Consider the following 72,089-nt stretch of genomic DNA (forward strand, 5'->3'; position numbering starts at 1 on the left):
TGTGAGGGAAGTGTCACTATCCAGCAACAGTGAAAAGTCCTCAGAATTGCAGAGACAGCTCTTCGTATACTGCTGACAGAAGAATATCATCACGTGGCAGTGATTGTAGTGGTGGATTAGTAAACACAGCCTTCTGCCATGGCCCTCCAGGGATTCACACCCTGGGTTTAATTAGGGTTTTAGCCTGGCGGTTCTGCTTCAATGAGACAGCCAGATAACTGTATTGCAGTGTACTGACCTTGGCTTATATGGAAGTGAGAGACTCACTGCAGTAGACACGGAGGCATTCTCTTCCCTGCCCACACCACCTCCCCACCACCACCGTTCTTCCGTAAATTATTAGCAATGATACAGTTTACAGGCTGGAGGGTACTGGTTAAACTGTGTGCCTTGGACTTATTATTAAACATTATTAGCTCCAAGGAATGAAACAAGCCAGTGCTCATTTGTATGAAGTGCTGTTGGCACACTAATTCTATGGATGAATATAATTGTATGTGATGTAATGAAGATCTATGAAGGCGGAGACTTTTCTGCTTTCAGGTGGTTTAATTTTCACTTTGTCCAGCAATAAGTCAACAAAATAAAATATATGTTTCATGTTTACACTACGATGCATATGGTCAGCCTAGATACATATATATATGATTTACACCTGCATGCATCCGGTACGAATAACTGTCTAGCAATATAATGAGTTTCAAGGAGGCAAAGAAACAAGTCAAGATTGTAAAAATGGACACTTCCTAATTAGGAATGGGGTTTTTGCCTCCCCCCTTTTAAGTGGTAAAACAGGAAAGTTCTATGCTAGGGATTACTAGGAAAGTTTAAGTTTAACACTACTACTATTAATACTAGCACCTACTGTGTTACTGTTAACTGGTTTTAGCATTGTTTTAAATGCTTTAATTGTTTTATTGTAAATATATATGCTGATTTTATGTGAGTTGCCCTGAGCTGGCCTTGGCTGGGAGGGCAGGGTATAAATTTGAGAAATAAAATAATAAATTAATAAATAAATAAATAAATAACAGAAAGGTTTAAAATAAAACAGTCTGTATCTTCATGCCCTTATGTCTAGGGTGTAGTAGATGCATTTGGAATATTGTAAGCATTTCTTGTACTCCATCCCATATCAAAAAGGCTCTTGTAGAGCTGGAAAAGGGGCAGAAAGGGACAACCAAAATGACTAAGGCTCTGTGAAGAAAGGCTAAAGGAACTGGGGCTTTTTCGTTTAGAAAAAGAAGAAGGGTGGCTAGAAGTTTATAAAATGATGGCATATAAAATGGATGGAATAACTTTCTCACCTTTTCCCATAACAGTAGAACTCATGAGGATGCAGTGAAGTTGATAGATTCAGGACAGGCAAAAGAAAAAGCTTCTTCACTCAGTGAATAATTAGTTACAAACTCCACCGTCACAGAAAGTAGTGATGGTCATGAATTTAGAAGGCTCTTAAAAGGGAATTGGAGAATTTCACAGAGGAATCAGTGACAATGGGCCATGATGGCTAATAATACATTCTGTGTTTGGAGGCAGAATACTTTTCAACACCTGTTGCTGGGAAACAAAAAATGGAGGTCATTTTGGTCTGTGTGCTCTGCTTATAGGCCTTCCAGTGGGAACATCTGGTTGGGTTCAACCAGCTTTTCCACTGATGAAAAAGGGAGAAAGAGGTCCTTTTTCAGCAGCATAAAAATATTCTGGGGAACATGGGACCTGCATGGATAAAAACCATATGGGATGGGGGCTGTGGTAAAGTGGGGAATTAGGTGGGTGAGGTTGAGTGAAAAAGCTGGCTAGAGCCAACCCTGGATGATGGGCCAGATCTGATCTAGCAGGGCCTTTTTCTTAGCCAGCTAATGTATTTCCTTTTTTAAATTTATGAAGGCCTTGAACTAGTTGACTTGATGTGCCAAAGGCATTCACTGAAGAACTACTTCCATAGGCAGCTTCAGATGTTACTGGAGAGTTGTGAGCTGCATGCATTTGGCTAGTAGTGCTTCTTGTAATGTCTGAATATATGGCTACATGCACAGGCAGTGGATGAGAATATCGCACAATATTGTACAAGTTTCCCTTCAAATGTTACAGAAGCACTGCTAGCTAATTGCAAAACTTGCAAATCAGTGGGGGAACATTTTAACCTTCCAGGACGTTCAGTTGATGACCAAAAAGTAGAAGTTCTCTTACAAAAGAATTTCAGAGGGAGATTAGAAAGAGAGACTTCTGAATTGCAATTGATAATGAAGCTCAAGACAATGCACACACCTGGACTGAATCGAGACCTAGGTTTCCTGTCTCATTACCAATTCTGATTTCTCCATGCCTATTACCCCTCTGCTATTGTTATTCGCTGCTGTTGTCATGTTCCTGCTAATGTTATTTGGTATCTGAAATCACTCCACTTTCCAATATATAGGCAAATGGACTCCCATTCTAGCTGTATCTGAAGAACTGAGCAGTAACAGCATCTCCAATTAAAGGATCTCCAATAGCAGCTCTTTGGAAAGTCCTTTCTTTAGTTGGAGAACCTCTTCTAGAGAAGGCAATACTGAACTAGAAGGCTGGCTCAGTGTAAAGCAGCTTCATGACAAAACACAGGGAGCAGGAGAGAAGTGGAGAAGGATTGGACATGCAGAATTACAGATGTAACCGAGAGAAATAAATTACAGAAGAAACAAATTTATCTTTCTGTCCTGCTACCTTCAGATGGTTTGAAATATGTTCTAGCTGCACCTGTCACATAGCTTGGCAGTACCATTTGTAATACAGCACATGAGCAATGCTGACAGTGCAATCCTAAACAGAGTTATATCCTTCTAAGTCTGTTGAAGTCAATGGGCTTAGACGGGTGTAACACTGCTTGGGGTACTTCAGCTCTACTATGTCCCTTACAGGCAGTAAAATTTCATTATGTACCACTATGTTTCCCAGAATTGAATGCATTCCTATTCTCTGCCTAATTCTGCTTTTGTTTCTGAGCATATATACTTTGCAAGTGTGAATTTATACACGGGTAGCAACAAAAGAACATGAAGAATTGTCCAGGAGAAGAATTCAGATGCGAGCCCAAAGAGCACCAACACTGTAGAATATGCTGCCTTGACAGAACTTCAACAATCTACAGACATGGTTACAATATATTGAGATAGGAACCAAGAGACTGTTAAAACTTTTATTATCAAGTATATGATGTCTTGGGGATTGTTAGAAGTACGCTATTTAATTTCCCCGCACACCTGGTCATTTATCATTATTAAAATCTATAACTAAGCAGTTCCACTGAAATACCCAATGGACACTAATATGTAGCAAGGCCTGTTAAAGTTTGTCACCCTCACTATGTCACAGGGCTGGCCTAAGGTCTTGCTTATGTAGTGTATTCAGTGCAGTTAGGCCAAGCGTCTTCAGCAATTAGGCCCTTAATTTCATTGGGACTTGAGGCTAATTTGGACACTATATTATTATTAACATGAACAGCATATGCAAAGATTACTTCTTCCCTGTGACTCATGTAACATCCAGATCAATGACACCAGGATCTCACCCCATAGTCAGATTTCATATACTGCTTGTCTGAAAACATTAGTGTGATACACTGGCTTTACTTTTTCTATAATCATCCATTCTCTAAATTATGGGATTGATATTCAGTCAAGGTGACCTCAACCTTCAGAGTAAGATCCAAAGTAGTCCTTTTGAAAGCCAAAATAGTGTACATAAAGTGCAGAATTAGGGTTGCCAGATTCCTACCTGCTGCTGACAGGGGGACGGAGCTTCTTCACCGGGATCTTCTGGGGCACATGCATAGTGCATGCCCCATGATGATGCCACCAGGTGGACGCTCTAGCATTAGGCTGAGTACTAGAATGTCCCCCTGGTGACATGACCAGCATGATGACATCACCTTCAGGTGATGTCATTGCGCTGGGCATGTCACCATGATACTGGTACTTTGTGGGTGGGGTTCCCCCACTGGCCAGATCCAAGCTGGCAGATTGGGGGCCCCTAAAGCGGGCAACCCCTCACCCCCCTGGGGGAAATAGCAACCCTATGCAGAATACTATTGTCTTAGTTTTCTTGGTGACACTGGCATAGAGATCAGGGTCTTACAATCTTCCCAAGTGCTATCTATCCATCCAGACCTTTGTCATCAGTGTACTTAATCCCAGAAGGTTTACTTCTTGCAGCAAAAACGAGCCTTGGCACCTGCAAGACAATCACATTGATTGTAGCTCAGACTTCTGTGGGCTAGAGATTCATATATCCAATTAAATGGACTCTAAATCCATAAAAGGTTATGTCACAACCCACTAGTTAGTCTGTATGGTGCAACCAGACTCTTTTTTGTTTGGCCAGTGTCCATAGTGTTTTACAGAATTTCATAATCAAAACAGTAGCTAGGTCTCTGCCTTCAAGGAGTATAGGGAAGAAAAACAATGATAGGGAGGTAGAGACACCAGCAGTCAAATTGGGATCAATGAGAATAAATGCAGGGGGGGCGTGGTGGCTGAGCTTCCAGCTGGCTGCATCCCTTCCAGCTCCTGCTATTTCCACGGGAAAATTAGAGCTCTGCTTCCAGAAAATACAGCCAAGTTTGGAACAAATACCAATGCCAGCTATGGGAAGGACCAGAGCAAAGAAAGGTACTAAAAATCCCAATTTAGACTTCCCAAAAAGAGTAATACTGATCTTGAACACTCAGATGATTCAGACCTAGAGGTGTCTCTGTTAGAGGAAATGGCGGCAGGGGGGAGTAACCCTGACCAAAGTGAACAGACTGTGTTATTGCATGCCTTAACAGAGATAAGGAACTAAATCAAGAATGATTTAAAGTCTCTGAATGCAGAAGTTGGACAGTTAAAAAATGAATGTGTGCAGTGTTCCCTCTAAGCTGTGGAGTCTTGTGAGCAAAAATTCTACTTTGTGAGCTACTAGCATTAAAGTTGTGAGCGAGTGATTTGGCTACTGCATAACCTAGTTTGCTCTGGAGCCATCCTTCCTGAGCTGAGACAAAAATGTGTGAGCTGGAGGCTAAAAAAATGTGAGCTAGCTCACACTAACTCAGCTTAGGGGGAACACTGAATGTGTGCTGCTCAAACAAACAATGGAGCCTATAAATAAGAAATTAGATGAGCTCACTGCAGCGTTGAAAATGACAGAGAGGAAAGCTGAATCAGCATTTCACTTGGCAAAAAAGAATGCAGATGACATTAAAGAATTTAAGGAATTTGAGATCAAGAATAAGATCATACCCCAGGAAACAAAACTGAGAGAAAAGAAGGTTAAACTCTGTGGAGTATCTGTAAACATTGGTGAAAAAGAAAATCTCACTGCAGCTTTAAACAAATGGCTGACTCAGATTCTTCAAGGAGCAGGAGAAGCAGTGTCTTCTGAAGGGATCATCAGCTCTGCCTTCTGGCTAAATATCCACAAAAAGGCTCCTGAAAACGCTTCCCCTGATATCATCATCAAATTTAAACAGGTCCAGACAAAAAATAAACTTTTTGCAATTGCGAGAGACAAGCTGGGACTGATCCTGGAGGACACGATTGTGTATCTGTTTCCTGACATTCCAGCTGAGGCAATCATCGCAAGAAGATGTCTTAACGAAACAGCAAAAATTCTCAGAGACAAAGGAATTCAGTACAGATGGTTGCTGCTCAGACATCTCGTGGTTAATTTGGAAAACAAAATGTTTACTGCACATAATGAAATTACAGGGGAAAAATTAGGAGAGGCAGTAACCAAATTAAGGAATGGAAGTGCTTGAACTGTGATATTATGTTTTGAAGCAGAGAGGTAGAATGTAATCCATAAAGTAAGTTAGAGTTAGTATGATAGTATGTTAGTATATAGAGTAAGTTAGAGTTAGTAGATAGGATGAGTGGGAATAATAATAATGGAAAATAGACAACAGGAATGGAATAGTTAAAGCCAATGGCATAGCAAGGAGGGGAAGGGTATGCCCCCCCAAGACCTCTGATAAGAGGGAGGAGGGTTTCCTCCTGTTGAAGAGGCTTCCTCTACAGCACCCAGTTTCAGAGGCAACCCTGTTCAACTTTCCTTTATAGGTATGGAAGAAAGAATATAAGTATAAAATAAGGATGCACAGAGGGAATCCACCAAAAGAAGTAAATAACTTAAAGAATAACTTAAAGAAGAATGTAATAATATTTAGATCATGAATTAGAGGAAGTTGTATGGCGGTTTGGGCAAGCAGGTAAAGAAAGGGAATAAGATAACGAGGATAGAGAGTACTTATATGCTTTCAATGTTTAATTTGATTCTTAAAAAGAGAAGAATATGAAAAATGAAGTGTTAAGATATGCATAAAATATCTGGGTACACACACACACACACATATATACACAATAAAATATCAATTTAAAAAATGAGAATAAATGCAGTTAAATGTACTTAGCCACATGCAAATGTTCCCTTGTGACAGCATTTAAATTGGATTGACAACATTGGTGTTTCACTTTTGAGTCTGCTTCCCCAAATACCAAAATCCCCACCTTTTCTAACATTTTTGTTGTTCAGTCGCAGAGTCGAGTCCGACTCATCGCGACCCCATGGACCAGATCACGCCAGGCCTTCCAGTCTTCCACCGTCCTCTGAAGTTTGCTCAACTTCATGTTCGTTGCATCTATGACACTGTCTAACCATCTCATCCTTTGCCGTCCCTGTCTTCTTTGACCTTCAATCTTTCCCAGCATCAGGGTCTTCTCCAGTGAGTGCTCCCTTCTCATTTGGTGGCCAAAGTATTTGAGCTTCAGTTTCATTATCTGGCCTTCCAGGGAACAGTCAGGGTTGATTTCTTGTAGGATTGACTGATTTGATCTTCTTGCAGTCCAAGGGACTCTCAATAGTCTCCTCCAGCATTTTCTGACATAGGAAATAAAAATCCCTGGAATAGCCTCTCCCATAAAAGACAACCCATACTGGATTCAGGGAGAGTTTCCATTCCCACGTCCAAAGCTTTTGTGGCTGCTGATTATTCAAAATCAACGTGTTCTGTCCAGGCTCTTCAGTGTGGCTTATGGAAGTTTCCCAGATCAGTGGGATGAAAGGGCCCTGTCCCCTGCCTTGTGGAACTCTCTGCCAGAAGACATCCATGCCCTGCAGGAGTGATTACCTTTCTGCGTGGCATGCAAGGCAGAGATGTTCCTCCAGGCATTTGGTTGAGGACAGTGATGGGGGCAGTACGACATCTGGCATTCTAATATCCCTCACAACCCCTCCCCCCCCAGGAGGCTGGGAAGCTGAATTTTTTCCTGCCATCTTGTATATGTACATTGTTTTACTTACTGGTCTGTTTTTAGGTGGTTTTAATGCTGGTTTTAACTTAAAGAACTTTGTATAGTATTTTGTTGTAAGCTGCCCTGAGCCCTGCTTGTAGGGAAGGGAGGCCTAGTAAATCTAATTTAATGAATAAATTAAATAAATAATACTACACTGAAAAAGTGGGACCAGTCACAGCAACATTGCCTTTCGGAAGGTCACACATCTCCTCCAAACTTCCATTTATTTGGTGGTTGCAAACTAGTAGCTAGTGAAAGCCATCCATCTCCCATCCCCATCAACAATGAAACTCGTTGATTTTAATGGCACTAAGACTGAGCTCAATGTAATATCAACCGGAGGGGGGGGAAATTTCGCAATGATTTTTGATCTCTTTGTATATTTGTAATATAGCCACATTTTAAGATTATTTCACACATCTTGTGCAGAATGGTCCTATTCAGAGATCCTTCTTATCCCTTTTCCCTAAATGTCAAAAGACTCCCCCACCCGCCATGGCTGGATTTTGAACCATGAAAAACAGTGCCTAATAATGGAATATACTGACAGACCTTTTAAGTACCACAACATGAATGACATCTACTATAATAAGTATGAGGAGTGATTCCGAAACAGAAGACTGGCAAACAGTTACCCAGCTGCTAGAGAAATAGCAAGATAGATATTATGTTAAAAAGTGGGGGGGGGGAAGGGGAGGAAAGAAAAGAAATTAAATGAAATGGATATTAGCTGGAAACATCTGTGTTCAACCACAGAGCAAAATGCATATTCAGCAGCCAGTTTATTGGCTCTTTAGAGGATGTGAATGGTGCATTGTAAATAATGACACGCCTGTAATAAATTCCCAGTAAAAAGAGAAGGGCGCTCTGCTTGTTCCTCCCACAATTCACATTTCTGGGTCCCTGCTGTGAGTGATGATTCACAGCAGTCACAAATTCCTGTTTTCAAAAATGCTATTGTATACTCCAGGTCTTTCATTAAGTTTTACACTAGCAGGGGAAATTTAAAACTTGCGAGAGTGCAGGGAGAAGAGAGGGCCAGCGGACTCAGTGGTGACGTTCCTTTAATGCATAGTGTACCACACTGATAGATGTGATCAGAGGGGGCATGTCCAAAGTCAGTCTGGGGTTGCTTTCTTTAACCAGAAATAATGACATATGAAATCCTGGCAGTCTATAAAGAAAGAAATCCCCACTCACAAAAGGGAAGGAAACAACTTTCCTTCCGCAAACTGCTATTGTATTTTGTAGGCTCATAATCACAGGCTTGCACTTGGAAGACCCATTTAATTTGTCCCCTCCCAAAAAAACAGGCAGCTCAATTCATTCCCATTTTGAATGCAGTACGGGCCAACCTTTTACAGGAAAGGGATCCTGCTTTTGCACTGGCTGCACTCCTGCCTGAGTTGGCTGCAAAGAAAGATTTCGCTGCGGAGAAAATACTTCTCCATGTCAAGCTGGCTATCAAAACACACATGCAGACAAATCTTCCTTTCCTCCCTCATTTGGGGAATTCCTACTACATCCTTCTGGTGTGCTGTTCTCCCAGCACAATACCTGCACTGGGTCTTTTAACCCCCAAGACATGGTTTTATATTCAGTTGACATCATGTCAGCCAAACATTTGTTTCACAGTTGCAAAGCGCACTAATGAGATGAGTTTTTGGCAGATTCTCTAGGCTCTCAGTGCCCAGAGTTACACATGTGGTGTGCTGTGGATCTTCTTTTACACTTAAGGAGGCACTGAGATATATCTATATCGATATAGATCCACATACATGCCTTTTTTCCCCACAAGAAGAATTGTCCCAGTAGCTCCAATCCGGACATTGGAATATGTCAGCAAGTCTCATTAATTTTCAAGGGAGTCGCCTGATGCACTGGGTATTAAAAGTGTGTTCTAGGTTTGCTTAAGCAGGACTGAGTTCAACATAGTTGCTATAAAAGCACACAAAACTGGTCTGCTTTATTTTAAGACCCCACACAATATTTTACTGACGCCTATAATGACTGACAGCGAGGGCGGAGAAGTCTCTTGCTTCCGTGGGAGACTGGCTCCCCTGCTGGCTCTGCCTGGTGCCACTTAGCTGGGCAGTGGGGGTGGAATGCTGGGAGGAATGGGTGACTCCAACACCATGACGTCACTTCTGGAGAGACCCAGAAGTGTTGTCGTGGCATCAAGTGATGCTCTAGCAGTCACCCATTTTTGAACAGTTAATATTTTAAAATCTGTGTGTACACATTGCACAGCTAGCTCATACCTTTGTTTATGTTTTAACTGCTGTGGCACAAGTAGTGGCTTATGTGGGCCAGAACAACTAATGCCACATCATGTTACCGTACTATCTTGTGAACACCTGTTGATTCAGGAATGCTTCCGAATTTTTCCTCATTCATATTTCTTCCCAGGTGTTATTTATTATTTCAGAGAGATATACCCTCGATCTCTCCGCCAAGGAGCTCTTGAGGTGGCTTACTTAAACAATTAAATCAATATAGAAATTAATTACATTTACCAGAATAAAAGTACGCTTAGCAATCACTATCAACTCTAAAGGACAAGACAAAAAGGACAAAATAACTCATTGGATAATATTTACTGTCACTGAAAAAAAGAATGGAAAACACGGCATAAAAATAAGTGTCTATGATTAATTAGCAGTTAATTAATTAGCAAAAATTGAGAGCAATTAATATTTAACAGCAGGAAAAAAAAATATTAAAGGCCAGAAAGACAGACAGAGGTATGATAAAAACAGGCTAGAAAAGTCTGGGGAAATAAACAAGCTGGCATGAAAACTTAACAGGTGATCTGTAAGTGATACACCACCACAAAAAAGGTCCTACTTCAGGCAGCTACTGTGGGTCTTTCCCCCCTCTATATAACAGGCCACAAGCCTTCTAGCCATAATGGTATGTTCAGGGGTGTATGGGTCCTTCTAGTACCTCAATCCTAGACTGTGTAGGTTTGAAAGCTCAATAATTGGCACTTTGAATTAAGTTCAGAAGTGAATCAGTAGCCTGTGTAAACCTTTCAGCACCAGTGCAATATTTTTATTATTTATTTGTTTAGCTTCTATTCTATCTTTACCTTTAAAGGGACCCAAGGTGGAACACAAACTAAAACCAGTAAGTAACAATCATGTATTTTTTTTAAAAAAAAATCAAAACAAAACCTGATTGATGTCATCATCCGCATCAACGCTCTCACTGTCAGGACTCTGGTAATGGACACACTGCTTTGGTAACGCCGGTCGCTTCTGGATCCTTGCTAAAAACTTGCAGCTCTTTTTAAATCTTCCAGGTATTTTTATAACGAGAACAGCAGCTTGATGAGTTGGATCTAGATAATGGCCGTACAGGAAAAGAGGAAGCCCAGCCCTTCTAGTGCATACAATTTAATTCCATGCAGTTATCCCCACCCCCCACCCCGCATCACCTGCTGCTACTAGTCAGATAATAGGAATTGAACCACTAGCATTTCTTCATAAACCAGTCCAGTTATTCAAGGACCATGGTTAATGTTATCCAAAGTAAGAGGAATCAGAATACCCTGTCTCCCTCCCAGCAATGTTATCCAACAAGGTGATCAAAAAGTTATTTCAGTTCCAAAATGACACCAAAATATCCAGAAAATCCATTTTATTCAAGCAAGTCTGGATTTTCCAACCACCAAGAACTCAAGCACTTTGTCTAAAAAAAGGAAATATTTGCTACTGGAATATTGGGTTGGATCTTATGATTCTCCACAAAGTTTTGTTCTAATAGGCTTCCTTCAACAACAAGCAGACAAAGACTGTCAGAAAAGTAAATTCTGCAACGGAGGATGTCTTTTTCTTTTGAAGGAAGTCTCAGTAGATGACCAGGCAATCATGCAGTGCTCACTCCTGCTCACCTTCCCTGCATTTTCAATGGACACATGGGGCTGTTGTGTGCACTGAGCTAGTGCTGCAAGCCATACAAGCAACCTGTCAACACCCTGGGGCCCCAGTAATTGAAATTCATTCAAGTAACCACTACTGAACAGTGCAGACACCTTGCCCAGATTTTGGTGTTCTGAATTATCTAGTCTCGTTTCCAAAACTGAACTGATACACTAGGGCTGAGTTCAGACTGGCAGTTTGGCCCGACATAGGCATGTTTCACAAATGGATTAAAGGGACCGGTTCACACAGCCACTGTTAGATCGCCACTAACAAAGATCCGGAGAGTGATTTCAACAAAAGTGATCCTCCCCCCTAAGTTAAAACAACACAGCATTCCCACAACACACATTAACTATTTCCAACAATATGTACATCAGTCATTACAATATAGCTCATTGCAATCGTAATCACCCATGTACGAGGGCGCTCACCCCGCACACTGAGACCTGCGGTGCTTTGCAGGCTCAGGGGGCAAACTCAACTGGGGGTCAGCCTAGGCTCTGCAATGACTGGGTCAGGCACACTCACTTCTGGGGTTGTAGTCTCGAAACAAGGGGTCTGCCCTGCTTCGGGGACAGTACTCACCTCCGTGTCTGGAGGTCTGACCACATATTCAGGTTCTGAAGACTCCGCTGTCGGAGAGTCAGTGCTGTCCTTCGCCCATCTCCTTCTCAGCTGGTCTATGTGGTGCCACCATTTCCTGCCGTTAGCCAGCTCTGGTGCCTATGTTTTCACACACCAACCTGGGAATCCATGAGTGCCCTCCAGTGAAATTCCGGGCAAATACTTTGTCCCCGGGCTCATACATGTGCACTTTCGCTGGCGTATCCTTGCGCTCTGGCTGTTGTTCGTTTAAATCCGGGTGCAACTGGTTCAAACGGGTAGTCAAGCATCAGCCCATTAACAACTCGGCCAAACTACGGCCCGTGGCACTACAGGGGATGGTGTGCTGCCTCAAAATAACAAGTTTCAGTTGCTTCTATGCATTTACTAATTTTTCAGACCAGAACAGTTGTTTTAATGTAACTCTATAAACCTTCTTCTGAGTATGTATAAATGCATGGGAACTTACTCACATATCACTTTAAAAAAAATGCTAAAGATTGCTTTTTAGCAGTATCTTATCAATGCAAATGTCACTGACCATTCTCTCTGCCTGCCCATTTGATGCGGGATGGAATGGGGCAGAGGTAACATGGCGGATGCCATTGTCAAAGAGAAACAGAGCAAACTCCTGGGATGTAAATTGGGGCCCGTTATCACTCACTAATACGTCCGGCAGTCCGTGTGTTGCGAAAAGACAGCGTAGTGCATGTATGACCGCTATTGAAGTGGTCGAGTGCATATGCACCACTTCCAACCATTTTGACAATGCATCCACGACAATTAAAAACATTTCTTGCCTATCCCTACTTAGAATTATCCAGTTAGTACCAATATGCACATAAGTGGTTGCTTCTGTATTGCAACAGTCTAATCTCAAGATAGTCAAAATGTTTAATGTGATTTGTCGTACAGATTATCCTGTTTGCATGTGTTGCTAAATGCATCACCTGCTGACAAAGAAACCACCCACGAGGCCAGAAGACTCAACTGGAAAGCCACACTAGCCATCATAGTCAGGTGCAGAGTTGCCATGCAGAACTGACTTCCTATATGGATTTATTTCTTTTATTAATCATACTTTTCACCAAATACAAAAACAGATAGGCAAAAAATTAAAATCACTTCAAAGAACTATATATAAAATTTCTGCACAGCATCCCATTCTTCTTAATAACATGTCTGTGTGACTCCCTCACTTGTTCATTGAGCATACAAAGCAAATACCTCTACCCCTCAAGTAAAAATTCTACATTGCTCAGGTAAGTGAGCCAAGCCACATGCTGCAGAGGAATGGGGGTAAAATCCTTCCCTGGGAATCAAGTCCTGTTGATACCATGGGGCCACTCACTTTAAATGTATTTTTATTTCACGTTGATACCAAACAAATGTATTTAGCATTCAAGATGCTAATTGATCTGACTCCTAGCATTTCAGTATATATGGGCTGTGAATTCAGCTTTAAGTTGGGTTGCTAGGTTCCTACTTCAGGAGGAGACCTTCACCCCCTGGCTGGGCTTTCTCACAGCTGTTCACCTGGGCAGCAGAAGAAAAATGTGGGGAATACGGGCAATTGTCATTGTCCTCCTGATAACGATGATGTCACTTCTGGCATGACTGGAAGGGACACCATCAAATTGGCAGCATGCTCTAGCATTAAGTCAAAACTCTATGGTTAAACTGTAGAGTTTTGGCCAAGTGCTAGAGTGTCACTGACAAGGCAGTGATATAACTTCCGCTCATGTTGGAGTGATATTCTTCCACCACTAGCACTGTCCTGAGGTCACTGGTCAAAGGTCAGTCTCCTGCTGGTTGCCAGCCTTTAAGAGTGCTTATCCCCCCCCACACACACACAAATAATTCTGAACCTGTCTATATACAGGCCAAAATCCTGTACACACATACCAAGGAGTAAGCCCCCTTTATATAAAAAGGGACTTATAAAGGTACACATGCATAGAGCTCCACTGTGAGAAGAGGATATTTTAAAATAAGACCTATAAACCATGAAATTCCTTAGGGCCACTATTCCACCTGAATACAATAAACCCTACCTGTTATAGCAAAGACTTTTATTGAAAACAAAATCCCTCTCCCCTTTTCTTCCAGAGTGCAGCCTCTGCAAGTGGTATTGGTTGTCACTTTTAAGTCCCTACATGGGACTATCTAGTATGCTTTCATGAGTCTGAGGTAATTAAGGTCAACTGAGATGTTCAGACCAGCAGCTCCCTGAATGAAATGCAAGGGGGTTTCTAACAGGTGCTCTCCGTTCTGAATCATTCTCTCCTTCTGCGTCAGGAATGTCAACCTTCATCATCTCCTTGTTTCCCTAGGGTCTTCCTTTAGCAAAGATTAGTTACAGGCACTAACAGAGAAATCCAGTGTTGCACCTGTGCTGCAGTGCTGCTAGTCACCTCCCTGAAAGGAGAGTTACACAGCCGAATAGGGGGGAAGGGCAATAGTGTTGTTGGGCTCTGCCACTGCCACTGCAGCATCCATGGTGATCGTGCTGCAGAGTTCCATTCCAGCGCTGTTGCAAAACGGGGATGGCCTGATAGACAGGCCAGGCAGTACCAATCGGAGTCATGAGTCGAAGAGGGTGAGCCAAGTGTCTGTCATTGGCAGGGAACAGAGCGTGACGCTCCTCCTCTGCCACACATACCCCGTTAAAGAGACCAGCTCCCATTACAAGCCTGGCCACCTCTCAGTGGGGAAGGGGGCATCACCTGTCAGCCTTGCAGACACCTCACAGTGACACTTCACACACAGAGTGCACAGGGCCTCAGAAGGTAGTGATAGGCAAGAATCTGGATCTGAGGACGCCCCCACTCACTGCCAGCCACGGCATACAGCAGAGCTCCCACACTGTCGAGGGCATCCCTGTTCCAACCCACATGTAACCCCTGCTAGAGGCACAGCAGGAAGAGGGCAGGGAGCACAGGGTGTACCAGCGGCCCCAGCAGCCTCTCGATGTGCCCCTGTCTCTAACCCATGTCTCTCGCAACAACAAGAAGCCCCTCCAGGTGCCTGGCAGCCGCCGTAACAAGACCACAGAGGCTGCTGTTGTGATGAACCTCCTTGAGGTCAGGGCATGTAGTTGGTCCATGACATCATCAGCAAATGTCAGGAAATAGGGACCTAGGCACAGGGGGGGAACACAGCAGCTGGAACCTTGCACCACCCTGCCCCCCAGGAGGTGCCTTACCCCCTTCAGTCACCAGCCTGAGAGCCTGGCCACCTTGATCCTCCTCATCATCACTCAACTCCATCTCCTTCTTGTTAGACACATGGGGGCAGGGTCCTTGGTGAGAGGTCCTGAGGGGTATCGTAGGAGCACCTCGGCTGTAGAGATGGGAATGTGATGATGGCAGAGACACCCTCCTCCTTGGGGGAAAAGGTTGGTACCTGGCTGCTCCGGCTGCTACTGCATTCTTGGACCGCCTCACCAACCTCAGAGGACAAGCTCTCATCAGCATCCCCACCCTGCGAGCCGCCTGCAGGGTGGAGGGACATTGGTTAGGACAATGGGGGGTGGTTGGAGGCAGCAGGTGGCAGAACCTGGCAGCCACAGCTGGGGCCAGGTGGTAGTAGAGACCATGACACTCACCATACAGGACCTCAACACCACGGCCACCCTCCACCATGCGGGGTATCACCACTCTCATGATGACCTCTGCTCCTGGCAGACCCTCCTCCACTGCCCGCTCATAAGGAACACCTTTGGCCATCAGGGCTCAAACACACTTCCAAGAGGGACCAAAGGAATCATTCCAGTACTTTAGAGTGGACATCTCCAACCCAACAGTGGCAGGAAGTGGCAGAGCTGATCCTGGCAGTGACAAGGGCAACACTCACATGCTCCACCACCAACCTCCACAGCAGTGTCTTCTCAGCCTTAGTCCAGTTTGGCTGGTGATGGCCATCCCCACCACCAAATGTTGCAGCGGCCATGCCACCCACACACAGGGGAATGTGGAGGTGGGCCATTCTACCATGAGAAGATTAATATCCCCACACCCTGCCCTACCTCCCATGCTCCCACCATGGCCATCACCCACAAGGATGTGGTTGTGAGCAGTGGGCAATGAGCTGCTCACAGAGGGGCTACGTTGCATTCACGGGGGAAAGGACACTGGCCACATGGATGACTTTGGCTCTGGCTGCCTGCCACTGTGATGGCCTCGCCCACTTCCCTTCTTCAAAGGTAAGTTTTCCCCTCCGTTTTCCTCTCCCTTTCTGACTGAGCAGCCCTTTTTATCTGTTTTCTTCCTTTCTAAAGAACAATGGCTGTCCCACCCTGTCACAGTATATTTTGCTGCTGGCTTAACCCTGGAACCTGAGGCAAAGGGCAAGTTCACCCTTTTAACTTAAACTACTGAAATGGCACTCAAGAGGCTTCTCAAAGTTCAAAAATAACAATTCAACATAGAAAAGAAACGTCAAGATGTTGGGGCAAAAGAAGGAGAAGGAGAAACAGGCAAAGAAGCAGGCAAGAACTTCCGGACCTAGTCCCCGCCTTACAGAGTCGGCTGCCACTCAACATGAAAGGGAGATGCTGCGCCCTCTGCTGGATCGAATGCAGCACATTAGTCAAACGTTATCTAGCATGGAAAGTGTCCTTAGTAGTCAACAGACACAATTGACAGATACAGCTAAGAAGATGGCGGAGATTGCAAAGAAATGTCTGGTATCAACGGAAGATACACAAAAGATCGAGAAGAAGGTAAAAAACCAAGAAATACAAGACAACAAGTTACTGATGTTACAGATGGAAAAATAAAACTTAACTCTGCAATTTCAAGGTATTCAGGAGGTTGAGAAAGAAGATCTCAGAAGCATGTTGGCGAATGCTTTGGCACCACTGATGGGCAGTGAAGCGGATAAGTTAAGCGAAAAGATGGATTTGGCCTATAGAGCCTACTCCAACTTTACAAAGAAAAATAATCTGCCAGCTGAAGTGGTTGTTAAATTTACCAAACAATGCATCAGAGATCACATTTTAAAAGCGACATCATCAAAGCCCTTGAAGATTGGAGAACAGACTATAAGGATTTTAAAAGATGTACCATTTGAAATTCGTAAGAAGCGGAAGACTTATAAAGGACTGACCACATTCTTGCAAAATCACCAAATTAGCTACAGATGGTTGATTCCAGAAGGGCTGGTCGTTAAATTTAAAGACAAAAGAGAAAGGATAGACTCCATTTTCAAAGCTCAAGACTTATTGAAGAGACACGCCAGTTCAGAGGAAGAAGCAGAACTCGCTACATGGAAAGTACTCAGCAGTGAGGAGGACAGCGGCTCGGAGAGAGGGGACAAAGAACAGGAGGAAGGAGGAGCCACAGGAGGTGTACCTTATAACCTGAGAGATAAAAAAGGAAAACACCCCAACAACTGAAGAACTTTTCAGAAAGTGCATTAAAGGACAATACTAATAATAACCCGAAAGGACACTACTAATATAGTTAACACCTTTATTTTTGACAGGTAAAGAAGAAAGAAGATCGGTCAAACGCAGAAGAAGCCACAGAATGTAATATTACTAATAAAAGATTAACATACTAGTATAATCTTCACTCACCACTATTCTTAATCCCTCTATATACCCTTCCCTTTTTCTGGAAATTATAAAAACAATAAAATTCTCTCCTTTTTAGGGGAGTTTTGCAAAAAAAAAAGTTCCTTCAACCCGTTGGCCAAGATCCAGCCAGTGGGGAGAACCCCGCCCCTAAAGTGCGTGACATCATCGTGCTGGGCACGTCGCTGGTGGATGCTCTAGCATTCAGCCTGAAAACTCAATGGTATCAGAGTTTTCAAGCCGAATGCTAGAGCATCCACCAGTGATGTGCCTAGCATGCTGATGTCACTTCTGGGTGATGCGTGTGTGCAAATGTCCCAGACCGGGACCTACTCCCCCTCGCTGTAACCGGTAAGCGATCTGGCAACCCTGGGTGGGGACAGTGTTAGATCCCAAGGAGCGTGCAGCTAGAGCAGGGACTGTGCTGATTGGGTGCACATTTAGTCAGTTTCCTGAGCTGCTTGAGGTCTCATGGGCATGGCTGCAGCTGTTTGAGCGGGGATGAGTTTGAAGTTACCATGGCTGTCAATTGGCTATGATGCTATTTTTGCCAGTGCAACTTTGCACGTGCTCAGGGGGACGTTTCCACGCCGAAAACACTTTGGAAGTTTCCTAACTGCTACCATGCCCACGGGAATGCCTACATTTATGCTGGCGGCAGGGTTCGTGCCATTGCTCTGATGATGTGTGCCTGTGGTGCTCATGTGCCTGTAAGTGCCACTGCATCACTAGTGCCCTGCACCAGAGTGAACTGCCCTTTCACCAGCATAACTCTGAGTTATGCCAGTGTAGGGGTCAGTCAGGTGACGTCCCCCTTCCAATTCACCACCCCCCTTAGGATTTCTCTGTAAGCGGATGTATTTTGTCACTGTAGCTGTAGTTACTGGACAACAAGCATGTCTATCTACAAGCATCATAATCACATTTTACATTTTTAAAACCTCCTTAGTGCAGAGAAAAATGTCACTTTGGAAAAAGAAAGCAAACACGTCTTGCCACATGGCTAACCTATAACAATTAGATTTATATTCCATGCATTAAAAGACTTGCACCTCCTGTAGGTGATTTGATCCATTTTACCTCAAGACACCTTTGGGCCCAATTACTCCAGCCCAAGAGTGGGACTTGCAATGTTCCCTGGCTTCCATTTATTCAGTTAGTAAACTTCAGTTCAGCGATAAATCCCAAAGGGCATGATGCTGTTTCTGGGGTACACTTCTGGAATTAAATTTATAAAATAATCCTTGGAGGTTCTTGCAGCAAATAAATCACTGTCAGATTTAGAGTTGAGGGATGGAAATCACTCTTAACAATTACTTACATACTCTTGTGATACTAATTTCCACGCACTAGTTTACAGTTTATACTTCAGATCACTTCCTTGCCTTCAGCACCTCCAAAAATAGGCATCCAAGAAACAAAGGCAATACATAATGTATACTTCTGAGTTCCATAAGAAATTTGGAACTAAAGTACATGTTGTGTCACAGGTTTGTGATCAAATCCCCTAATGTGTATTTTAGACTTAAACAGCAGTGCGGGGGGGGGGCTTAATAGAGGCACAAGTGCTGGGGAGGACATATAAATCTCCCCTCAACCTGGTCCCCCTGTGGGCTGCTGTTAAACCCATCAGGGGTTCTCTTTCCCCCCTGCTGTGACTAATAGCAGCTGGGAAGGACAGTTATGGGAAGTGGGGGGGTCCATATCTCCAGTACCACAGACCCAATACAACTGCATCTCTCTTGAATCGGGACATAGGCCCTTTTCATTTTTCTTTGTTTACATCTATTATTCATTGCATATGTCTCTAGGCTTTCCAACTCTGACTTGGGAAATTCCTGAAGTTTGGGGATGATACTATAGGAGGGTAGAGTTTAGGGAAGACAGGGAGCTCAGAGGGAGAGTGATGCCACTCTAGGACTTCCATTTCTCTTATATTTTATGGGTTTTTTATTTTACAAAAATTGTACCCTATTTTTTAAATTATTTATTTGGTTATTTATAGTCCCTTCTTGCTGAGACTCAGGACAGATTACATTGTGTACGATCAACAGGATGTGACATCCAATGAGCAATACAATTGGGTCTGGATGGACTACAGAAATCTGAAAAATCTTGTTTGGAGGTTCTAGCAGGGGAGCGCAGCTATCGTATACCCTTGACCGAAAAACGGTACACTGCTTCTATCTGGGATGGTTGTCCTCTTCCACCAAGCATGCAGCTTCGGGAGGGACGCACATGGAGCAGTGAGGGAGGTAGGGGACACCCGCCTAGCCAGCCAGATCAGCCGAATCAACCCTGGCGATCAATGGGGTGACAGATGTCGCAGCCAGATCGCCCTCACATCCAAAAATCTTGTAAGGGCCACCAAGGCAGGTAACACTTGTAAGAACATACATAATAAAACTACATCTTAAGAACCATTGAAACCAACAAATACAGATTGCTAAAACAATTAAAACCAGAATTAAAATATACATACAAAACCAAAAGCAATAAAACATGAAAGATGTCAAACAAACAAAAAAAATCACCCACTGGTGAAAGATGGCAACACAAGGGGGCAGAACTGGTGGGAGAGTTCCAAAGTTTTGGTGCCATGTCCAAAGAGTATTTTTCAAGGGTTGCCAGCAACCTAATTTCAGAAATCAGGGGCACCTGAAGAGCGCCCTTGGAAGATGACCAGAGTGATCAGGTGGGTTCATAAGGGAGTAGGTAGATGTCCAGGAATGTTGTTTCCAAACCATATAATGCTTTTAAAGGTTAACACCCCACCTTGAATTGTGCTAGAGTTGCCAGGTCTGGGTTGGAAAATACCTGGAGACTTTGGGGGTGGATCCAGGAGAGGGCGGGGTTTGGGGAAGGGAGGGGCCTCGTCATGGTACAATGCCATAGAGTCCACCCTTCAAAGCAGGCATTTTCTCCAGCTGGAGATCAGTTCTAAAAGCCGGCGATCCCCAGGACCCACCTGGAAGCTGTGCCCAGAAACAGACTGGTAGCCAGTATAGATCGTCCCAGACAGGAGTAGTATGGTCCCTACAACCCACTTCAGCCAACATTCTGGCTGCAGCATTTTGTAGCAATTCTAGTTTCTGAACATGTTTCAAGGGCAGCCCCATGAACAGCACATTGAAGTTATCTACCCACCATGCAAAGAAAACCCCACAGGCATTTAAATTATTTCTTTAAGATAATGAGGATGAGGGACAGGAAAAGTGTAAGTGTATTACAGTTCTCTTACACCAATTTTCTATTACCCCAAACTATATATACATGACTAGCATTATTGTTAGGAGTTTTCCACATAAGGCACAAATAAAAATTAATAAATACAAAAAAACCCCACAAAATTGAATAATTAAGACAGAGCTATGGCAGAATCGGAGCTGCGGTGGCTCTAGTGGTTAAGACACTGAACTGCAGACTGTGGAAGGTCGGTAGTTCAGCAGTTCAAGACCCGAGTTGCCGCATGACGGAGTGAGCTCCCGTCTCTAGTTCCAGCTCCTGCCAACCTGGCAGTTCGAAAGCAAGAAATTGCAAGTAGATAAATAGGTACCACTTTGGTGGGAAGGTAACAGCGTTCCGTGCGCCTTGGTATTTAGTCATGCCGACCACATGACCACAGAAATGTCTTCGGTCAGCGCTGGCTCTTCGGCTTTGAAACGGAGATGAGCACTGCAACCCTAGAGTTGGACTCGACTGGCTTTCGAGGAAGGAAACCTTTACCTTTACCTATGGCAGAATCATTATGACAGAGGAAAGCTCTTTTCTTGCTGAGATGGAAATATAGTAGATTGAGAATGTGAACTAGAACCTTATGCACCCATCAGCAAGCAAACCCTTAAATTTAAATCATACAGGTTGCAGGCAATGATAGCTACTTGAGGAGGCAGCAGCAGTAGGCACCACTGCCACATCATCACAGCCGTGGTCAACTCCATCCAAGCACTGGAGGATATAACCTTCCTTACGGCACTGCTTGCTAATCAAACATGTCCTGTCCTTATCACAAGATTACTCCTTCTCCAGAGAGCTCGGTCATCATTTTGGTTGCTTGGGCAACAAGCATCAAGAGAGGGTGGTCAAACTCTCATGAGACAGAATATCATGAGAGCTTCAGAAGTGATGCATACAGCTTGATGCACAACTTTTAGAGAGACTGAGTTCAGTGTCAAACCTGCACTAGTCTGGACTCAGAGATATCTCCTCCCCACACACACCAAGTCTTGCCAGGCAACAGAATTTTCTAATTGTGAGTCAACACAAGCCCTTTAGGTACACTCTCTGGCAATCTTGGCACTATTAATGCAATGGTTGTCGTTATTTTAAAGACTGCAATCCTACATGCAACACTCATAGAACCCAATAGGTCCTGTTTTCCAATAAACCTGCAGGTGATCAGATTGCATTGTAATTTTTCCATGAGGGAAAAGGAAAGAGGCAGTCTTACTGCACAATTTTAGTCATGTTCTACGCAGCTATATTCTTACATATCAATTGCTCTGGATATGCCTGCCCTTATTCATACAAATGGTACTCTTTAAATGATTTTTACTGATCCAACACTTTTTCTTCTTAAATTGAACTATAGCATTTAGTTCAGAATGAGAGCTTTGGAAATTAATTCTTCACTTGTTTTTCTTCTAAGCTAGAACTTGTTGGAAGGATTTTTTTTAAAAAAAGATAAGAGGCTTTGTTTTAATTTAAAAGCAGACTCAGTTCCAACTGTGTAACATATTGCCAGCTTTAGGGTGATTTACTTTCAGCTATAAGTAAAATAATAAATCATTCACCATTTTCAAGACTTGCTTCTTCAACATGCATCTCAGCAAGTGCAAATCCCTTTGTTAAACCTATTTGCTTGCCAGTTGCACAATGAATTATAGATTAATTACTCAATAACGATTATGGAGGTGATGCCTGACTGAGGAATCACACGCACACATTTTGGTTATGCTAAACATAGACATTCAGTTTCAGTCTTCTCCATATGATAGGATAGTAAAAGGGGGGGGGGAGTTCACAGATTGTTCCACCTAGTGGAAAACAAAACAAAACATGGGAGTGATATTTTCCAAAATGGATAACATGAGCAGGTCCTCAAAGATGTTTAATGGTCCATCGGGTTCATTTTCTTGGGATTCTTAATTTCTCATACTAAGGGGATTGCCAAAATAGGTTAAACATTAATATCAGATGCACTTGTAGCAGTACAAAATTAGTAAATTCCAAGTTACATTCAGGACTGCTGAAAATTGGATTAGACTCCATGGAACCACTTAGTTTGCTGAAGGTACTTTGCTTGTGTCTATAGGACCAAGGCCCTGAAAACTAACTGTAAACAAAATCGCTAATGTCAAAGACAGACCTTTTATTGTTTAAATTGCTTTAAGGTTTCCATTATGCACCACCTTGGGCTTGATTGTTGTAAATGGTTTATAAAATTATCAATCAATAACTTAATGGGAATGCTTGGCTAAAGCTTTTTTCAAAGAACTATTCCTTATTTACTGTCAATAGAAATACTTATGGAAAAGACATGAATCATAACAGCGAAAAGCAAATTTCATTGTGAATACAGTATTGTGAATTTTTTGAACAATGTAAGGCAGCATTTTCCTTGGAACTCACAGTTAAATTCCTCAGTTTGGCGCTCCTCAGGCATTAACCTTATTAGAATAATTCACATCACCAAACTCATCTAGAAGATGGTGGAACTTTCATTCTTCTCAAGATAGAACAACATGGTAACCTACAAACAGTAACTCAACAGAAAGAAAATAGCTTAGCACCATCTGCTGGTTGGAGTTGCTGCATTCCTATGAATTATAACACCTCCACTTGGGTTTATTACCAATGTAGCTCTAGGAAAGAAGTCTGGTGGAATATCAGCTTCCTCAGTGCTTTATTTACAAGTATGGTTCCAGACTTCTGCAACTCTCTTATCCCATATACAGGATTTCACTAAAAGTACAATAACAATGGAGCCTAATAAAACACAGCAAAAGAAAGTTTGATGATTAAACCAGTGGGTTTTATTTTTTATATCCTGCCTCTACTCCTAAGAGCTCAAGGTGGTGAAGAACATATCTGTAAAAACATATCACATTGCAAAAACTCATCAAACTAACAAGCACAGCAAATGACAGCCCATGTATACAAGGATCAATGCAAATAATTTGGTGGCCCTTGTGAGGGCAGAAACCTGGGGTATAATTTCTGTAAAATAGATAAATAATTTAAGTACAGAAGAGCCTGCTGAAAAAAGAAGAGCAAGTGGAAAGAGCTTGCTTAACTCACCCCCTCAGCCTTTTCACAGTCAAAATCCCCATTTTTAGAGCTGTCTTTTATATTCCAGAGGAATCCCATTGTGTGTGTTTTTTCCCCTGTGGGTGAAAAAGCAGACAGAAGGTTATTCTGAGCTTAAAATTAGTAGAAGAGGAAAGGACAAAGTAATCTTCTAGGGGTGTGCATGGGAAAAAAATTGGGGTTTTTTGGATTCAGGTATAATAAGGCCGGATTTTTTCAGGATTCCCGAATATACCCGAATACCAATACTGGCATTCTATTAGTACCTGAAATTTTTCAGTATTCCTGAAAATTTCCGGCTCCATTATATCCTATTGGGCCATTGTATTCAATGACAAAAAATCTTCTAACAAGTATTCAGGGGGCTGGGGGGGGGGTGTGCTGGCTCTGCCAGTCTCCACCATTACCATACACTAGAAACTGGATACGCAGTCCGAAATCAAGTCAAACAATGGAGCCAAAGGTCAGAAAGCCGGGAAGTCAGTCAAAGGTTGCAGGAGCAGGGAGCAGTTGCTACAAGCCAGGATCAGATCCGAGCATACACGGTTGCTTCCGCCCTGAGGCAGGTGCATGGGGGTGTTTATGACTATGTCCTCCCTTCCCTGGGAGTAAATCTGCCAAGACTCACAGTCCCTCACATTGCCTTTACAAGAGCTGCAGTTTGGCATTCTTCCTTCACTCCTGCACATCCAGCCACTGGTGTGCCTTGCGTCTGGGACACTCAGGAGAAGTAGGTGGGGATTCTGGCCTTGGGGTGTCTCCACCAGGGGGTGCTGGGCCAGGCTCTGGACCAGTCTCTCCCTCTTGCTGCACCTCCTGTGCAGCTGCTGGGGCCTCTTCTCCCTCAGGTGCTGTTAAGGGTTCCTCTGCTGGGCTGACTCCAGAGGAGGCTGTGTCGCTCATTGCTTCTTTCTCATCTGAGGAGTAGTCAACCTCAGCAGAGCCAGTACCCACGACAGGGGGTTTGAGGTAGAGGCACAAAATTTGTCCTGTAGTTGCTGGAGCATCTCCCCCAAAGACCCCCCAAGTTTAGAAAAGATTGGACCAGGGGGTCCAATTCTGGGAGCATCCAAAGAGGGTGCCCCCAATTCTCCATTGTTTCCTATGGGGATGGGGGAAAGGCAGGCAGCAGTGTCTCCCCAAGAAAGCTGAAACTCCCCCCCCCCAAAAAAATGGGTTTTTTCAGCATTCAGTATTCGGCAGCCGAATCAGCTCAGGGGATCTGATTTGGCATGCTGAATACCTGAAAATACTGAAAAAAATTGTTCGGGTTTGTTGTTGTTTTTTTCAGTTCAGCTTTACCTTCAGCATTAATCTTCCCCAAAGTGCTTCTGTTCAGATATAGGGTTGGATGAGAATGTAACCGGCTTTTCTACTGGTGAAAAAGAAGGAAAGGCTGGCCTTTGACCACCCAGAAAAGCTTTGCTAGGGATCTTGAGACCAGCATGGACAAAATCCATATGTGAAGGGGCTGTAATAAGAAAGGGAGATGGACATAAGTGGGGAAACAGTTGGCTGGATTCAGCCCATCCCTGACCTGGTTAGGGTTTGGTTTTATGTGCGTGTGTTAGGGATTTCAGTCTCTGGGTGTGTTAGATACGAGACTCGAGACAGCAGGTGAACAGTGATAACAGCTTTATTGAACACGAAGTCAGAAGAACCAGAATGAGACAAACAATGGAGCAACAGGCTCCTTTTTAAACAGTCCGGGCTTGGCAAGCCACGCCCACATGCCAGATAAGATCCAATCAAATGCAGTACATAAAGACCAATCATTTTGCTTCCCTCCAGAACTTCCTTTGTTCTGATAGGTCAGTTTACAATACCTTGGTCAAACTCAAGCTCAATAACTTCATACATTCTATTTCATACACAACAGAGTGGGACCTGGGCATCCCCTGGAATTATTCATCTCCATACTACAGAGATCAGTTTCCCTGGAGAGCATGAATGCTTTGGAAGGTGGACTCTATGGCACTGTACCCCACTCAGGATCCTCCTCAGGATCCACCCTCAGATCTCCAGGAGTTTCCCAGCTTGGAGTTGGCAACCCTACCCCCCACCTCCCATCTGTGGCCAGGGAGGACCTGGCAACCTTAGTCTGTGTGTGTTTAAAAGGAAGAAGAGATTCACAGAACTCTATGTAACACTGAGCTTAATAAAATACCACAAGAACTATCAGCTTGATGAGTGGATGATTGTTGGAGTACCCTGTTAGGCCTGTCTGGCAGACAATTCAAATCAATTTAGTAACCATATACCCAGTAGTTTAAGGTTGCCAGCCTCTAAGTGGGTAGGGTTGCCAGCTATTGGTTGAGAAATACATGGAATGTTTGGGGATGGAGCCTGAGGAGGGCGGGTTTGGGGAGTGGAGGGACTTCAGTGAAGTATCATGCCATACAGTCCACTTTCCAAGACAGCCATTTTCTCCAGGTGAACTGATCTCTGTCACCTATAAATTAGTTCAGCAGTTTGAGACCCTAGTGCTGCATGATCTCCCATTTTTGGTCCCAGCTCCTGCCAATCTAGCAGTTCGAAAGCAAGAAATTGCAAGTAGATAAATAGGTACTGCTTTAGTGGGAAGGTAACAGTGTTCCATGCGCTTCGGCATCTAGTCATGCTGGCCACATGACCACAGAACTGTCTTCGGACAGTGCTGGCTGTTTGGCTTGGAAACAAAGATGAGCACCGCCCCCAGAGTTGGATTTGACTGAGTTTTGAGCAAGGAAAACCTTGACCTTTACTTAATCCTAGGAGAACTCCAGCTGTCACCGGAAGGTTGGCAACCCTATCTAAGGTGGGACCTAGATCTCTCCTGGAATTGAAACTGATCTCCAGACTACAGATACCAGCCCCCCTGGAGGAAACAGCAGTTTCAGAAGCTTTACTCAATGGTGTCACATCCTCACTGAGCTCCCTCCACGATTCTGCCCTCTCCGGGTACCACCCCAAATCTCCAGGAATTTCCAAGCTGGAGTTGGCAGCACTAAAGTAGTCACTCTACCTTCTTGTGGAATTAAAATAAAGAACCCAAATACAAATGAATCCAACTATGTTACCTTCAGATGTAAACCGCTAAGCAAATCTTTGTTTGCAAAGCCCTACTTCTGTAATCCACATTTCTCATCAAAGCATAGGCTGCTACAGGTACAGCAGGTGCCCATTGGCAGGATAAAGGTAAATAAAAGTAAGTGTCCAATTGACGAACAATGAGGTTTTCATTAATGAGGAATCCTGGCTATGACATCACTTTCCTGTTACCAGCATAATTTAATCGGGATATTTATTCATTCTCCAAAAGGCTCATAAGAGCTTTGCTGCACAAGCCCTCTACAGTCTTCTCTCCCACACCTTTGTTTGCATGTGTGAATGCTGCAAAGTGTCTTGTGGTGACACCCCAGCAAGCTGTCTCTCATCAGCCTCTCTTCCACTCCAGGGAATGATTTCGCACTTGATGCTGCTGGAAGATTAAAGCTGTTCTCATTTTCGACCATAAGCCAAATCGATGCATAAGCAAGCTGTTTGATTATTCCACTGTCACTATGGTGGTACAATATTACCTTGCATTTTTGCGCCGCTTTACTGTAAGTAGCATAATAGTGGACATTTGCAAGTCAAATGCAGAGAATAGGTGGGAGAGAGGTTAAGAAAGGTAGATTGTGGGGCTGTTTAAAAACAGAAGCCCTTATTTTGCAAATTACCATGAATCCAGTGTCTTTTTGTCCAGGGCAGGAGGTGATATGAACATTAGGAAACCTTATTTTACCGCTGGAAAAAAATCATCAGGATTCATTATCCCAGGAGTCCTTAAGAACCAGTGACATTTTTTCCCCTTTTTCCTTTTTCCAGATATTGCCAGCCTGAATGAGCAAAGTAAAAAGGATATGCCAGTCCAAGAAGATACAGTGCAATATAGTTGATTTTTATATACCATCGCTCATACAGAGTGCCACAAAACAGTTCACAGGGACAGAAATATAATACTTTACAAAGCTTGGCGCAGCGGCTTGCAGAATGGCACAAAGGGAAAATGACGTATGGAAATGTAGCCAAGAAAAAAGGAAGAGCAGCAATTTAAAAGGCAGTAAAGATGCAGGTAAGTATCCTTGGGGACAAGTCACAGTGAAGGATGCAGCAATAGTGTTTAGTGTCAATCCCGGATGAAGACAACAATTGATGAACAGAATTAACTTGGAGATGTAAGTGATTACTAGCAGGCAGGCTAACCTTTCGGCATCAGGCTCATTCCAAGGAGAAGTTCCTGCGTCCTTAGCAGAGTTTCATATCTTCTGTTTCCCACTGTTGCTCCTGACTCAGAAACAAGCATTCAGCCTGCAAATATCAACCTCTAGTAGGCAAGCAAGAGGCCTCAAATTTGATCTCAGATGACAAATCACCAGGAACGCAAAGCCTAAACAACAGAGACCACATTTTTAAAAAATTTCAATTCCATACTTGCAACGCATTTCAGTCTAAATTATGTGGGTAAATCTGAGGGTGGAGTGAATAGAAGATAATCTTTCCTTAGAGAAGAGTGCTGTATGGTCACTGAACCTCTTTTTGTCTTTTTAAGCACACAGGTTTTGTGGGCCAGTTTATAGATTGAATAGAATTGATGGTAAAGCTTTTCCTTAAGAGTATGATTTTGGGCTACAGGTAGGGAATCATGTTTTCAGATGACCTCCTGTGGGGGGGAAATCCCACTAAAATAGTATGTCCGAAAAAAAGTCTAGATGGAATCTTCACTACCTTACATGTTATTGTTCTAAGTGCAAGAAATTTTTTTTGGGGGGGGGAATTTAAACAGTTTCCTATTTGCAGTCTGCAAAGATACCCCCCAGAAAAAGATAAAAAGGAAAACCATTCCCTCTGCTGTATTCCACTCTGCAGTGGAACAGGTATTCTGTTGGGGGCAAATACAGGTAACAAATCATGCCAACTGTGCTGGAATCATTATGCACACTGTATTTGGAAAGGTGAATCCAAGAAGCTAGTTGTGATTTGGCTGTGAAACATCAGACTTCATCATAGTCATCCCAATGGTCTTCTCTTGGCTTTTTTCCAGTCCAACACAGATAGCTTGTTTTATTCCCAAGTGTCTGTCCTTCTAGACTTAAAACACTAGTTGTGATCCACAATCAGCTAAATTTTCTCCAGTTACATACATGCATTTCATTTGAGGGGGGCTTCGTCTTGATTTTATGGCATGGCTTCCTCTCACTAATTTGCTCTTTATTCAGTCCTTTCTCGTGAATTGCTGTTTCAGAATTAATGAGGTAAGCTAGTGTTCTACCAATGGTGAATGAGGAAGGAAAATAAAATGTTTTTTTAAAACATCATTGTTGACTTCTCCTTTACAGTGGATTCATAAATGCATTATCAGCAGGGAATTCTTCCAGCAGTTTCAATTACACTGTTTCTCTGTATATTGTCTGATATGGGGTGGGATGGGTCTCACATGTCTGCTTGACTGATGTGTGGATTAGCCATTCTCTTATAATTACTTCACAATATTAAAGGGGGGGGAACAGGTACCAGAATATTTTACGCTTGCAGAATCTTTGCAACGTATTAAGTCTCTTACAAAGCATCGATAGTTATGCTGGAAAAAGATCTCACTTCTTTTGAGATTTTGAACATTACATCATTTGGCGCAATTACATAAAGGCTGTGATGGTGAAAGAATAGTAATTTATATAGCATCTTGGAGTGCTCAAAGCACTTTGTATAAATGATCATGGTGATCCTTACAGCAATGTTTTAAAGTAGATGGGTATTATTATATCTATATCACAAATGGAAGGGCAGAGGCTCAGAGCTAGTGGCATGCTTAGGGCTACCAATTGAATTCCTGGCAAAAGTCACATTTGAACCAAGGACTTCCCAGCGCACAGTGCAGTCTCTGTGCTTCCAGATTATAAGAGCTTGCTGTTCATACAAATGTGCTATGTTTGCACCCTGAGGCCTTTTATATGCCTCTAGGAATCCTACAGTGCAATCCTAAACAGAATTTTACCCTTCTAAACACATTGACTTTAATGGACTTAGAAGAGTATAACTCTGCTCAGGATTGTACTGATAGTGCCCCAGGGTTCAATCAGATGAGGCGCGTATTTCAATTCCATCCATAAATTGCAAATTTCAGGCCCACACAACCTCTGTTTGAATCAGGGCCATGCAGGGATGGGAAAGGAGTTTGAGCTTTCAGCCTCCAGTTATTTTCTCAACTGGGCTCCTTAGCTCCTTATTAGCATTTCAGATTTTCTTTAAATGTGTTTTTAAAAGACATATAGGCTGAGTTCAGACTGGCAGTTTGAAGCGGGGAGAGTCATGGCAAAAAAGAGCTGGAACAAACTGTTCCGGGTTTTCCCGTTCACACTGCAGAGACTGATGCAGGAGCATACCGGGAGAAGGCACGAGGGAGTTTTCACACTGTTGGCCCAGAGGTGCGGCTGGAAGGTGTGGCTTTCTTTTTTTTGTAATCTGGAGATATGCGTTTATGCGCATGAGCATGTGAGCGCATAAGAAAAATGCAGCTTTTGGCATTCACACTTTGTTGGTGCAGGATGGACATGGGATAATCGCGCTTTCCAGGGTTTGCTACCACTTTCACCAGGTATCTTTTAAACTTGGGAGCAAAGTGTTACAAGATGGGTTGAGTACGGGTGGGGAACGCCTGACAGATGTGCCTGTGTGAACGGCCCATTTAATCCAGTTGTGGAATGTTTCTGAAATGCACGTATACTGGGGCAAACTGCCAGTCTGAACTCAGCCATATTTTCTCCCCTTCATGTCACCCTTTTACAAACAGCAATATCTATCAGAGGTTGATGAGTTAAACCATCTCTGTCTTTCCCACATAACCCCAGGGTAAACTGAGGCAAGCAGTTTCCATTTTATGAACATAACAGGACCTGGAATCTTCCTCTCCTCTGTTTTAGCCCTTTGCTAGTTTCCTAATAGCCCCATCTGTGAATAACAGTCTTTGTACTGATAAATCTAAGGTTAGCTTCTGTTACCCCTGAACAATGCAGGAAATTCACAAATACCTCCCCCCCACCCCCCGTGACCCTTGTTCCATGCCCAGACAATGACAAAAAACCTCCAGAATCCCCATCCAAACTGGCTGGGAGAAAAAATGCTTCCTGACCCCAAAGTGGCAATCAGCATTTCCCTGGGTGTGTAAGAAAGGGCCGCAGAGTAACAGAGATAAGATGGGAAGATATGTGGAACAGGGCTTTTTAAGCTCCTTGACTATAGAATTCCTTGTCCCAGAAAGTCTGACAGCAGCTATTTTCTCTGTTGGCCTCCAAGAATCTTGTGTAAATGGTTTTATTACAAAGGGTACTGGGTGTTTTTCTTCCCTGAAAATGTTTTACTCAAGGCAAATACAGAAAAATGAAAGTTAACACACTTCTGATTTCTAGTAGTTCCCCACAATGCGGTGCAGTAACAGTTCACTGAGTCTTCTGCCCATTGTAGATCCTTGTTCTAGTAAAAAGTTGTGGTCCTTTATTTTTCTAGTTTATTGCACTCGCTCTCCATGTGCCCTATGATACCTTTACTACCCATCCCTGCCAAGGCTGGGTAAGTTCTTCTTCCACTGAGCATCAGCACACCGCAATGTATCTACATTATATGTTGCTAATACATGAACACATGAAGCTGCCTTATACTGTATCAGACCCTTGGTCCATGCAGGTCAGTACTGTCTACTCAGACTGGCAGCGACTCTTTTTCATGGGCTGCCCACAAGCTATGCCTCCCCCATCCCGAAACTTGCAGGGAAGGGCAGGAGTGGTATTCTGTAGATTCTATTGCTAATCGATGTTATGAATTAGAAGAAGAAGAAGAAGAGATTGGATTTATACCCCACCCTTCACTTGGAGTCTCAGAGCGGCTTACAAACTCCTTTCCCTTCCCCTCCCCACAACAGACGCCCTGTGAGGTGGGTGGGGCTGAGAGCACTCTGACACAAACTGCTCTTTTTCAAGGACAGCTGTGCCAGAGCTTGTGACTGACCCAAGGTCACATCAGCAGGTGCAAGTGGAGGAGTGGGGAATCAAACCCGGTTCTCCCAGATTAGAGTCCGCACACTTAACCACTACACCAAACTTTTTCTCCCCCCCCCAATTTATTAACTCTGCTGTTTGTTAAAGTCAATGGTTTTTTTATGCTTGCTTTTAAAATATTTTAATTTCATATTGTGAACCACCTTGTGTGTCGTTTGTACAACAGAAAGGCAGTAATGTGAATCTTGTAAATAAATACATTAAATCCAATGCATGTTTCACGGTGCTCACTGTGGCTCACTTCCAGGTAAGTATACATAAGTTTCTAACTTTTAGGGTGCGTTCAGATGCGGTGTTTCAGCCGGCATAAACTGTACCGGTTGGAACCGGTGCAGTTTATGCCGGCTGAAACGCGATCACGCTTGCCTCCATTTTGCAGATCCCATCGCTGTATGCCCGCTCACACGCTGCGGGCATCGGCTTTTTTTTTTAACTCAGTTTGAGCATGCGCATAGACAGCCATTCACAGAATAGCGATCTTTGCGCATGCTCAAAACACCCCATATTACATTTAAACTTTAAAGGTAAGGACTTACCTTTAAAGTTTAAAGACCAAACTGGCCTCCCTGAAGTCCCGGACTCCTCCAAAACGCTACACTAAGGGCTTTAAAAAAAAACCGCTCAGGGCAAAGCTTCGCCCAAGCGCACATCGCTCAGTTAAAAAAAAATGGCGGGGGAAAATCAGAAGCCTCAAGCTTCCGAACGGAAGTGGCTAGACACCGGTGGAGAGCGATTAGACGGAGGGGTACAGCGATTGCAACCATTGTACTCAGGATACCACCACTTGGGGACCTAGTGGCAGAGTACAACGGTTTAAAGGCCTTTACAACAGTTAGGGATGGGAGGCAGATGTTCGCCGTGTGAACGCCGGTAAGTACACCGGTTGGAACCGGCACCTATACCGTTGTAAAGCCCCCATCTGAACGCACCCTTAATATCTCTTCTTTCAGTTTAAGAAGTGATGGCATGATCCATATAAAGATGTCATAATTTTCAGGCAGATGTAGTAACATAATAAATGTACATACATTGCAAGCATAGCTCAGTAGCATCCTTTTTCAAAACCTCACTTATACAAGCATATGTACATGGACTGCAGTCCCCAGAGAGGGAAGCGAATACATGTGTCCCACATAGCTATCCCTCCCTCTCTGCATCAGGTCTTCACGTTATTCCTGGCCATCACATATTTAGGTAGCAGGGGAACTCTTAGACAGCTTACTATAAGAATCAAGAAACAGGCACACTGTTATATTAGAGACAGCTGGTATGGCACAGTGGCTGGGATATTTTCAGAAACATGGTGTAATCCAGAATAGCAGTTTGGTGTAGTGGTTAAGTGTGCGGACTCTAATCTGGGAGAACCGGGTTTGATTCCCCACTCCTCCACTTGCACCTGCTGATGTGACCTTGGGTCAGTCACAAGCTCTGGCACAGCTGTCCTTGAAAAAGAGCAGTTTGTGTCAGAGTTCTCTCAGCCCCACCCACCTCACAGGGTGTCTGTTGTGGGGAGGGGAAGGGAAAGGAGTTTGTAAGCCGCTCTGAGACACCTTTGGGTAGTGAAGGGCGGGGTATAAATCCAATCTCTTCTTCTTCTTCTTCTTAAACCAGGAGACTCAGACTCAGTTCCCCGCTCAGACATGAAACTGTCTGGGTGACCTCGGCCCAGTCAGTATCAGTCTAACTTACTTCACATAATTCACTTCCCATCTGAGATTCCTTCTCCTTCGAACGGCTTCCTGCACCAAACATTGCCAGCACTAAATGTGTACGCCTGGCGTGGGGTACCAGGGCGAGAGTGGGAGTCTTGTTGGTCTACCATCTGCCCAGTTTACCAGCTGACTCCCTGCTGAGGCTGGCTGAGGCGGTCGTTGAGTGGGCCTTGTGTTCCCCCAAACTGATAGTTTTGGGGACTTCAGTGTCCATGCTGATGCTGCCTTGTCTGGTGCCTCCTTAGACTTCATGACTGCCATGGCATCATTAGGACTCCCCCAGGTTGTAACGGCCCCCATGCACAGAGCAGGCCTCAAGCTGGACCTGATCTTTTGTGCAGGAATTGATCAGATTCAGTGGTGCTTTGCGAACTGGTATCATGGACTGATCATTCTCTTATGAAGGCTGGTTTGAGATTTGCTTCCTCTCTCTACAGGGGAGGCGAGCTTATTTATGATCACCCACGGAGACTCATGGATCCAATTGGATTCTAGAATGTTTTGTGGGATTTGTCTGGCTGTGCTGGCAGCTCTCTCGATGAACTTACTGATGCCTGGAATCTGGGCCTTCAAGAAAACATTGACTGAGTTGCCTCCTGGTACCCTCTTTGCCCCTGTATGATCTTGGCTCCCTGGTATACGGATGAACTAAGGATGGTAAAAAAAAAGGGACTTCGACAGCTAGAGAAGTGCTGGTGACATTTGTGACAAAGCTACAAGAGCACTTTATAGAGCCTGCTTCAAGGTCTATGAAGTTGCAGTGAAGGCAGCAAAGTGCTCTTACTTCACTGCTTCCATTGCATCTGCTGCATCTTGTCCAGCTCAGTTGTTTAGAGCACTGACCACCACTTCAGTGGCTCCAAAAGTAGATGCAAATTTGGCTATTAGCTGTGACATATTTGCAACATTCTTTTCTGATAAAGTCTCACTCCTTCAGCAAGACTTGGCTGCCAGATTTGGAGTCAGTAGGAATCTTGGGGCCCTGTGTGGGCAACGGGTCCTTTTTTAACTCCTTCAACCCACTCTCCCAGGTGGATGATGACAGGGTCTTATCGACTGTGCAACCTACTACCTGCTCCTTGGATCCCAGCCCTTCCTGGTTGGTGAAACCCGCCAAGTAAGTGGTAGGAGGAACCTTGGGAGACATTATAAATCTCTCACTCTCCCAGCGCTCTTTCCCTAGCTTCCTCAAGGAGGCAGTGGTGACACCCCTCCTGAAAACGTCACTGTTACATGAGAGGGACCTAGCCATTTACTACCCAGTATCTAATCTTCCATTTCTGGGAAAGGTAATTGAGCAAGCAGTGGCTGAACAGCTCCAGGAATTCCTGGATGAGACATCTACACTAGATACCTTCCAATCTGGCTTTCAGCTGATGCTCAGGACTGAGACAGCTCTGGTCGCTCTGGTTCATGATCTCCAGTTATAACTTGATGTAGGTGGGATGGCGCTACTGATCCTGTTGGATCTGTCAGCTGCCTTTTGACACAGTAGAACATTTGGTCTTGGTCAACTGCCTACTCTCTCTGGGTTTGAGAGGTACAGCCTTGAACTGGTTCTCCTCATTCTTCCAGGACTGGTTCCAGAGGGTAATCATGGGTGGAGAGAGAGGTCATCACCATGGGCCCTGGCCTGTGGAGTTCCACAGGGGTTGATTCTCTGCCCAATGTTATTTAACATCTATATGCACCCTCTGGCAGAGATTGTCAGGAGGTTTGGAGAGGGATGCCATCAATATGCAGATGACACCCAGCTTTACTTCTTATTTAAGGAGCGACCGGTAGCTGGAATTCTGGTCTTGGCCGCCTGCCTGGGTGCAGTGGTGGAATGGCTAGGTGAGAGTTGGTTGAAGCTAAATCTATCTAAGACAGATATTATGTGGTTGGGCAAGCCTGGACCACTGGGGTGGCCACTTCTACTGACCCTTGATGGGGAAGTGGTCATTCTCACTCAGCTGACTCCCCCAGGATACTCAGTCCTTCATCAACTGTGAACAGGAAGACCACAGGGGTGAGATGGCAATTCTCCTCCAAGTTCTCCTTCAAACAGCTTCCTGCATCAAACTTTGCCAGCACTGAGTGTGTAGGCCTGGCATGGGGTACCAGAGAGAGGTTGGAGGTCTTGCTGATCTACTGGCTGCCTAGCTTACCAGCTGACTCCCTGCTGAGGCTGGCTGAAACAGTGGCAGAGTGGGACTTGCATTTCCCCAAACTGATAGTCTTGGGGGACTTCCAGTGTCCATGCCAACACGGCCTTGTCTGGTGCCTCCTTAGACTTTATGACTGCCATGGCATCATTGGGACCAATGCTCCCTCTAAGCTGTGGAGTCTTGTGAGAAAAAAATTCTACTTTGTGAGCTACTGGCACTAAAGTTGTGAGTGAGCGATTTGGCTACCGCATAAATTAGTTTTCTCTGGAGCTGTCCTTCCTGAGCTGAGACAAAAATCTGTGAGCCGGAGGCTAAAAACCTGTGAGCTAGCTCACACTAACTCAGCTTAGAGGGAACACTGATTGGGACTCTCCCAGGTTGTATTGGCCCCCACGCACAAGGCAGGCCACACACTGGATCTGATCTTTTGTGCAGGAATTGATCTGGATTCAGTAGTTCTTTGAGAACTGGTGCCATGGACTGAGCATTACCTTGTGAACATTGGTTTGAGATTTGCCTCCTTCCTCTACAAGCATGGAGAGCTTATTTATGCTCACCAAAGAGACTCATGGATCCAACTGGTTTCCAGAATATTCTGTCGAATTGTCTGGCTCTGCTGACAGCACTCTTGATGAACTCACTGATGCCTGGAATCTAAGCCTTCAGGAGGCCATTAACCAAGTTGCCCTCCAGCACCCTCTTCACCCCTGTACTACCTTGGCTCCCTGGTACAAAGATGAACTAAAGACGGTAAAAGGAGGGCTTAGATGGGTAGAGCAGTGCTGGCAACGAACTCGTGATGAAGCAGCAAGAGCACTTTATAGAGCCCACTTGAAAGCCTATGAAATGGAAGGGAAGGCAGCAAAGTGCTCTTACTTTTCTGCCTCCATTGCATCTGCCAAGTCATGTCCAACTCAATTGTTTAGTTATTAGGCAACTGACCATCCCTTCGGTGGCTCCAAAAGTAGATTAAAATTTGGCTATTACCTGTGACACATATGTGACGTTCTTTTCAGATAAAGTTTCATTCCTTCGTCAAGACTTGCCTGCCAGACTTGGAGTCAGTCTTGGGGCCCAGTGTGCTCAATCACATCCATTTTTGGACTCCTTCGACCCACTCTTCTGGGTGGATGTTGACAGAGTCCTATCAGCTTTGCGGCCCACTGCCTGCTCCTTGGGTCCCTGCCCTTCCCAGTTGGTGAAAGCCTTGGGAGGTAGGAGGAGCCTTGGAAGACATTTTAAATCTCTTTCCCAGGGCTCTTTCCCTAGCTCCCTCAAGGAGGCAGTGGTGACACCCCTCCTGAAAACGTCACTGTTACATGAGAGGGACCTAGCCATTTACTACCCAGTATCTAATCTTCCATTTCTGGGAAAGGTAATTGAGCAAGCAGTGGCTGAACAGCTCCAGGAATTCCTGGATGAGACATCTACACTAGATACCTTCCAATCTGGCTTTCAGCTGATGCTCAGGACTGAGACAGCTCTGGTCGCTCTGGTTCATGATCTCCAGTTATAACTTGATGTAGGTGGGATGGCGCTACTGATCCTGTTGGATCTGTCAGCTGCCTTTTGACACAGTAGAACATTTGGTCTTGGTCAACTGCCTACTCTCTCTGGGTTTGAGAGGTACAGCCTTGAACTGGTTCTCCTCATTCTTCCAGGACTGGTTCCAGAGGGTAATCATGGGTGGAGAGAGAGGTCATCACCATGGGCCCTGGCCTGTGGAGTTCCACAGGGGTTGATTCTCTGCCCAATGTTATTTAACATCTATATGCACCCTCTGGCAGAGATTGTCAGGAGGTTTGGAGAGGGATGCCATCAATATGCAGATGACACCCAGCTTTACTTCTTATTTAAGGAGCGACCGGTAGCTGGAATTCTGGTCTTGGCCGCCTGCCTGGGTGCAGTGGTGGAATGGCTAGGTGAGAGTTGGTTGAAGCTAAATCTATCTAAGACAGATATTATGTGGTTGGGCAAGCCTGGACCACTGGGGTGGCCACTTCTACTGACCCTTGATGGGGACCATCTTTCTATGGATGACTCTGTCAGGAATTTCGGAGTATGGCTCAATTCTTATGTATCTTTGGTGACAAAAACTGCATTTTACCATCTATGCTGGGTCTGCCAACTGGTTCCCTAACTGTCTTGGGAGGACCTTGTCATGGTAATTCATTCAACAGTCACCTCAAGACTGGACTACTGTAATGTGCTCTATGCAGGGCTACCTTTGAAGATGCTTCAGAAACTGCAAGTCATCCAGAACACAGCTGCCAGATTGCTGTCAGGAGTGTCTGGTCAGCTCATATAACACCTATCCTACAACAGCTGTACTGGCTCCCAATTAGTTTCCAGTGCCAATTCAAAGTGTTGGTACTTACCTTTAAATCCCTAAACAGCTTGGGACTCTCATACCTTTGGGACCACCTCTCCTGGCCTCCTCCTCCTCGTCTTCTCTGATCTTCATCTCAGAATTTATTGAAGGTTCCTTGTCAATGGACTGCCCACCTTGTTTCAACAAGGGTAAGGGCCTTCTCAGAAGTGGCTCCCATCATGTGAAACCAGTGGCCCAAAAAGGTGCGTACCTTGCAGGACCTCCCCAGGTTCCACAGGGCATACAAGGCTGCTCTTTTGGGGGGTGCCTTTGGGTGAATGTGATCCATCAGGCAGCTGGTGTGCTTTAGCTGCGTCTTTACCATCCATGCATCCTTGTCTGCTTGATAGTGGATAGATTTTAATGGGATAGGTTTTCAATTGTTTTATTTTATTTTATTTTATTTTAAAGATTTATTTTAAAGATTATTTATTATCTTTTGTATTGTTTTTATTGGTTATATTTTATATGCTGTTAGCTGCCCTGAGTCCTGTTTGGGGGAAAGGGAGTGGGATATAAATTTGATAAATAAAGAAATAATAAAATGGGGACAGCTGTGTATGCCATCCTGAGCTCTTTGAAGGAAGGTGAGATAAAGGTGTCATAACCAAATAATTACCATACATGGAATTTACAGAAGCATCGTGAAGCTTTCTTCTGTTGCATAATTGAACACAAAATGGCCGAGTTCACAAAATGGCAGTTTTCCCTGATACAGGCTCGTGTGGGGAACATTTCACAAGCAGATTAAAGGGGCCGTTCACACAGGCACATCTGTCCGGTGTTCCCCACCCGTACTCAACCCGTCTTCTAGCACTTGCCTCCCGGGTTTAAAAGATACCTGGTGAAAGTGGTAGCAAACCCTGGAGAGCCCGTTTATCCCGCTTCATTCCACTTCCCAGAAGTGTGAACGCTAACCGCTAAAAGCTGGGAACAGCCCATGTTAATAATGTGCTCCATCTGTTCACGCTGACTGGCCTCCTAGCCTCACTCTGGCACCAGGAAGGTGCAGGTGATTGCCTTGAAGAGGGGGTAGTCCTGTCACTGGATGTGCCTATTGGCCACAGTGGCCAGATCCTGCCCTATTTGCTGCTGTGCCTAGGCGTCTGCCACAAGGAAAGTGCCACTTACAGCTGTGCCTCTGGGCCAACAGTGTGAACACTCCCTCGTGCCTCCTCCCGGTATGCTCCCGAATCAGTCTGCGCAGTGTGACCGGGAAAACCCGGAACAGTTTGTTCCAGCTCTTTTTTGCCACAACTCCCCCCACTTCAAACTGCCAGTCTGAACTCAGCAATGTATCCCTAAAGTGGACTTTTGTTCACCTTGCTAATTCTGACACTACTTAGCTGAACACACAAGAGGAATAACCTGCCATAGAGCCTATCATTACCTTTTAAAGTTAAACAAGGTTGCTGCTAGGTATTTCATGACTATCATCTCATTAAAACCATTGCAGGTAACAGCAGTTTGTTGCACTAGCATGGGTGCTGGTATTAGTAGTACGAGCTGTTGAACAAATGTTTCACTGATGATGATACAGCCGAGAGCTAAGCTACACATAAGCAGCACCATGTAAAACTGGCCCTGTGCAGGCTATTTCTTACCTTTATAGGAACAAGTGTACCCTGTCTATCCCTCTATCGGGTGGTAGTGATGGGTACAACCACATAGGTAGGTGAGGAACTTTGGCAAGCAGCATAATCCCCATGGTCAATGTGAGCTGGCCAGTGTGAGCAAGGTCTGTCTTACCTTCCCATTATTTATTTCAGATTTTCAGAATCTCTGCCCAAGTCCCCTACTCTCAATTTCTGGGTCATCAAAATGGACAAGGTACCATACCCAACTCAGCAGACTGAGAATAGGGAAACCCCTGCACTTTCACAAGACTTGGACTTCTCAGTCCTTTTCTCTTTAAATTCTTCTTTTGCCTTCTTTAAATCCCTTGCTGTCTTAATCTTCCTTGTTGACTGTTCCCTGGTGCAGAACTCTCTCTCAGACAGCAGTCTGGCTCTCTTTCACTTCCTCTTCTCTCTTTTAACTCTTCATACCTACATCCTAACAACCAGTTTCCTGTTCTTAAACCTAAGTACCTTTTCAGTTTCTGTATCCCTATATTTCCTCAGATAAACTGTAAACCTTGTTTTGGAAATGATTGTTTTGTGGTTACTGTTAGCCACTAGAGGCACTTTAAGCTTGCTTGCAAACTATCCAGGTAAAGATTCCTAAACAACATGTTCTGCTCCCCCCCCCCCCAAGTGTCAGTTTTCCAAGCTAGCCGGGCTGTGGAAGTAGGAAGACATTTCCCAGACACAGAGCTTAATTCCCCCAAATTGGTTGTGGTTCCAAGTGAGTGATCTGAACCCATGGTACAGAATCCATATAAGGGACTGCCTTTCCCCACACGTTCCCCAGGGAGCACTGCATTCAGGGACACAAAATCTGCTGGCCCTCCCAGGCCCCAAGGATGCCAGGCTGGCGACAACCAAGGCCAGGGCCTTCTTGGTGGTGGCTCCATACTGGTGGAATGAGCTCCTGGAAGAGATCAGGGCCCTCCAGGACCTTTTACAGTTCCGCAGGTCCTGTAAGATGGAGGTCTTCCACCAGGCATTCGACTAAGGAGCCACATTATACACTGCGGAGTGTCCCTGTGCCCTGGCTTCACCATCTCCATTTCCAACCTGTGCCCTGGGTTTACCACCTTTACCACTGTACAATAAGTTGGGTGAATGGAGCTGGTGTGAATATCATTGGGATATATGGTTACCAAGCCGTTTTATAAGTTTTCATTTTTTATCAACTTATGTTCCAGCATTTTAGGAGAATTTTAAATGATTGTCATTTTATAGTTATATGTTCATGATAGGTTTTAATTGTAATTATATGAAACTTCTGTAAACTGCCCTGAGCCCACCTTGCCAGGGAGGACAGGCATAAATCAAATTACATAAATAAATAAATAAATAAATAAATAAATAAATAAATAAATAAATGGGAGCACATGTGGTAACAACACCTCTTCCATTGGAGGAAGGCTGTTTGCACCATACACCTTTCGGCTTTGACATTAGTGTACCAAATTCATAGGATCCAACCACTAGTTTCAGCACTGCAATGTCTTCTCCCCTTATATTCCTCCAACAGACTGTCTCTCTCCCATTAGTCATTTCTCCTCATTAGCAGCACCATTATCCAAAACCTCAGGAAAACCCCCATGATCCTTGGTAATCTTCCTCTAAGTAGATTAGCTCCAGCCAGCTTTCCCATTGCAGAAAAAGAGAAGAAAGAGTCCCCTTTGACTACCAAAAGGGCTATGCTGGGGATCATGGCACCTGAATGGACAAAAGCCATGTGGGATGGGGACTATGGTAGAAAGCCGAATTCAGTGAGATCGAGTTTTTAAAAAGCTGGCTAGATCCAGTCCTATGTGCCACATACCAGCAAGTCTACCAACTCTTTCTCAAAAATCTCCCTTAGTATCAAGATGTTGATGGGGAAAAAATAAGGGATATTAAGAAGGAGCTGTACACAAACCGTTCACAAGGTACGTGTAGCCACATTTGGTCATCTTAACCATTTCTAGAACTACTGACAACACCCAGTAGTAACAGGTATTATTATTCCTGAGTGAGGCATTAGCAAAGGTTTCATGGTGTAGCCCTCTTTCACTCTGCAGTTTTTCCTAATTTTGAAATTCTCCCACAGCAATTCTATGGGAAATCTTTTTCTAAGGTGATGGTTTCATCTGGTAATAGTGTTGCCTTATTATAACACTTACTATGGCATTTTCTTTGTGTCCTGTGGAGTTACCACTTAAAGTTGCCAGTTAATGCTTTGTGTCTAGGAAGAAAATAATTTGTGCTTCCAGCCTACCAATATAAATCCCTGTGATAACAAGAGCATTCTTTCCCCCTCTCTCTGTACAAGATGAAGGGATGCAGAATTCCCACACAAAAAATACAAAAAGAAAACTGGAGAACTAACTCAGGTTATGCAAGCTGTCACAGCCCCACTTCAAGGGACTCACTCCAACCTAGAGAAAACCTTAATTGGACATGGGCTTTTACAATTATGCTTCTAAGCAGTTACTACACATTGCCGTACATACAGAATAAATAGGCTTCACAACATTAGTCACCTGATACTGTTAGGAATGATAATGTTAGGATACTACCTGATGGGGGATTGATGTGAAATCAGCATAATTGATATCATATTGTAGCAGCCAGCAAAGAAGCAGAATTGTTTCTAAATTCTGCAGCTGCAGCACAGCTATCTGTTAGCATGAAACTTGATCTGTTGGTAGATGCAACAAGCTCCATCTTTACTTGGGCTAAAGGGAACTACTTTGCGAATGTTACGTTTTCCCTCCATTATGGATATACTGTGAAAATCTTTTTTATATATATAGAATTTTAATTGCTTTTCACTATAAACTACAAATCTACACACTACAAATTCAGAGTAGCAAGGTACAGTAATTATCTATCTTATGCTTCGGATGGTTCCCTACATGTTCATGTTTACAATATACCATTTAATTTCTAAGTAATAAGTATTCAAATAGAAAGAACAGAAATTTCTTAATATTAGTATCGCATATGGGCAATAATATCAATTCTTTAAATTCTGACATAGAAGAATCTCAGATCTTCATTTGGATGTCTTCTTGTCTTTGCGCTTCTTCTTTAGCGAGGGGATTTTAACCTTATAAGATCTGGGTGCAGCAGCTCCCAAATCAGAATCAAAGTCAGAGTCAAAGATTTCACCCAGGGACAAGGAAGTAGACGAGGAGCTGTCAATGGCTGACGCCTGATGATCGCTGTTTTCTTCTGTTGCCTTCTTTTCCTCTGCTTTTCTTTTTCTTTTGTTGGAGTTGGATGCTGCTTCAGGAATGCTTCTGCTTTAGAGAGAGAGTCAATATTTTCCTTCTTTTCCTTGTAGTTGAATATAAGACCTTCTGGTAAAATCCATTGGTATTGGACATTGTTCTTTTGAAGGAAAGTTGTAATATTTCTGTATTGCTTCTTCTTCTTACATATTTCAAATGGAACATCTTTCAGTATTTTTATCTATTCCTCTTGGATTTTTAATGTTGTGGCAGTAGAAGTTTTAAGTAACGAGTCTCTTGTTGATCTTTTTGCAAATTTAACAAATATTTCCCCTTGAAGATTATTGTCCCCCCACAAACTCTGAATAAGTTCTATAAATCATGTCTATGTCTGGTTGCAATATTTCAGGTTTGCTGTTGATCAAGGGGGCCAATGCTTCGCTTAGGATTTCTCTTAAATTTTCATCTTTTTTTTCTGGTACCCCTTGAAATCTTAAAACATATAGGTATCTTTCCACTTGCAATTGTAGTAATTGTTTTTTAGAAGCTCTTTCTTTATCAGCAATGTCCATTCTTTGATCCATCTCTTTGGTCTTAGTTTCAACCTTTTTTAGCTTTTTGACCGTCTTCTCTGATTTGTCTTTGGTCTCCTTCAACTCCTTCTGCAAATCATCAAATTTCTTATTGAGATTTGTCAACTGATCCAGCAGGGGGCACAAGGCTTCAGAAATCATACCAGCTGAATCAGTGGTAGTTTCCGGTCTTGTGACCAGATGCTGTGCTGACGCTTCCTGTGGTACCTCTGCCTCTGGATGTCATTTCCCCCCCATGCTGCGACATTGTTTACATTAAGGTAAAAGTTCTTAACAGTTCTAAGGTTTTTCTCTGCACTGAATAACAAGCCCCACTGAGATCTGCTTGGGTTGGGAGGGTTTCTAACAGCTTATTGTTGGCTTGCTTCCCGTTTTGCTGCGATATACTGTGAAAATCTTGTGACCTAGAGACCCATGAGTTCAAAACTACCAAAGGTCACTAGTGATTGTCCATTATTTCCATAGGTGTGGGAAATACATGCTTGTGCCACATTTGATACATGATTTTTACCTACAGAATGATCATCTTCATGAAAGAAAATGTATGGAGGAACTCACAGAAAGTAATAGATGACAACCACTCTTGAACACACTTAGCAGTGCAATCCTAAACAGACTCCAATGTGCTCAGGAGGGTGTAACTGCTTAGGATTGCCTGGTTAGTCTTGGTTTGTGTTATGTGCAATATTTATCATCTGATTGCTGCCTGCAGAGATCACTCCTCTGCCTACTACTATGTAATTGCAGACTGCCATTAATCTACGGATCTAATCCATTAGAGAAACTATATCCTGCCTCTAGAAAAAGAAGTTAACTGCATCCTGTCTCTAGAAAAGATGACTGTAAGTACAGTTAAGCCAGTGTGGTATAGTGCTTAACAGCAGCACAGTATAATCTGGAGAATTGTGTTTCATTCCCCACTCCTCCACATGAAGTCTACTGGGTGACCTTGGGCCAGTCACAGTTCTCTCAGAACTCTCTCAGCCTCATGTACCTCACAAGGTGCTTGTTGTGGCAAGAGGAAGGGATGGAGATTGTAAGCCAATTTGAGACTCCTTAGGGTAGAGAAAAGTGGGGTATAAGAACCAACTGTTTTTCTTCAGTTAGATACCTTTCACAGCCCAAAAGAAAACATCTATGCTTACCTTTAAAATAGTGTAGGAATCTATTGCAGTCAGGGTAACATTAAAAGTAATTTACCACCCTGTAAATTCCATAAAATTATAATACCCATACAAACAAAGTTTCAGTTAATTATAAATCAGTGAGATTGACTTGTGTGTTTAATACCCTGGATATCAACAGTGATATGATTATGGTTGCCAGCCTCCAGGTAATGCCTGGAGATCTCCTGCTATTACAACTGATTTCCAGGCAAAAGATATCAGTTCACCTGGAGAAAATGACTGCTTTGGAAGGTGGACTCTGTTATTCAAATCCCTCCCCAAACCCCACCCAATTCCATCCCCAAAATCTCCAGGCAGGGCTCTTTTTGTAGCAGGAACTCCTTTGCATATTAGGTGACTGTATAGAAAAATTGCTTTCTGCTTTCTATATCCACATGCCTTCTCCTGTGATTACATGATGATAACATGCTGTGTCTTATTTCCTGTTGCAAGCCAAATGGTGAGGCCACATGGACTCAATAGCCATGCCATAAACCCACATTCTTTCACACCTTCATGCCAAAAGCCAGACCTCATGGCTCCACTTCCTGGCCCACATGCGACAAGTCACGTACACAATGAAGTAGCTGGAGTTTGGGGTCACATGACTGCAGGCGAGGACTCCAAACTCTTAGCCAATCTATACACACACCTTATGTGCAACTATGGCAACCTGAAACTGGCCACACACCCCTGCTGCTCATGATTGGCTGAATGGCCACGGCTAATCATGATTAGATTGGGGTACAATTGTTTGATCCCTATGGGAGTGAGCTCTCCTTGTTCTCGAGTCTCTTGTTCTCTTAGCTCTGAGGCTCTTGCTGCCTGTTTTATTGCACCTGAAATGCTGTCTCTTGGAAAACAAAGACCTGCTTGGTGACTTGGAGCACATGGGTGTGCAAAGATGGGATTTCCCTTCAAAATCGCTTGGACTATTCTGGACTGTTGGATGTTCCTGAATTGGTAACTATGACTCTTTAATGTGTAGTTAAAGCAAAGAGCCATAGGTTTTTCTTGTTTTCAGTAATCTCTTATAGTCTGTCTGCTAAGATCTGTACTGAATAAAGATCCTTCTTATTGCTAATTTGTCTCTGATGTTGTAACTTGAACTCCAAGGCTAAATCTTGTTGCTAACCCTGACCACTTAAGCTACCTTTGTCAGAGAAAAAGTGTGCATCTCTGGATTGAGTTGCTAATGTGTTCTTTCCCAGATGCCAACTAAGGGCTGAATCTCTCCCTTAGGAAAAGCAGGGACTAGTGAAAAGAGGTTCTGGTGGCAAATTGTCTGGAAACCAAAGAGGGTATAGACCATCTCGTGGTTTGTTGTTTAATGTACTGAAAAGGATTCCCTCTCATCCCTGGACTGGCCTAGGTGGGCTAATCCTGTAGAGTGACACACCCCTAATGTAGCCAATCCTCCAAGAGCTTACAGAGCTCTTCTTACAGGGGCTATTGTAAGCTCTTGGAGGATTGGCTACATTAAGGGTGTGTCGCCTAATATGCAAAGGAGTTCCTGCTACAAAAAGAGCCTTGTGACTCCAGGTATTTCCCAACCTGGAGCTGGCAACCATAGATATGATTTAGTTAAGCATTTGCCTCAGTCTCTTGGACATCATGAAAAGATAGTTTAGTTTGTGGACACAACACTGTCCATGGCCCAAGAAGAAAGGGAAATCAAAGAAAGAGAAGGGCTTAGGAATGTGTATTGGCCTGGCCCACATGTGTGCTAGTAGCCCAGGGAACACACAAAGACTTTTGACCATGTGCTTTGAGACAGCAGCTGTTATTGGGATTTCTAAGGTAACAGGATGAAAACAGAATTATTCTACAGATTTTGCAGTTTATTTTTCAGGTGCCCTCTGTAAGAGCTCTAATGCTATTTTTTAAAATTAAAATTATAATTGTTATATGTTTTTACATTAATAAAATAAAACAAAATTGGAAATGTAATCAAATGAAGGTACAGACAGCATTTAGAATAACAGTTACAGTGTACACATTATCATTCTTGGCTCTCGAAGCCTAACTGAACACCAGAGTATTGAAATAAGAGAATAAAAACAAAGAAATCGGATGCATCCTACTTGTTACTAATTCTCTCTACCCTGCTACCTACGTAAAATGAAAGGATGCTGGGTATTACTAAAGAAGCTTTTTTGTGATTCTTAATGTCTATGTGCATAATTACAAATCAAACATATTCACATTATTAACTTTTATAAGTTTATTAGTCTCCGCGCTAATGAAACCATTCATCCTTTGCAAATGCACATGGCTCCCTCACGAAACTTCAGTAGATGGGAAAGTAGTTAAGTGAGTACATCCAAATGTTTATGCCAAATCCTGTTCTGCTGCAGCAAGGAGAGAAGACCAAATTGCTTTTAAGCCGCTCTCTACAACCAGCATACAAATGCAATCACACACTCCCCACAAGTTAAGTTTTTATGGGGTCAGACATTTTTGCTAGAGAGCTACTGCACTGCTCTTCCAGTGTCCGTGGTTAATAATGTGGCCTGGTGAGAGAAAAGCCCTCAAAATGCATCTTGGGGGGGGGGGTCACGATTCTACTGCTTTTTTTTTTTTAAATCACATTAAAAAATTTGGAAAGACAAACTCATACTTGTTAGCACTTGGATGGGAGACAACTGAGGAATTCCAGGGTCACTACACAGAGGCAGGCAACGGCAAACCACTTCTGAATATCTCTTCCCTTGAAAACTCTACAGGGTCCTAATAAGTCAGCTGTGACTTTACAGCATCAAAAAGTGCCAAGCTCCGACACTTGCTGGTAATCCTCTTTGCTTCCCATTGTGCTTCCACCCTCCTTGCATGGTGGAGCTAGCACTGCAGCAGAGAGGCAAGCGATCCAGACTCTGCATGTGTTACAGAATGCAACGCTGCTGCAAGGAACGTTGTTATCACAAACGCCAACAGAATTGCCATCGGCTGCTTTAGTGAAATAACCACGGTAATAACAATGAAATAATAGTGAAATAACAATGGCAATGCTGCTTACAATTGTACATGGCATGAAGCCAGTTTATGCCCATTGCACATATTGTAGCAGCGCTGGGAAGGTCAGTCTGATACTCGGACGTGACGAGGATCAGAACCAGCCAAAAGGTAACAGAAGCGGCATCTGATGGAATCTTATCTTACCCCCAGGAAATCACACCCAGCTCTGTTCTATCATCCAGCTCTTACTAGAGCAGAGAAAAAGCCTGTGACATCAATGAGAGAGAGAAGGGAACATATGGCTGTAGCTGAGGGACCCATCCCAAAGCCAGGCCAGATGCAGACTCAGGAAGAAAAAAAAACCTGGCGGCGAACCAACTCCAGCATTTGGGAAGCACTGCAGCACAGAAATACTCCTCTGCATACATCTGCTTGGTTTTTAATGGTCTCTTTGCCCATCGAGCACTGAGCAAAACTTTGGCCAGTGATTATGATTTGTTTTAGTTTCTCTTCTCCTGACTCTTTAGTGTGCCTTTTGTCTGCTCAAATGTTTCAAGAGTTTAGTGGTTTTAATGAGTTGCCTAAGCGGTGTGCTTTTTGTAGGTGCATCTGAGTGTCACAGCAGTGAGCACTTAGTGAAATATTTATGATTGATTTCCCTTAGTTGAAGGGCTAGTTCTCTCTCTCTCTCTCTCTCTCTCTCTCTCTCTCTCTCTCTCTCTCTCTCTCTCACTCACTCTTGGGTTCAAAAGGACCTCTATAAGGAATACCCATATATTCTCAGGCTTCTAAACTGTTGGTATCAACTCCCCCCGTCATCAAACGGCAATCCTTCCCCACCTTTTTTTTAAATTCAGTTAAAATTGCACATGATCTGAAAGTGTGAGACTTTTTCTTTTTATTCTGTAAAAGGAAGCTCTTTTTCTTGATTTTGCTGTTGTTTATTTGCTTCCCTACCAGGCAGGGGAAGAAAATAAGCATTTGGTTTCTGGACTGCACAAATTATCTCCAATTTCCTCATTATTTCTACACTGAAGTATGAACATTGTACCTGTAGTGAAATATGTATCAGTACAAAACAACAAAAACATTCTTACACCAGTGAAGTATTTGCTTTAAAAAAGAGCGAGAGAGAGACATCTTAATCCTATTAATGGTAAATTATATTACCTATTGTGGAAAGCAAACAAGGAAGAAATATTTGAAGCATGCAGTTAATTATGATACCAAGTGAAATGTAATATTTATGCTCTCCCTGTGTAGCCTGAACAATTTTTCTTTCACTATCTGTGAGTCACGCACTGATTGAAGTCTTGAAACTGATGGGGGGGGGGGGAGATCGCTGGCACGTCTGCCCTGGAAATTTTATTCAGAAGATCATTAGTATTACAAGAAATATCACTGTCTTGCTTTTAAAAAAAAGGATAAATGATTAAGAAACATCTTTGATTAATGAATGGACATCAGCAGTGGCAACTGCAAAGAAAGTGGACCGGTGTCCATACCAATTGCATGGAAGCAACAAGATGGTGAATTGGCCTTACATGCAGTCACTCTAAGTGCAAATATAGCCACTACATACTTCAGTGACAGCATTCAGCAAAAAAATCGACCAGTTTGGTGTAGTGGTTAAGTGCGCGGACTCTAATCTGGGAGAACCGGGTTTGATTCCCCACTCCTCCACTTGCACCTGGCTGGATGGACCTTGGGCAAGCCTTAGCTCTGATAAGAGCTGTTCTTGAAAAAGAGCAGTTTCTGTCAAGAGCTCTCTCAGCCCCACCTACCTCACAGGGTGTCTGTTGTGGGGAGGGGAAGGGAAAGGAGTTTGTAAGCCTCTCTGAGACACCTTTGGGTAGTGAAGGACGGGGTATAAATCCAATCTCTTCTTCTTCTTCTTCTTCTTCTTCTTCTTCTTCTTCTTCTACCATACATGTATGATTGATAAGAAACCCCAGGATGACTGCAACAAGATGGGTAGTTGGCCATCTGAAGCATCTGGCCACATGGTGAGATCTTGTACCCTACATACCTTAATGACTTTAGGGATGGGGTAAAAAATTGCTTTGCTCTCTAGTCAGACAATATGGACATGTAACCACTATTGGAATATACAAGGTCTATAGTGCACCTACTTGAAGAAGATCAGAAGAACAGCTTATAAGGGACAGCTGAAAGACTGCTAGTTAGTATAGCTAGATTAGCGACTTCACACAATTTCAAATTATGTCCTTCTTGTCTCCTGATTGGCTCTTTGGAGACTTCCTGCTCCAACTGAGCCCTCCCCCTTCATTCCAGTCTCTCACAGCAGTTAGTCAGTTAGTTAAGCCTCTGTGCCTCTCCTCTGTTCTATCAGAGTTTATTTCTTCTTTAATAAACTGAGTTATTTTCTTTTAACAGTTGGTGCTCCATCCCTCTGCATGTTTAAACTCCGCCAACAACCACCACATGAGAATAGTTGTCCAGGGACCAGTGAACGTGCTTTAGTTGCATATTATGAATGCTGCTGGACTGTCTCCAAATGGTTAAGAACATAAGAGATCAACGCTTGTGATAAAGGAAGGTAAAGCCCGATGCCTCCCATATCTATTTAGCTGCGCTCTACTATTTGAAGCATTTCATTTTCTCTGAGCAAGTTTGCTTGCTCCTAGATGGATAATAGGAAGTTAAATTAGGCATGGCCTTTTGGCTAATAAGTATTAGGAACAGGATTAGGCATGGAGTAAAATGGCCCAGGCTAGCCCAATCTCATCAGATCTCAGAAGCTAAACAGGGTTGGCCCTGAATGGTATTTGGATGGGAGACCTCCAGGAACTCCAGGGTCACTATGCAAAGGAAGTCAATGGCAAACCACCTCTGTTAGTCTCTTGCCTTGAAATCCCTATGCGGTTGCCATAAATTGGCTGCAACTTAATGGCAAATTACACAGAGAGAGAGAGAGAGAAGAACACACAGAGAGAAGAATGTGTGCATACAATTCTTGGATCTTCACTTTGGTACAAATTGATTTGCAATAACCACTGGAGAAAATTAGCGTGGCACAGTACCACATTTACTTTGCTTCATAAATGAAATCCATGGCAAGCATGTCATTCAGATCTATACATATACGTGTTCCAAAATCTATCCAAAAGGAACAGATATTCCAATTTTACAGCTTGGATTTCTGCTTCTAGCCCATTTATGTCATGGCATTATATATTTACATGAGGTGTTCAGAATGTCTGTTTAATTAGTAAACCAAGGCAATTATTCCAGACTCCTGCATTCCTGATTGTGAGTCCCAATCTGGCAGTAAAGTTGCATATGGCACTGGATTATTCTGCACTGCACCAGGTCTCATTGCCAATTTTCTATTGTCTTCTACTGTCTTCTTTTTAAAATATATATATATATATATATATATTGTAGCTTATTCTGAACATAGGCCCTTTTTACTTTTAAATCCTCTGCCTCCTCTCCTTGCCTGAATTTGTCATGCATGCCATTATTCTATTCCCTTCTCCTCACGAAGAAAGCTAATGCCAGCATAGATACAGCCTGCAAAATAGGTATGGGAAACATGCCAGAAGGCTTCTCACCAAGGAGTACAGCTGCTGTCCTCCCTCTGAAGAATAATTCATCACCTCCTTGAAACACTCTGTCTTCATTGGCTTACAAACACAGAGCTGCAGAACCTGTAGGTGAATCTGGTTGTTCTGCAGAGTTAACATCATGTACTGCGTGGCACCGTGCCACTGGGATATCATTTCCACTGGGTTTTGTTTCCCAGGCAAAGGGTTTTTTTTATTAAATGCATTGGTTCCTGCAGTTTTGAATTCCCCCTTGCATTCTTGCTTCCTTGGAGTTCTGGATGAAGCCAACATACAGCTGGTTGATTCTTGTCTTAATCAATTACTTCTGTTTAGGATTTGAAAGCCATGTCATACACTTAAATAGGATTATTTCACAATGCGTGCATCAGGCCACTCTTAACAAAGCTACCCAGAGAAAGAAGGTCTGTATAAATCCACTGATGTACTTTGACTCATTCCACCTGCTACACGTGAACAACTAGTAACCTATTAAAATGGTATTGGAATAAGCCACGGCCTCAGACTTACCTGAGACTGCCTTTGCAGCCACAGGGCACCAGGCGGGACTGCAGGGTGGCCATGTGGCTGTTGCCATGTGAGTGACACTGATTTGCATAAGTGGGGGCACCTGCTAACCTCCCCTGGTGGCCTATGACCAGGTGCCATGGCCAGAAGGTCATGGGGAGGGGCTTCTCTAGACCACATCCCTCTCCCTCTTTAAAAGGCCACATGGTCACCTGGTGCCAGTTCTCTCTGAACTCTTCAGCCTTCGAACATGCTCATCTGTCGCTTTCAGCAGAACTCGTGCATTAAGGGAAAGCCCAGCTGAACTGTGGCATTTCCATCCCCTGCTGATCAGCTGTTTTGTGGCTGCTCCAAGTGTTCCCCCGATTGCTGGGGAGTGGCTTCATCCAGCTGAAAAATGTCTGTAGAAGGCAGCCAGCTTCCCCTTTGGTGGAACTTTGGGACTGGGTGATCGGGAGGAGGACCTTTAAGGGCCGGATGATCAAGAAGGCACAGGACTCCAGCAGCTGTGCCGTGGGCAAGGGGGGCAAGCCACTGGGCTCCAGGGGCTTTTCTTTTAATTGGTGGTTGGGTTCCTCTGATATGCCATTTGTTGGGCCAGGCCATCACTGGCATGTACCCCCCTTGCTTTAGGTGAGCCATGTAGCCATGTGTGCCTATTCTGCTGGCAGGAGGGCTCAATTCAGTCCCCCTCAGACCTTTCCTAGTTGGTGGTAATTTTATATGAGGATCTCCCACTGCCTTTTATATTGCTTGCAGTAGAGTTGGCTCCTATTTTATATATAAATAAATTTTTAAAAGAGCTCTGATTTAAAACCCAGTTGGTCTCTGCTATTTTATTTATTTTATTTTATTAAGTTTCTATCCTGCCCTATCCCAAAAATGGGCTCAGGGCGGCTCACAACAATTAGGCTCTAAATAAATAATAGTATCATATAATGAAACCAAGTTAAAGCACTCAGACAATAAAACATGATGGCAGCAAAAACAGAAAAAAATTCCAGGGCAATCCTTAATGCCTCTATTAGTTTGATGATGTATTTCTATGGGCAGGGGAAGCTGGAATGGATTGGACATTCACCACCTTAATCAAAGGCTCGGTGGAACAGCTCCATTTTGCAGGTCGTGTGGAACTGTAACAAGTCCCTGATCTCACATGGGAGCATGTCCCACCAGGCTGGAGCCAGGGCAGAAAAAGCCCTGGCCCTGGTTGAGGCTAAGCGGATGTCTTTTGGACCAGGGACTACCAGTAGATGTTGGTCAGCAGAGCACAAGGCTCTTCGGGGCACCTATGGGGAGAGACGGTCACATAAGTATGCTGGTCCCAGTCCACATAAAGGTCAATATCATAACCTTGAACTGGATCTGGTACTCAATTGGCAGCCAGTGCAGTTGGTGAAGCACTGGCTGAATGCATACCTGCACAGACATCACTGTCAGCAAGCACTCTGCCGCATTATGCGCTAGCTGTAATTTCCTGGTCAGTTTCAAGGGCAGCCATACATAGAGCCAGTTACAGTAATCCAGTCTGGAAGTGACTATTGCATGGATCACTATAGCTAAATCCCAGGAGGTGAGATAGGAAACCAACTGCCTGACCAGCCAAAGATGATAAAAGAATGACCTGGCAACACCGGTGACCTGAGCCTCCATTGAGAATGAGGCATCCAGGATCACCCACAGGCTCCTCACCCTAGGTGTTCTTAGGGGTTGCTAGCTTGCTGCCAAAGAAGGCCTCCAAAACTGCAAAGCAGTTATCTGCAGCTAATGCTGCTGCATCAAGGCTCCCTAAGGGGCAGCGGCACTCAGCTCCTCCACCCCCATGGCCACTTCTAAAAGGCCAAGTCAGCCCTCCACAGGGCACCAAACAGACTTGTGGTGCCTCCTTCCCCCCCCCCCAGCCAATGACCTTGCTGTTCTCCAGGGCATTTCCCAAGCCTTAGTTCATCTCACTGAATGGTTTGATTGATTCAGCAACCTCCCAGCTAATCCTCAGCCCCAGGAATCAGAGTCTGAGGCACCACAGTACCAGGGGCCTGTGGCCAGCACTTTTCAAGCAGCACCAAAGGGCAGAGGATGGAGGAAGCCCCATTCACTGGGTTCCAGTAGCTCCAAAGATAAGGCCCCGGATCATCAGGAGTTGCATAAGGACCATCATGTCAAGGAAAACAAGAAGCGAAGGTCTACTCAACACCATGACTCTTCAGACAGCACTCAGTCACCTGGTGTGGCAAGCCCTCTTCTGATGGGAAGTCAGCCCATATCATCAGTACTTATTGGGTAGAGGCCGCTCATGCCTCAAAAGATCTTGGCCCTTTTGCTTAACAGATGATGGCCTGGTGATAATTGAACATGCTAGTCTGTGTAGACACAATTTCCCATATGGGGCAGTGGATTTCAGTGGGAACTTTCTTATTCCCCTTATCTTCTTTAAACAAAAAACAACCCTGAAGTTATTTTATTAAATATCAGTTAAATCTAAAGGACAGCTTTCACAAGGCCACTGAATGGTTCCGTGGTTGAATCCATATTCCACACAGCATTATGTAAGGAGCCTTCAGCAACCATCAGGCAGCTCTGGCAACAATTGCCAGTGGTGTTGACTCTTTGTAGTAGAAGCAGTGCTTCCGTTGTGACATTTATAATGCGTAAGTTGTCCACCAATTCCAGCTTGACGTCCCTTGCTACCCTACAATCCTGTTTGCCATTCGTGTTGCCAAGCAGCTGCTCCTTGTGTTCTTGATACACATGGCACATTCATTATGCTCTCAAGAATGACTGACAGGTATCATAGCCATCAATCAGTCAGAACTATAATACCCAAAGAAGGCTGGCGATATCACATTTCTTTGAGTATGCACCCACTGGCATTTCCACTAACTCGACAGTGATCTCTTGCCATTGGCCCTGTGGAACTGAGCGTCGGACCAGTTCCAGCACTCTGTGCCTTCAGCTTATTCTTTTAATGTCATAACCTAACCAGACAGTTACAGTTTGACTGGCTGCCATACATGTTAGATGAGACACTGAACCATTTCCCACATTTGCAACATGGCACAAATAGAATCATTTGTTAAGCAAAACTTATTTGAAAAGAAATTGCTCCCTCAGGACAATATCAATATACAATTGTCCATATGGCTTCTGACTTTCCTAAATCTGCCCCATCTGTCTTGACCTGCCATATTTACAAAACACACACGTGCACGCATGCACACTTTTGAACCCTCTTCATCTCTGGCAGCTCACAGATAGTATTTTTCTTGAATCAGCCTTTAGAATTAATTAATCATCACTAGGTACGAAATAAGAGTGATGATACTATGTCTACCTCTTATATGCCACACAGCAGAACACAATATTTTGTGTCCTGGAAGCCTCAAAGAGCAAGAAAAATTGGAATGAGAAGGCAATTTGTATCATAGTTCACCAAAAACGCAACTGCCTCACACATGTCTCAAAGGAACCCCTTTACCATAAAAAGGCATTGGCAATGGTTTAAGTGCAAGACGTGACCTGCTGGGTTTATTTATTTATTTATTGCATTTATATCCCGCCCTCCCCGGAGGCTCAGGGCGGCTAACAACATGTAGTTGATAAAACAATAAAACAGTAAAAATGATATAAATATTAAAATTACATCATAATTTATAACCAATCTAAAGCAGAGCTCTCTAAAAACAAGATGGTGGTCTTCTAGACATCCCAGTCTTGCCCATGATGCGAAAAAGAATATTTAGGGCTTTGATAGTCCATGCCCATGTCCAGATGTCCTCCAGGGCGTCGATAATGTGCTATTACACTGATGGTATACTGGTGGTGGCGGCGGCTCCTATTCAAAAGCCTGGCGGAAGAGCTCCGTCTTGTAGGCTCTGCGGAACTGTCCTAGGTCCCGCAGAGCCCTGATCTCCTCTGGGAGCTCATTCCACCAGATAGGAGCCGCCACCGAGAACGCCCTGTTCTTAGTCATGGTCAATTTGAGCACAGCAGATTAGGAATATGTGACTAAAAGACCTACTGGCAAGGCCAGTTCCAGATTTTGGGGGACCCTGGGAATTCTGTGCCCAGGGTCCCCCAAAATCTGCAACTGGCCCTGCCAGTAGGCCCTTTAGTCACATATTCCTAATCTGCTGTGCCCCCCCCATTTGTTTAGTCACATATTCCTAATCTGCTGTCCCCCTTTGCACTCACTCAATCACACATGTGTTTCATTACCAGCTGGTGCATCTCCGCTTGTTCTGCTTTCAAGCTCTCCTACTGCCCATGCTTACAGCCACCTGCACTGCCCACAGCCCTTTCCGTGATGGCACCGTGCAGTGTGTGCAGCTGGATGCAAGGGTAGCAAAGCAGTGAGCAGGTAGGGAAATGGCATGTTGAGGAGGTTGGCAGCATCAAGCCCTGCCAGAAGCCCTGGGCCCTGGCTGCTGACCCACCTGAGGGTACACCCTGTCTACAGGTGCTATGTCAAGTCACATAAGTAAGGCTACATGTACAGATGGCCCAAGAGATTTGATCAAAGAATGATAAAACAGAATAGGACAAGAATAAAAAGCCTTCACTTTGGCTTAGAACAGGATCATTCTTTTTCTAACCATCTCCCAAAGGCTAATCTATGCTACCCAGACCACAAAATGCTAGAGAAATTGTACCATGGAAAATGCCCGGGTGCCTGTGGTGCCTTTAACTATAACTCAATGGCTCAACCTGAAAACAAGCAGCCTTTAAACATGCTAAATCCCCTTATCAATCTTAAACTACTTCTTTGGGTCATCATTAACTGAATTTCAACTTGATGCCATGTATATTAGGAGCCGTGGTGGTTTGGCTAAGCAGATCTGAGAAACTGATTTGACAGACTAATTCGATATGAAATACAATAACGTGGTTTTCTTCTGGATACTCAAGGAACAGAAGTCATATTGCATGTAAATTTACAGTTTTCTCTCTCAGTGACTTGTAAGCTTGTCCTTGGTTACTGTTTCTCATAATTTAGCTCACGGGTGGTGCTGGATTGTGGCCAAGGGAGGACTTGGGCAGCAAAACAGCCCTGGAAGAAGCTGAGCCCAGGGGTTCCTATGGTGCAAAACTGGATGGGCATGCCTACACCTGTTGTGATCATCACTGTGGCCTGTGGCTGAGCCCAGCAGACCCTGCAGTGTAGTTGGCACCACAGGAGTCCCTTGGCTCATCTTGTTTCTGCTCCCCAGCAGCCCCCCCCCCAGGTCAGTGGCCCACCATGAACTTTCCACAAAAGTTAAAGGGTCATAGTCTTCTCTTGACTATGGCACAAGGGGAATGGAGAGCAAGGGTTTGTGCAATATCTGGATGGGAACAGGAGGGCTTTCTGTTCTACATGTGGCAAAGAATCAGATCTGTACTCCTGCCTGCTTCTCCCATCCTGCATTGCTATATGCTGTTCACTCAGAAGAAGAGGAGTACAGTCGTACTAAGGCCAGACATCCTGGAATGTGAAGTGAAATGGGCCTTAGAAAGCATTGCTAACAACAAAGCTAGTGGAGGTGATGGTATCCCAGCTGAGCTATTCAAAGTCTTAAAAGATGATGCTGTTAAAGTGCTGCACTCCATTTGCCAGCAAATTTGGAAAACGCAACAGTGGCCACAGGATTGGAAAAGGTCAGTATACATTCCAATCCCAAAGAAGGGCAATGCCAAGGAATGTTCAAACTATCGCACAATTGCACTCATATCACACGCTAGCAAGGTCATGCTCAAGATCATACAAGCTAGGCTTCAACAGTACATGGATAGAGAACTGCCAGAAGTACAAGCTGGGTTTAGAAGAGGTAGAGGAACTAGAGATCAAATTGCCAACATTCACTGGATTATGGAGAAAGCAAGAGAGTACCAGAAAAACATCTACTTCTGCTTCATTGACTATGCTAAAGCTTTTGACTGTGTGGATCACAACAAACTATGGCAGGTCCTTAAAGAGATGGGAGTACCAGACCACCTCACATGTCTCTTGAGAAACCTGTATAAGGGCCAAGAAGCAACAGTTAGAACCGGATATGGAACAACTGATTGGTTTAGCATAGGAAAAGGAGTACGACAAGGATGTATATTGTCACCTTGCTTATTTAATATATATGCAGAGTACATCATGCAAAATGCTGGCCTGGATGAATCACAAGCGGGAATTAAGATTGCTGGGGAAAAGATCAACAACCTCAGATATGCAGACGATACCACTCTAATGGCAGAAAGTGAAGAGGACCTAAAGAGCCTCTTGCTCAGAGTAAAAGAGGAGAGCGCAAAAGTGGGCTTGAAGCTCAACATCAAAAAAACTAAGATCATGGCATCCGGCCCCATCACTCCTTGGCAAATAGAAGGGGAAGTCGTGGAAGTAGTGACAGAAAGACGCCTGCTCCTTAGGAGGAAAGCGATGGTGAACCTAAACAGCATGATAAAAAGTAGAGACATCTCCCTGCCAACAAAAGTCCGCATGGTCAAAGCAATGGTATTCCCAGTAGTCATGTATGGCTGCGAGAGTTGGACTATAAGGAAGGCCGAGCGCCGAAGAATAGATTCTTTTGAACTATGGTGCTGAAGAAGACTCTTGAGAGTCCCTTGGACTGCAAGAAGATCAAATCAGTCAATCCTAAAAGAAATCAACCCTGACTGTTCCCTGGAAGGCCAGATAATGAAACTGAAGCTCAAATACTTTGGCCACCAAATGAGAAGGGAGCACTCACTGGAGAAGACCCTGATGCTGGGAAAGATTGAAGGTCAAAGAAGACGGGGACGGCAAAGGATGAGATGGTTGGACAGTGTCAGCGACACAACGAACATAAAATTGAGCCAACTTCAGAGGACAGCGGAAGACAAGAGGGCCTGGCGGGAGCTGGTCCATGGGTTCGCAAAGAGTCGGACTCGACTGTGCGACTGAACAACAACAACAACAACAATGTCATACTTTTGGAATTCACTTGACATGGCATACTTGCCAGGGAAAAAAAGGCATCAATACAGTAACATTATCACTCAACAATCTATATAGCTGGATCTGTTACATATTCCAGAAATATGTTGTTATTTAACTTTGTTTTTCTTCAAAAAAATAAATAAAAATTAACACATATAATGATGTACTAGCACTACAAAGAGTTCATATCCAAAGAGATTCCAAATATGTGTTTGTGATGAGGAATCAGAATGAATGGCACTCTAGCTAGTGGTACCAATCACTTAAGGTGGACATATTACTAAGCCTCCTTTTCTATTTAAATCCCTCCCATATTCTACTTCATGTGATGAGAAATCATAATTTGCTTGGTGGTAATGTTATGTCATGACCAGATTTGTTTGTAAAATGCATAATCAATATATGGAACTCATTGCCACAGCCCACTGTAATGGCAACTAATTTGAAAGAAACTGATTAACATATGGAGCAATAGATCCATCAATTGCTATGAGTTTTGAAAGCCCGAAGTACACCTTCCATTCTGAATAAGGATGGGGAGTAATCTGAAGATGATCCATCTGAACTCTTGTTCAAACAGGTTTCCGAAATCTCCCTGATCCAATTGGGTTTGGATTCAAATTTCTTCCACAGTCAATTTCAAAATGCATTCCTTCTGGCCAACAGAGACGCCCCTTTCTCAAAATTATTGGAGTCTGGAGGTCATAAAGAGAGCTGGTGGAAGCGCTGTGGCAGGGCTCAGATATTGGTCACTGCCATAAACCTGTACATCAGCATGCAGAGATGATCGGAAATATGGCAAATCTGTATCTTCCATGGTTCCCAACATCCCTGTATACAGAAGTGCATGCTTACAGCAACACCCAAGCCTGAACCCTCTCTACCCACCACACCCCATATTCCTCTCCCTTCCATGTTCTGAGTTCCCTTCTCCCCACCCAGAAGAAAAAGGGACTGGTAGTCCGGAACTGGGACCCATAATAATATAGGAAAATAGCCATCTTGGATTTTTATCTACACTGAGATTTTACTAATGTTGTGTGTAAATTTAATGTTTTGTGTTTTGTATTTTATGGCACTGTGTCTTGTATATCACCCAGAGCCTGGCATAAGCTGGGATGGGGCAAGATGATGATGATGATGATGATGATGATGATGATGATGATGAAAGTTTAGAAAGGGAGCGCTCTTGGCAGATTCACACTTCAGTGACAACTTGAGGATCCATTGCACTGCAGATAATGTCACTGATTCTGACTTCACCTGTTCTGAATAGATCTAGTTCAAAATCATGTGGATTGTGGGTGTTTGGTAGATGTCCTCCAAATTTAACTTTAAAAGGACCCACTCATTTTGGTTGTCATTTTGATGTGACAACCAAATACTGAAAATTTACAGCATTGGATGGACATCACTTCATATTTCCTGGTTTCACATTTCCCAAATGTATCTTTATGTCCAATGTCAGTGGACAGGATGCTGAGATGGGCCACTGGTCCAAATAGCAATTTCTTTGGCATAACTCAGAAGCTGCTACAGTGAGCCTAATGCAATTTGTGATGGTTTGTCTCCTATGGCATCCATATACCATTTTCGAGTATTTGTACTAGCCTGACTAACTAGAATGAACCAAGGAGAAAAAATACACTGTTGGAAACATACAGGCTGGCCCACACAGCCTGACCTGTCTCCTACAGACTATCAATTGAAACTGATTGATCTAATGCCTTGCATCTGCCAAGCTGTCATTCAAGCCAGGGGGGATTTGGATGAAGACAAGGAAAGCATTGTAAAAATGACTTTCTGATTTAGTTTACTGAGCCAGCCTTGAACTTCTCCTAGGTACACTAAAATCAGCTTATAGAAAAGGCCTTGCTTGTTCAGAAATAGTTTCACCAGAATGTAGAGAAAATTCCTATATGAAGAGTAAAAGAAAGAGGGATTCTCTTTTATTTGTTCCTCGAATGCACCGGGAGAGGGAGGAATCCCAGATGTCTGCTGCATTGTAAGAACTTATACATGCATTTAAATTGCTTATATAATTACTTACAGATGTAATTGTGAAATATGCTCTTTCTGCATTCAAAATTAAGGGCAGAACAGATGGTGAAAAACTCACTTTCAAGCAATATGTCCATTAAAATAACCCATACCGTTTGTGCATGTTGTAACAAATTCTTATTTCTTTATTCCTATTTCTAGTATGACCTATCTCAAAGGCTTGGGAAAGGGAGCAATATGTTACAAAATATTATAAAATGTATTCAAGAACAGCATTCAATGACATTATGGGTGCAATCCAGCCAACATTAAGCTTAAATATTCCCATTGAAACCTAAGGGACATAGAAGTGCTTGACTTTCAGATGGATCACATCCAAAGAGTTCTTTTCAAGCAGACTAGGCTAGAAGTTACGAGCATGTATCAGGAAATACAAAGGATATCCATTTCCCATTCATTCAATGGCTTAGGACTATCTAAGGTCCTGTATTTCAGTCCAGGCTACCACTTCAAACTGTGGGTAGAGGCTCTGGAGCTGAATGCTTCTCCATTTAAAAATAAAGCCCATGTAAAATTATAGATCTAGCCTACTTTTCTATTTATTTATTTAATTCATTAAAAATATTTCTACCCTGCATTTCTTCCTGGGGAAAAACAGAAACTAATGGGTTTTAAAATTTAGGTTAAGCGGTTAAGATGCTGAACTGCAGAACGGAAGGTCAGTAGTTCAGCAGTTCGAGACCTGAGTGCTGCATGACGGAGTGAGCTCCCGTCTCTGGTCCCAGCTCCTGCCAACGTAGCAGTTCGAAAGCAAGAAATTGCAAGTAGAAAGATAGGTACCACTTTGGTGGGAAGGTAACAGTGTTCCATGTGCCTTGGCGTCAGTCATGCCAGCCACATGACCACAGAAATGTCTTCAGACAGCACTGGCTCTTCGGCTTGGAAACCGAGATGAGCACCATAACCCTAGAGTCGGATTCAACTGGCTTTCGAGCAAGGGAAACCTAAACATAAAAACACAGAATGAATTTAAAAATCAAAACAATTTTGTAGATAAATTATTATCCTTCTAGCAGAATTGGATCATTATTCTACTGTATTCTGTGGGATGGTATCATAAGCAACAGATGGTGCAAGGAATGAACTTGGCACATGGGTTCAAACCGGGAGAAATGATCTTTTGGGTATGTACATAGCTTCTTATGATCCATTTTAATGGTAACAACCAGCACTTTACATTGAATCTGCTGACAAGTAGGTAACCAGTGAAGCTGTTTTGAGAATGGTATTATATGATCAAACCTACAAGTTCCCATGAAAACACAGGCCACCACATTTTACACTAGTTGACGTTCTTGAGTTGTTTTTAAAGGTAGCCTCCAAGTGAAAATCTTATATTGTGACTGTGAAGAGTCTCACTCAACCGAAATTCTTTATAGAGAAGGGAACCATGTCTGGAGGAACAACCAGTCATTTCACCTGTACTATCGCTACCAGTCTGAAGAAATATAGCCAAAATACAAGCTTTCTCCTTCAGTGAGAACTAGGCCAAAAACAAGGATGTCTTCTTTGTCCTTCATCTGCAAGATGGTTTGATTTGTTACTTGTTAAATTCTCTCTCTCTCTCTCTCTCTCTCTCTCTCACACACACACACACACACACACAGTTTTAAGCAGAGGAATCCCCCACAACACCTTATGAGGTAAATGTGGTTGAAGGATGGTAAGTTGTCCAAGATCACTAACTGAGCATTATGTCACAGCACGGCACCAAAGGTGGGTTTCCCTCAACCAAGTTCTACCATATTGGCTTGCTAACCACTTTTTATTGAAGGCCTTGTTTCCAGAGTACACAAAGCCTTTACTGAGAACAGATATTGGTACAGAGGCATAGACTGGACTGTGGGGGTCTCCTGCCACCAGGCCTTGTTCCCCAAGCAGCTGGCCAGTGGGGGTCTTACCAGGAGAAACAGGGAGGCCCAGATTGCCCAACAGAGTCCCAGCTGAGTCTACAGGGAGAGTTCTCCCCACGGTATTGGCTCTTTTACAAGCCAGCCAGCCCCAGCCCATCTTCCCTCCCGTCTTTCTGCTGGAGGTGGCTCCCTGAGGACAGCAGAATGGAAGGGGAGGAACTGCAAGAGAGGATCAGTTGGGTTGGTGTATTTACCCATTCACAAACCTCACAAAATGAACTGGTTCAGTAAACATGGAGGCTCATGCAAGTTTGTGTGGTCCCACAAACCATGAACTGAAATGAACCTCGATTTTCTCGGTTTGTGCCCATCCCTACTCAGGGCTTTTGAGCCACCACCTCATTTACCTCCTCATGCATCTCATTTACTCAGACTTCCTTGTCAGGGCTTTGACCCACCAAGCCTACTTCCATCTCAGGGCTTACAGTCACCACTTTAACATACATCATTGCACACTTTGTGGTTTGAGTATCAGGGGTGGAGCCAGGGCTTGGAGCCACCACGTCTAAATACATCATAGCATGCTTTGAGGTTTGGGTGTCAGGGGTGGACTCAAGGCTTTTGAGCCACCACATCTACTTTATTGTCTGGGCTTTGATCCACCACATCTACTTCCATTGCAGGACTTTGACCTACAACATCTACTTCCTTGCCAGGGCTTTGAAGCACTACTTCTGTCTCAGGTCTTCCAGCCACCACATCAACATACATCATTGCTTACTGGTTTGTGCTTGGGTTTCAGGGGTGGGCTCAACTTGGAGTGACCACATCTACATATGTCATTGCACATTTTAGGGTTTGGGTGTCAGAGGTGGACTCAGGGTTTGGAGCCACCACATCTAGACTGTGGTCAGACATGCCTTTAGATCTGATTTCAAGGCTGATGCCTGATGGATCTAAAGTGCACAATCAGACAGCAACATCTGTGAAAGGTTTTGCAGTCATTGACACCCCGTCCTGGTCCATCCCTGAAATGGAGTAAGAAGACACCAGGGAAACTCCTCTCCTAACACTTGCTGACAGGCCATGGATGGAGTTTCCCTAGTCTGATCACTCAAGCATGCTCTTAGGCCATCAGAATGGTTTGCTCATTCCATCCTGACTGGGTGCCAATTTTTTTTCTTGCTTAGTGATATGTGCATAACCGCATAATTGTCCTCATCTCTAGACCAGCTTTGAAAGTGAGCAGGAAAGGGAGTGAAAAGGGATCACAGTGCTCTGTGGAAGGGTCAGCGTGTGGTCAAAGCAGAGAATTGACTCCCAGAAGTTGGAAAGCACATGTGCAAAAAACTGCATCCTCGTTTATGCACATGCGCAAAAGCAGGCAAAAAAATAAAACCCTCACCCATCCATACCATCTGATCGCGTAGTGATGGGCTGATCCCACAGTGAAACAGAATATACTTGGATTTCTGATTGAGCAACTCCATTTCAAAAACCAACAAATTAAATAAGAGCACTTCCTGACCGTGCCAAATGGCACGTCTGACTGCAGCCCTACGTATGTAATTGCACACTTTGTGGTTTGGGTGTCAGGGTGGACTCAGGGCTTGGAGACACCACTTCAACATATGTCATTGCATACTGGTTTGTGTTGGGATGGACTCAGGGCTTGGAGCCACCACATATACATAAGTCATTGCCTGCTTTGGGGTTTGGGTGTCAGCGGGTACTCGGGGCTTGGAGCATGAACAAAGTGCCAAAATCATAATCAATGGAGAAACCACACAAAGCATCTCAATACATAAAGGCACAAGACAGGGATGCATGTTATTCCCATTATTGTTCATATTTACTATAGAATCGTTAGCCGATAGGATAAAAAATAACGAAATGATAAAAGGTCTGAGAGTAAAAGGTGAAGTGTTTAAACTACAGGCCATTGCAGATGACTTGATCTTTATATTAGAAGAACCGGAACACTCACTACCATACTTAATAGAAGACATACAGGAATTTGGTAAATTAGCTGGATTTAAAATCAATTTCCAAAAAACTAAAATCATAGTTAAAAACTGCCCACAAAAGTTGATACAAAAAATAAAAGAGATTTCAAAAATGGATGTAGTACATAAAGCGAAATATTTAGGAATATGGATTTCAAATAATACATCGATGCTATATGAAAGTAATTACCTACAACTTTTAAATGAAATTAAAAGAGACTTAAACAATTGGTAGAAAATACATCTTTCCTTACTGGGCAGAATAGTGACAATAAAAATGAACATCCTTCCAAGATTCCTTTTTCTTGCACAAAACTTACCAATACTTAAAAATTATAAGTTTTTTAAAGACCTAGAGAAAATAGTAAGTACATTTATATGGTAGTCTAAAAAAGCGAGAATAAATATTAAAAATCTTCAGGACAGTAAAAAAAGAGGAGGTTTTGCATTGCCTAATTGGCAACTGTACTATTTCGCAGCATCAATGATTTGGATTAAAGATTGGGTAGAGTTAGAAGATATAAGAACAATAGCTTTAGAAGGATCTGATCTGGTAATGGGATGGCATGCGTACTTATGGTACAGAAAAGACAAAATTCACTCTAATTTCCACACACATATAATTAGAAGCTCCCTTATGAACGTTTGGAATTTAATAAAGCTTAAATACTATACTAAAGTACCTTTGTGGAAATCACCGATAGAGGCATTTGCTAAACCGTCATTAATAGAAAGGGAAAATCAAAGAAACTTATGGCAATCTATTAAGTAAAAAAGCCGAGTTAAAAACAGATGAGGCATTAAAAAAACAAAATATAAACCTATCCTGGTGGAAGAAAAATGTACTAAAATCTAGGTATAATGAAGATAAAAAAATAGGATTCTACACCATTCTAAACGAAATTAATAAAAATTTGGCTTTCTTCCAGTGATAAACTAAGTCAGAAAGTTTACACAAAATTATTAGAAAATGATCTACAAGAGCAGATCATAAAAAAGCCAATGGTAGCCTGGATAAAAGAGATTGGTCACACAATAGAAATGGACCAATAGATAAAAACATAGAGATCGCTAAAATATATGAGTGCGACTTCATATAAGGAAAACATATATAAAATGTTTTTCAGATGGCATTGGACCCCTGCTAAAATTGCCAAATGCTTTCCGAAAACATCCAATATTTGTTGGAGATGCAGAAGGAATATAGGATCATACCTCCACATTTGGTGGAGATGTGGCAAAGTACAAAACTTTTGGGGGGAAATCTATAAAATCTTTTTAGATATATTTAAAATTAATATACCATTAACACCAGAAACATATTTATTAAACATGATTCCAGAAACAATAAATAACCACACACATATAATAGTATATTTATTAACATCAGCAAGAATTTTGATAGCAAAGCATTGGAAGTCAAATACCATACCATCTATAAGAGAACTCAAATACAAAACCTTGGAAATAGCTGAAATGGACAAACTGAGCATAGCATTGCAGAACAAACCAGAGGACCGTTTTTGGGACAGATTGGAAATAATTTATACCTGGCTGAAACTGAAGTAGAACTGAGAACTTGCTAGTAAAAGTCAATGGAGGTTAAATGAGAAAGATGAATTATGTATTAGACAATGTACAAGTAGTAAATGGATATCTTTACATATTTATGTGAAATGAAAAATGAAAATAAATTTATTTTTTTTAAAAAACTTCCTTCCACCATGTTTACTTCCTTGTCAGGGTTTTTGCCCACCATGTCTACTTCCGTCTCAGGACTTGGGGTTGGAGCTACGATGTCTATATATGTCATTGCATGCTGGTTTGGGTCTCAGATGGTCTCAGGGGACATTGCCCTGGTTCTGCTGGGTTGGCAAAATGCCCCCACCTTCCGTTTCTACTGGAGATTCTGTTTCTGTTCTGCTGGGCTTCTGCTCTTCTTCTTCTTCTTTGCAGTTCCCTCCTCCATTGGAAACAATGGAGTATGGGCGCACCTTCTTTGGAGGGGAATAACTCAGACCCCATATATCCAGTCCTCACCAAACTTGGAGGGCAGGTAGAGAAGCCAGCTGGAGATGTGCTGTGAGCTTGGTGTCTCTAGCATGCCAGGGGAGCATTACACTCCTGAACCTCCTGAATCTGCACCTCATTTACTCAGAAAGCACTTTCCTGGAGGCACCTTCTTTGGGGGGGACATAACTCAGACCCCGTAAATCCATTCCTCACCAAATTTGGAGGGCAGGTAAAGGACAATCAGCTGCAGATGTGCTATGCGTTTGGTGTGTCTAGCAGACAGGGGGGCATCCTACCACATCACAAACTTACTGGACTGGTTTGGTTTGTATGAATGGGCTTTTTGTCCATGGCGATCTATGTTTGGTCCATGGGTGCACCATAAACCACAAACTTAACCAATGACATTTTCCTGGTCTGTGCCTATCCCTAGTATGAAGTGCAAGTACTGGTAGGCTCACTCTGCAAATGGAAATTTGGACTCACACTGCTACCATATGCCACTCTGATCTCCCTCATATTGGTCCACAGCAACAGCTGTTCCCATGCTGTCATTCTCTGTGTGTGCAGTTGCTGCATTCAGATCTGCCTCTTCTAAATGAGCACAGAGACCCTGGCTGCCTGCAAGCCAGGAATTTAAACTACAGCAAGGGGAAAGTGACATTCTAGCTCCTCACTCTTTGTCAAAGGAGTAAGCATTAGTTGTGCTACATGTAAATGTCTCAATGTCCATGCCTAATCACCTACTGTAGGGCACATTTTCCTCACTTGTGTACACACTTTAGACTTCCTCATCTCTCTCTCTCTTTCCACCCCACAAGGAGAGGCAAGGAAAGCAGAACCAAAACAAACTCACTCTTTACTTGCCCCACTTTACACATGGCTCCATTCTCCACAAAACATTTTGGTTCAGTGAGAAACTTCACAGGCACAATATGAAATTTTCACTTGTAATCCACCTGTGTTCTATGGAGATTATTTCTGCTACTATGGACTTTGCCACCTTCTTGGGTAATTCAAAGCATAAGAATGAAATCTTGAGTTTGTAGTGGATAGGTCACTGGAAATGTCAACTCCGTGTATAAAGGCAGTGAAAAAAGGTAGACTTGGTGTTTGGAATTATTAGGGAAGGCTCTGAAAATAAAACAGCAAGTAGAATGTGTGGTGTATTCAAAATGACTTACATGAATCGCCGCATTAACGTTCCATGTTAAGCTTCGAGCCCGACGAAGGCTCCTTCGAACTAACACACTATTGATCGCTCCACAACAGCGACCAATCAGAACTGCACCAATTCCCTGAGAGGGAAGAAACCTCATTGGATGTTATCTGAGCAACCTCATTGGTTACTTTGTGTAAATAGGCGTGGCTACATTAGCCCAGGAATGTTTAAAAGGAGCCTAGCTCTCAATGTTAATATGTTCTGGTTATGACTTCTTTCAAGCGCTTGTTTGTACCTACAATAAAGCTGATCACTGTTGTTGAAATCACTCTCTGGATCTTTGTTAGCGGCAATCTAACAAAATGCTTGTATATAAATGGACTCTGTGGCAATGTTTAGAATGTTTTATATAGTCTGGCCATTCCATCTCAGAAAGGCCCTGGAAAACATACATAAACGAGCAAGCAAAAGGATGAAGGTGACCGAGTATCTTCCTACAAGGAAAGGCCAAAGGCTTTGGAACATTTAAAAGATGAGTAAGGGAGGACACTATAGAGATTTATAAGATTATGAATGTATGATGAAGGCAGTGAGAGAGAGACAGGAGATCTTTCTCCTTTTCTCCTAATACTAGAACTTGGGTTCTTCCAATGATGTTAATCAGCAGTATGTTCAAAACAGAGAAGAGAAATGATTACTTAACACAATGCTTGATTAATTTATGGAATTCACTATCACAAAATGTGGTGAAGGCCTCTAGGTTAGATGACTTTTAAATATGTTAGACATTTTGTTGTTGTTGTTGTTGTTCAGTCGCACAGTTGAGTCCGACTCTTCACGACCCCATGGACCACATCACGCCAGGCCCTCCTATCCTCTGTTGTCCTCTGGAGTTTGCTCAATTTCATGTTCATTGCATCGATAACACTAACCATCTCATCCTTTGTCATCCCCTTCCTCTTTGACCTTCACTCTTTCCAGGGTCTTCTCCAGTGAGTGCTCCCTTCTCATTTGGTGGCCAAAGTATTTGAGCTTCAGCTTCAGTATCTGGCCTTCTAGGGAACAGTCAGGGTTGATTTATTTTAGGATTGACTGATTTGATCTCCTTGCAATCCAAGGGACTCTCAAGAGTCTTCTCCAGCACCATAATTCAAAAGCATCTGTTCCGTGGGGCTTGGCCTTAGACATATCCTTCATAATTTACCCATCAATGGCTGACTGATAAGTGCTCAACTAGATGATAACATGCAACACAAGTCAGGTCATGGGACCAGCCCAACTGATGTCACGTGTATCTTTTTGTTGAGCCCTAAACTGAACCTCGAAGTCTAGCAGAATGATCTCTCTGAATACCAGGCTTATAGAGGCAAGCAGTAGTAGAGAGCTGCTGCCATCCTGCTCTGCTTTGAAACTTCCCACAGATTGGAAATGGGATATTGGCTAGACCAGTGGTGTCGAACTCATTTGTTATGAGGGATGGATCTGACATAAATGAGACCTTGTTGGGCCAGGCCATGTGAGTCATAAAATGTAATGCTAGGTAGCAGAGATATAAACTTTATAAAGGACATAGACAAACATAACATTCACATTATTTTCTTACTGAGAAAGACTGGATAATGAGGGCATGAACACTGTGAAAAGGTGAAGGGAACCCAGTTACACCCAGGAGAGCCCTGGCATAAGGAGCCCAACAAAGCACACACAGCATAAGGAGCCCAACAGAATACAAACACACTGTAGCAAGGCAATCAAAAGCTCATACCTTGAACAAAATTTTGTTGGTCTTAAAGGGGCCTGGTGTTTTTGCCATGCAATTGAGGCAGTCTAGCAAAGCAAGCTGTCACTCATTCCCTCCCTCCCTGCCTCCCTTCAGGAACGAGCCACAGCCAGTGGAAGGAAAGAAAGACTTCCCTTTGTCTCCTGAGTACGTTTGAGGCAACCTGGCCAGGACTTGTGGAATTTGTCATACCTGTACAGTACTTTTTATCTTGTGTTCACTGAGGCATCCCTTTGTAGAGAATGAGCACACACAGAATAAAAACACCTCCATACGAAGAGCTAGATTTGAGTCCAGTATCAAGGTATAAGCTTGTGGTATAAGCTTGCTAGAGTCTTGAAAGCTTATACCATGAAAACCTTGTGGGTCTCTAAGACACTACTGGACTCAAATCTAGCTCTTCTACTGCAAGCCAACATGGCTACTCTCCAGAAGCTACTTCCATATAAAGATGCCCTTACATCTTTCTACAGGTGAGAGAAATCAGAAGAGAAGAAGAGATTGGATTTATACCCCACCCTCCACTCGGAGTCTCAGAGCACCGTACAAACTCCTTTCCATTCCTCTCTTCACAACAGACACCCTATGATGTAGGTGGGGCTGGGAGAGCTCTTTCAAGGACTGCTCTTGAGAGAACAGCTCTGTGAGAACTGTGGCTGACCCAAGGTCACCCAGCAGCTTTATGTGGAGGAGTGGGGAATCAAATCCGGGTCTCCCAGATTAGAGTCTGCACACTTAACCACTACACACATACACAAGGATAGGGTCACTGAAATAGTGAACGATTGAGTTGCACTTTAGTTTGATAATGTTGTTTGAATTAGGGGAGTAGTTTGCAGCACAGCATTCTGCGTTGTAACTGTAGGAAAAGCAAAGACATCCTCCCGACTCTCATTGTTTCGGTCTTATAGGAATTAAGTGGGTCATTATCCTGCTTTGCCTATTGGGAATGTAAAAGGGTAACACAACATGTCAATTTATTTGGCAATGTGTAGATTTCTAATGTGACATAGGTGCTCAGAAACGTGATGCAAAATGTATCTGTGCAACATCAAGATGTGCCTTGTCTGCCAGATTAGGACTTTCTATTCAATGAAATTAAGCAGCACATTGTGCTAGGAAAGTTTGCATCAAATCTGCAAGCCTTTCGCTAATTTTGTAAAAATTGTTTCAATCTGATTTCCATTTTTGCATTATGTTTGCTGCCATTCAGAACAAGAGCTGAGGGAATGTAATTGGTCTGTTGCTTTTGATGGTTGCCTTTATCACTTCAAAGAGGCAGATGAAATTCTCAGCTAAGCAAATCGTAGCACTTTTTTTTTTGTTACCCATTTCTGGAATGGCTTTCAATTAAAAAAATTTAAAGAAAGATAGGAAAATAAAAGCAGTTCCCCTTTTGATTTACGCTTGCTTTTTTGTTCTTTGAAAAGTAAAATAATAATAATTTCTTGTTCAATATGGTCATTTATTCCCTTGAAAATGGAAATTATGGTCTTGCTGCTGCCTGAGAGGCTATAACATTCTCAGCAATGAAAATAGTATCAGTTGCACTGCTTATAAATCTAGTATTTGGGCTTTGATGTCCTACGGATTGACCCAAACTACAGCAGCACCTCAAGGGCATTTTCAAGTCCTCATGAGAAAGGCTTTTTAATTGATTTTATATGTCATAATTTTCTTATGAAAAAAGTCCATCTCATATCCAGAGGGATAGTCCACTTAAATCAAGGGCCCGCCACATATAGACAAAGTAGGAAACAGCCTGGAGTGCCAAAACTCTAGGGGTATCTGCCTCAACTGTATGATGTCTTAAAGACACAGCTACTGACGGCATCTTCAGAAGAGGAAGCACAGAGGAAGCCTGGCAGCTGATCGGCTGGTGACATCTCAGCCCTGTACCCAGAAAATTTTTTATTAGGGGTGCACCAAGGACCCCTGCATATATATGTGGCCTTAGGTAAGGGATAACAGTTAACTGTAGAGCCACTCAGAGACCCCCTGTGGGGGGTTTGAGCGGGGTAGCAAGTCGACAATTAAATAAATAAATAAATAAAAATTTTTTATTAGGGGTGCACCAAGGTGCCACCTGGGGAGGGTGGGGCTTGGGGAGGGGAGGGACCTTAGACGGGTATAATGCTGGATAGAGTCCACCCTCCAAAGCAGCCACTTCCTCCAGGGGAATGGATCTCTAGTCTGGAGATCAGCTGTCACTCCAGGAGATTTCCAGACCCCACCGGGAAGTCAGCACCTTGGACCACCTCCCAAAGCAGAAGCAGCCTGGAGTTCAGGGATCCCTCCCTCTCTCCCTCCTTGTCATCATTTCCAGCACAGGTGCCTCTCCCAGTATATCTGCCTCCCGGGAGAAGGAGTAGATGATGCTGGAGTGGAGCAGTGTGTTCTTCCAGCACCTGAACTCACTGCTGTGTGCCCTGGCTGGCAGGCCCAGCATGTAATGCAAAGTACCTGGCAGGGGTGGTGCAGGGGTGGATCAGGGGCTGCCTGGGGGCTGCCTGGCAGAACTGGGAATAGTGGGAAGGAGCCAGAGTGAAACCAGGCAGGAGGTGAAGGGAGGTGGACAGAGGGTGCCGGGCTGTTTGGGAT

The sequence above is a fragment of the Gekko japonicus genome, unplaced genomic scaffold, assembly GCF_001447785.1.
Source record: "Gekko japonicus isolate JY-2015 unplaced genomic scaffold, Gekko_japonicus_V1.1 scaffold39, whole genome shotgun sequence".
In the NCBI taxonomy this organism is placed as follows: Eukaryota; Metazoa; Chordata; class Lepidosauria; order Squamata; family Gekkonidae; genus Gekko; species Gekko japonicus.